Source organism: Hydractinia symbiolongicarpus, chromosome 5 (assembly GCF_029227915.1).
Source record: "Hydractinia symbiolongicarpus strain clone_291-10 chromosome 5, HSymV2.1, whole genome shotgun sequence".
NCBI classification, from domain to species: domain Eukaryota; kingdom Metazoa; phylum Cnidaria; class Hydrozoa; order Anthoathecata; family Hydractiniidae; genus Hydractinia; species Hydractinia symbiolongicarpus.
This window is the reverse complement of record NC_079879.1, coordinates 31,062,479-31,134,567: the sequence shown is the minus strand read 5'-3', so window position 1 is coordinate 31,134,567 and position 72,089 is coordinate 31,062,479.

Sequence of the window (72,089 nt, the reverse complement as noted above, 5' to 3'; positions counted from 1 at the left end):
GTTTTCAAAAATGTTTTCATTTTTGATGAGACGCTGAATAAAAGAAGTTTAATCGCCGGCAAACGAAAACCGGCCATTTCCCGTAAACCCCGGACTAGGCCCGTATAATCAAAAGTATACAAAGAAAGTACCCAGGGAGTAAACTCATTTCCCGAACGATTTTTTATATTATTTTTTCACCACTAAAACGCATGAGACTTGTAGTTTTCAAAAATGTTTTCATTTTTGATGAGACGCTGAATAAAAGAAGTTTAATCGCCGGCAAACGAAAACCTGCGATTCCCTGTAAATCCCGAACTCGGCCCGTATAGTCAAAAGTATACAAAGAAAGTACCCAGGGTGTAAACTCATTTCCAGAACGATTTTTTAAATTATTATTTCACCACTAAAGCCCATGAGACTTGTAGTTTTTAAAAATGTTTTCATTTTTGATGAGACGCTGAATAAAAGAAGTTTAGTCGCCGGCAAACGAAAACCCGCCATTTCCCGTAAACCCCGGACTTGGCCCGTATAATCAAAAGTATACAAAGAAAGTACCCAGGGAGTAAACTCATTTCCCGAACGATTTTTTATATTACTTTTTCACCACTAAAACGCATGAGACTTGTAGTTTTCAAAAATGTTTTCATTTTTGATGAGACGCTGAATAAAAGAAGTTTAATCGCCGGCAAACGAAAACCCGCCACTTCCCGTAAACCCCGGACTTGGCCCGTATAATCAAAAGAATTCAAAGAAAGTACCCAGGGAGTAAACTCATTTCCCGAACGATTTTTTAAATTACTTTTTCACCACTAAAACGCATGAGACTTGTAGTTTTCAAAAATGTTTTCATTTTTAATGAGACGCTGAATAAGAGAAGTTTAATCGCCGGCAAACGAAAACCCGCCATTTCCCGTAAATCGCGGGCTTGGCCCGTATAGTCAAAAGTATACAAAGAAAGTACCCAGGCAGTAAACTCATTTCCCGAACGATTTTTTATATTATTTTTTCACCACTAAAACGCATGAGACATGTAGTTTTCAAAAATGTTTTCATTTTTGATGAGACGCTGAACAAAAGAAGTTTAATCGCCGGCAAACGAAAACCCGCCATTTCCCGTAAAGCCCGGACTTGGCCCGTATAATCCAAAGTATACAAAGAAAGTACCCAGGGTGTTAACTCATTTCCAGAACGATTTTTTAAATTATTATTTCACCACTAAAGCCCATGAGACTTGTAGTTTTTAAAAACGTTTTCATTTTTGATGAGACGATGAATAAAAGAAGTTTAATCGCCGGCAAACGAAAACCCGCCATTTCCCGTAAACCCCGGACTCGGCCCGTATACTCAAAAGTATACAAAGAAAGTACCCAGGGAGTAAACTCATTTCCCGAACGATTTTTTAAATTATTTTTTCACCACTAAAACGCATGAGACTTGTAGTTTTTAAAAATGTTTTTATTTTTGATGAGACGCTGAATGAAAGAAGTTTAATCGCCGGCAAACGAAAACCTGCGATTTCCCGTTAATCCCGGACTCGGCCCGTATAGTCAAAAGTATACAAAGAAAGTACCCAGGGTGTAAACTCATTTCCCGAACGATTTTTTTTATTAGATTTTCACCACTAAAACGCATGAGACTTGTAGTTTTCAAAAATGTTTTCATTTTTGATGAGACGCTGAATAAAAGAAGTTTAATCGCCGGCAAACGAAAACCCGCCATTTCCCGTAAACCCCGGACTCGGCCCGTATAATCAAAAGTATACAAAGAAAGTACCCAGGGAGTAAACTCATTTCCCGAACGATTTTATAAATTATTTTTTCACCACTAAAACGCATGAGACTTGTAGTTTTCAAAAATGTTTTCATTTTTGATGAGACGCTGAATAAAAGAAGTTTAATCGCCGGCAAACGAAAACCTGCGATTTCCCGTAAATCCCGGACTCGGCCCGTATAGTCAAAAGTATACAAAGAAAGTACCCAGGGTGTAAACTCATTTCCAGAACGATATTTTAAATTATTATTTCACCACTAAAGCCCATGAGACTTGTAGTTTTTAAAAATGTTTTCATTTTTGATGAGACGCTGAATAAAAGAAGTTTAGTCGCCGGCAAACGAAAACCCGCCATTTCCCGTAAACCCCGGACTTGGCCCGTATAATCAAAAGTATACAAAGAAAGTACCCAGGGAGTAAACTCATTTCCCGAACGATTTTTTAAATTAATTTTCACCACTAAAACGCATGAGACTTGTAGTTTTCAGAAATGTTTTCATTTTTGATGAGACGCTTAATGAAAGTGGTTTAATCGCCGGCAAACGAAAACCCGCCATTTCCCGTAAACCCCGGACTCGGCCCGTATAATCAAAAGTATACAAGGAAAGTACCCAGGGAGTAAAGCCATTTCCCGAACGATTTTTTAAATTATTTTTTCACCACTAAAACGCATGAGACTTGTAGTTTTCAAAAATGTTTTAATTTTTGATGAGACGCTGAATAAAAGAAGTTTAATCGCCGGCAAACGAAAACCTGCGACTTCCCGTAAATCCCGGACTCGGCTTGTATAGTCCAAAGTATACAAAGAAAGTACCCAGGAAGTAAACTCATTTCCCGAACGATTTTTTTTATTATTTTTTCACCACTAAAACGCATGAGACTTGTAGTTTTTAAAAATGTTTTCATTTTTGATGAGACGCTTAATGAAAGAGGTTTAATCGCCGGCAAACGAAATCCCGCGTTTTCCCGAAAATCCGGGGCTTGGCCCGTATAGTCGAATGTATACAAAGAAAGTACCCGGTGAGTAAACTCATTTCCAGAAAGATTTTTTAAATTATTTTTTCACCACTAAAACGCATAAGACTTGTAGTTTTTAAAAATGTTTTCATTTTTGATGAGACGCTGAATAAAAGAAGTTTAATCGCCGGCAAACGAAAGCCCGCGATTTCCCGTAAATCCCGGGCTTGGCCCTTATAGTCAAAAGTATACAAAGAAAGTACCCAGGGAGTAAACTCATTTCCCGAACGATTTTCTAAATTATTTTTTCACCACTAAAACGCATAAGACTTGTAGTTTTTAAAAATGTTTTCATTTTTGATGAGACGCTGAATAAAAGAAGTTTAATCGCCGGCAAACGAAAGCCCGCGATTTCCCGTAAATCCCGGGCTTGGCCCTTATAGTCAAAAGTATACAAAGGAAGTACCCAGGGAGTAAACTCATTTCCCGAACGATTTTTTAAATTATTTTTTCACCACTAAAACGCATGAGACTTGTGGTTTTCAAAAATGTTTTCATTTTTGATGAGACGCTGAATGAAAGAAGTTTAGTGGCCGGCAAACGAAAACCCGCCATTTCCCGTAAACCCCGGACTTGGCCCGTATAATCAAAAGTATACAAAGAAAGTACCCAGGGAGTAAACTCATTTCCCGAACGATTTTTTAAATTATTTTTTCACCACTAAAACGCATGAGACTTGTAGTTTTCAAAAATGTTTTCATTTTTAATGAGACGCTGAATAAGAGAAGTTTAATCGCCGGCAAACGAAAACCCGCCATTTCCCGTAAATCCCGGGCTTGGCCCGTATAGTCAAAAGTATACAAAGAAAGTACCCAGGGAGTAAACTCATTTCCCGAACGATTTTTTATATTATTTTTTCACCACTAAAACGCATGAGACATGTAGTTTTCAAAAATGTTTTTATTTTTGATGAGACGCTGAACAAAAGAAGTTTAATCGCCGGCAAACGAAAACCCGCCATTTCCCGTAAACCCCGGACTTGGCCCGTATAATCAAAAGTATACAAAGAAAGTACCCAGGGTGTTAACTCATTTGCAGAACGATTTTTTAAATTATTATTTCACCACTAAAGCCCATGAGACTTGTAGTTTTTAAAAATGTTTTCATTTTTGATGAGACGATGAATAAAAGAAGTTTAATCGCCGGCAAACGAAAACCCGCCATTTCCCGTAAACCCCGGACTCCGGCCGTATACTCAAAAGTATACAAAGAATGTACCCAGGGAGTAAACTCATTTCCCGAACGATTTTTGAAATTATTTTTTCACCACTAAAACGCATGAGACTTGTAGTTTTCAAAAATGTTTTTATTTTTGATGAGACGCTGAATGAAAGAAGTTTAATCGCCGGCAAACGAAAACCTGCGATTTCCCGCAAATCCCGGACTCGGCCCGTATAATCAAAAGTATACAAAGAAAGTACCCAGGGTGTAAACTCATTTCCCGAACGATTTTTTTTATTAGATTTTCACCATTAAAACGCATGAGACTTGTAGTTTTCAAAAATGTTTTCATTTTTGATGAGACGCTGAATAAAAGAAGTTTAATCGCCGGCAAACGAAAACCCGCCATTTCCCGTAAACCCCGGACTCGGCCCGTATAATCAAAAGTATACAAAGAAAGTACCCAGGGAGTAAACTCATTTCCCGAACGATTTTTTAAATTATTTTTTCACCACTAAAACGCATGAGACTTGTAGTTTTCAAAAATGTTTTCATTTTTGATGAGACGCTGAATAAAAGAAGTTTAATTGCCGGCAAACGAAAACCTGCGATTTCCTGTAAATCCCGGACTCGGCCCGTATCGTCAAAAGTATAAAAAGAAAGTACCCAGGTTGTAAACTCATTTCCAGAACGATTTTTTAAATTATTATTTCACCACTAAAGCCCATGAGACTTGTAGTTTTTAAAAATGTTTTCATTTTTGATGAGACGCTGAATAAAAGAAGTTTAGTCGCCGGCAAACGAAAACCCGCCATTTCCCGTAAACCCCGGACTTGGCCCGTATAATCAAAAGTATACAAAGAAAGTACCCAGGGAGTAAACTCATTTCCCGAACGATTTTTTAAATTACTTTTTCACCACTAAAACGCATGAGACTTTTAGTTTTCAAAAATGTTTTTATTTTTGATGAGACGCTGAATGAAAGAAGTTTAATCGCCGGCAAACGAAAACCTGCGATTTCCCGTAAATCCCGGACTCGGCCCGTATAGTCAAAAGTATCCAAAGAAAGTACCCAGGGTGTAAACTCATTTCCCGAACGATTTTTTTTATTAGATTTTCACCACTAAAACGCATGAGACTTGTAGTTTTCAAAAATGTTTTCATTTTTGATGAGACGCTGAATAAAAGAAGTTTAATCGCCGGCAAACGAAAACCCGCCATTTCCCGTAAACCCCGGACTCGGCCCGTATAATCAAAAGTATACAAAGAAAGTACCCAGGGAGTAAACTCATTTCCCGAACGATTTTTTAAATTATTTTTTCACCACTAAAACGCATGAGACTTGTAGTTTTCAAAAATGTTTTCATTTTTGATGAGACGCTGAATAAAAGAAGTTTAATCGCCGGCAAACGAAAACCTGCGATTTCCCGTAAATCCCGGACTCGGCCCGTATAGTCAAAAGTATACAAAGAAAGTACCCAGGGTGTAAACTCATTTCCAGAACAATATTTTAAATTATTATTTCACCACTAAAGCCCATGAGACTTGTAGTTTTTAAAAATGTTTTCATTTTTGATGAGACGCTGAATAAAAGAAGTTTAGTCGCCGGCAAACGAAAACCCGCCATTTCTCGTAAACCCCAGCCTTGGCCCGTATAATCAACAGTATACAAAGAAAGTACCCAGGGAGTAAACTCATTTCCCGAACGATTCTTTAAATTACTTTTTCACCACTAAAACGCATGAGACTTGTAGTTTTCAGAAATGTTTTCATTTTTGATGAGACGCTTAATGAAAGTGGTTTAATCGCCGGCAAACGAAAACCCGCCATTTCCCGTAAACCCCGGACTCGACCCGTATAATCAAAAGTATACAAAGAAAGTACCCAGGGAGTAAACTCATTTCCCGAACGATTTTTTAAATTATTATTTCACCACTAAAGCCCATGAGACTTGTAGTTTTTAAAAATGTTTTCATTTTTGATGAGACGCTGAATAAAAGAAGTTTAATCGCCGGCAAACGAAAACCCGCGATTTCCCGTAAATCCTGGACTCGGCCCGTATAGTCAAAAGTATACAAAGAAAGTACCCAGGGAGTAAACTCATTTCCCGAATGATTCTTTAAATTAATTTTCACCACTAAAACGCATGAGACTTGTAGTTTTCAAAAATGTTTTCATTTTTGATGAGACGCTGAATGAAAGAAGTTTAATCGCCGGCAAACGAAAACCTGCGATTTCCCGTAAATCCCGGACTCGGCCCGTATAGTCAAAAGAATACAAAGAAAGTACCCAGGGTGTAAACTCATTTCCCGAACGATTTTTTAAATTATTATTTCACCACTAAAACCCATGAGACTTGTAGTTTTCAAAAATGTTTTCATTTTTGATGAGACACTGAATAAAAGAAGTTCAATCGCCGGCAAACGAAAACCCGCCATTTCCCGTAAGTCCCGGGCTTGTCCCGTATAGTCCAAAGTATACAAAGAAAGTACCCAGGAAGTAAACTCATTTCCCGAACGATTTTTTTTATTATTTTTTCACCACTAAAACGCATGAGACTTGTAGTTTTCAAAAATGTTTTCATTTTTGATGAGACGCTGAATAAAAGAAGTTTAATCGCCGGCAAACGAAAACCCGCCATTTCCCGTAAACCCCGGACTCGGCCCGTATAATCAAAAGTATACAAGGAAAGTACCCAGGGAGTAAAGCCATTTCCCGAACGATTTTTTAAATTATTTTTTCACCACTAAAACGCATGAGACTTGTAGTTTTCAAAAATGTTTTCATTTTTGATGAGACGCTGAATAAAAGAAGTTTAATCGCCGGCAAACGAAAACCTGCGACTTCCCGTAAATCCCGGACTCGGCCCGTATAGTCAAAAGTATACAAAGAAAGTACCCAGGGTGTAAACTCATTTCCAGAACGATTTTTTAAATTATTATTTCACCACTAAAGCCCATGAGACTTGTAGTTTTTAAAAATGTTTTCATTTTTGATGAGACGCTGAATAAAAGAAGTTTAATCGCCGGCAAACGAAAACCCGCCATTTCGCGTAAACCCTGGACTCGGCCCGTATAATCAAAAGTATACAAAGAAAGTACCCAGGGAGTAAACTCATTTCCCGAACGATTTTTTAAATTATTTTTTCCCCACTAAAACGCATGAGACTTGTGGTTCTCAAAAATGTTTTCATTTTTGATGAGACGCTGAATGAAAGAAGTTTAATCGCCGGCAAACGAAAACCTGCGATTTCCCGTAAATCCCGGATTCGGCCCGTATAGTCCAAAGTATACAAAGAAAGTACCCAGGGTGTAAACTCACTTCCCGAACGATTTTTTAAATTATTATTTCACCACTAAAGCCCATGAGACTTGTAGTTTTTAAAAATGTTTTCATTTTTGATGAGACGCTGAATAAAAGAAGTTTAATCGCCGGCAAACGAAAACCCGCCATTTCCCGTAAACCCCGGGCTTGGCCCTTTCCCGAACGATTTTTTAAATTACTTTTTCACCACTAAAACGCATGAGACTTTTAGTTTTCAAAAATGTTTTTATTTTTGATGAGACGCTGAATGAAAGAAGTTTAATCGCCGGCAAACGAAAACCTGCGATTTCCCGTAAATCCCGGACTCGGCCCGTATAGTCAAAAGTATCCAAAGAAAGTACCCAGGGTGTAAACTCATTTCCCGAACGATTTTTTTTATTAGATTTTCACCACTAAAACGCATGAGACTTGTAGTTTTCAAAAATGTTTTCATTTTTGATGAGACGCTGAATAAAAGAAGTTTAATCGCCGGCAAACGAAAACCCGCCATTTCCCGTAAACCCCGGACTCGGCCCGTATAATCAAAAGTATACAAAGAAAGTACCCAGGGAGTAAACTCATTTCCCGAACGATTTTTTAAATTATTTTTTCACCACTAAAACGCATGAGACTTGTAGTTTTCAAAAATGTTTTCATTTTTGATGAGACGCTGAATAAAAGAAGTTTAATCGCCGGCAAACGAAAACCTGCGATTTCCCGTAAATCCCGGACTCGGCCCGTATAGTCAAAAGTATACAAAGAAAGTACCCAGGGTGTAAACTCATTTCCAGAACAATATTTTAAATTATTATTTCACCACTAAAGCCCATGAGACTTGTAGTTTTTAAAAATGTTTTCATTTTTGATGAGACGCTGAATAAAAGAAGTTTAGTCGCCGGCAAACGAAAACCCGCCATTTCTCGTAAACCCCAGCCTTGGCCCGTATAATCAACAGTATACAAAGAAAGTACCCAGGGAGTAAACTCATTTCCCGAACGATTCTTTAAATTACTTTTTCACCACTAAAACGCATGAGACTTGTAGTTTTCAGAAATGTTTTCATTTTTGATGAGACGCTTAATGAAAGTGGTTTAATCGCCGGCAAACGAAAACCCGCCATTTCCCGTAAACCCCGGACTCGACCCGTATAATCAAAAGTATACAAAGAAAGTACCCAGGGAGTAAACTCATTTCCCGAACGATTTTTTAAATTATTATTTCACCACTAAAGCCCATGAGACTTGTAGTTTTTAAAAATGTTTTCATTTTTGATGAGACGCTGAATAAAAGAAGTTTAATCGCCGGCAAACGAAAACCCGCGATTTCCCGTAAATCCTGGACTCGGCCCGTATAGTCAAAAGTATACAAAGAAAGTACCCAGGGAGTAAACTCATTTCCCGAATGATTCTTTAAATTAATTTTCACCACTAAAACGCATGAGACTTGTAGTTTTCAAAAATGTTTTCATTTTTGATGAGACGCTGAATGAAAGAAGTTTAATCGCCGGCAAACGAAAACCTGCGATTTCCCGTAAATCCCGGACTCGGCCCGTATAGTCAAAAGAATACAAAGAAAGTACCCAGGGTGTAAACTCATTTCCCGAACGATTTTTTAAATTATTATTTCACCACTAAAACCCATGAGACTTGTAGTTTTCAAAAATGTTTTCATTTTTGATGAGACACTGAATAAAAGAAGTTCAATCGCCGGCAAACGAAAACCCGCCATTTCCCGTAAGTCCCGGGCTTGTCCCGTATAGTCCAAAGTATACAAAGAAAGTACCCAGGAAGTAAACTCATTTCCCGAACGATTTTTTTTATTATTTTTTCACCACTAAAACGCATGAGACTTGTAGTTTTCAAAAATGTTTTCATTTTTGATGAGACGCTGAATAAAAGAAGTTTAATCGCCGGCAAACGAAAACCCGCCATTTCCCGTAAACCCCGGACTCGGCCCGTATAATCAAAAGTATACAAGGAAAGTACCCAGGGAGTAAAGCCATTTCCCGAACGATTTTTTAAATTATTTTTTCACCACTAAAACGCATGAGACTTGTAGTTTTCAAAAATGTTTTCATTTTTGATGAGACGCTGAATAAAAGAAGTTTAATCGCCGGCAAACGAAAACCTGCGACTTCCCGTAAATCCCGGACTCGGCCCGTATAGTCAAAAGTATACAAAGAAAGTACCCAGGGTGTAAACTCATTTCCAGAACGATTTTTTAAATTATTATTTCACCACTAAAGCCCATGAGACTTGTAGTTTTTAAAAATGTTTTCATTTTTGATGAGACGCTGAATAAAAGAAGTTTAATCGCCGGCAAACGAAAACCCGCCATTTCGCGTAAACCCTGGACTCGGCCCGTATAATCAAAAGTATACAAAGAAAGTACCCAGGGAGTAAACTCATTTCCCGAACGATTTTTTAAATTATTTTTTCCCCACTAAAACGCATGAGACTTGTGGTTCTCAAAAATGTTTTCATTTTTGATGAGACGCTGAATGAAAGAAGTTTAATCGCCGGCAAACGAAAACCTGCGATTTCCCGTAAATCCCGGATTCGGCCCGTATAGTCCAAAGTATACAAAGAAAGTACCCAGGGTGTAAACTCACTTCCCGAACGATTTTTTAAATTATTATTTCACCACTAAAGCCCATGAGACTTGTAGTTTTTAAAAATGTTTTCATTTTTGATGAGACGCTGAATAAAAGAAGTTTAATCGCCGGCAAACGAAAACCCGCCATTTCCCGTAAACCCCGGGCTTGGCCCGTATAGTCAAAAGTATACAAAGAAAGTACCCAGGGTGTAAACTCATTTCCCGAACGATTTTTTAAATTATTATTTCACCACTAAAGCCCATGAGACTTGTAGTTTTTAAAAATGTTTTCATTTTTGATGAGACGCTGAATAAAAGAAGTTTAATCGCCGGCAAACGAAAGCCCGCGATTTCCCGTAAATCCCAGGCTTGGCCCTTATAGTCAAAAGTATACAAAGAAAGTACCCACGGAGTAAACTCATTTCCCGAACGATTTTTTAAATTTTTTTTTCACCACTAAAACGCATGAGACTTGTAGTTTTCAAAAATGTTTTCATTTTTGATGAGACACTGAATAAAAGAAGTTTAATCGCCGGCAAACGAAAACCCGCCATTTCCCGTAAATCCCGGGCTTGGCCCGTATAGTCAAAAGTATACAAAGAAAGTACCCAGGGAGTAAACTCATTTCCCGAACGATTTTTTATATTATTTTGTCATCACTAAAACGCATGAGACATGTAGTTTTCAAAAATGTTTTTATTTTTGATGAGACGCTGAATAAAAGAAGTTTAATCGCCGGCAAACGAAAACCCGCCATTTCCCGTAAACCCCGGACTCGGCCCGTATAATCAAAAGTATACAAAGAAAGTACCCAGGGAGTAAACTCATTTCCCGAACGATTTTTTAAATTATTTTTTCACCACTAAAACGCATGAGACTTGTAGTTTTCAAAAATGTTTTCCTTTTTGATGAGACGCTGAATAAAAGAAGTTTAATCGCCGGCAAACGAAAACCTGCGATTTCCAGTAAATCCCAGAGTCGGCCCGTATAGTAAAAAGTATACAAAGAAAGTACCCAGGGTGTAAACTCATTTCCAGAACGATTTTTCAAATTATTATTTCACCACTAAAGCCCATGAGACTTGTATTTTAAAAATGTTTTCATTTTTGATGAGACGCTGAATAAAAGAAGTTTAATTGCCGGCAAACGAAAACCCGCCATTTCCCGTAAACCCCGGACTCGGCCCGTATACTCAAAAGTGTACAAAGAAAGTACCCAGGGAGTAAACTCATTTCCGGAACGATTTTTTAAATTATTTTTTCACCACTAAAACGCATGAGACTTGTAGTTTTCAAAAATGTTTTCATTTTTGATGAGACGCTGAATGAAAGAAGTTTAATCGCCGGCAAACGAAAACCTGCGATTTCCCGTAAATCCCGGACTCGGCCCGTATAGTCAAAAGTATACAAAGAAAGTAACCAGGGTGTAAACTCATTTCCTGAACGATTTTTTAAATTATTATTTCACCACTAAAGCCCATGAGACTTGTAGTTTTCAAAAATGTTTTCATTTTTGATGAGACACTGAATAAAAGAAGTTTAATCGCCGGCAAACGAAAACACGCCATTTCCCGTAAATCCCGGGCTTGGCCCGTATAGTCAAAAGTATACAAAAAAAGTACCCAGGGAGTAAACTCATTTCCCGAACGATTTTTTTTATTATTTTTTCACCACTAAAACGCATGAGACTTTCAAAAATGTTTTCATTTTTGATGAGACGCTGAATAAAGGAAGTTTAATCGCCGGCAAACGAAAACCCGCCATTTCCCGTAAACCCCGGACTCGGCCCGTATAATCAAAAGTATACAAAGAAAGTACCCAGGGAGTAAACTCATTTCCCGAACGATTTTTTAAATTATTTTTTCACCACTAAAACGCATGAGACTTGTAGTTTTCAAAAATATTTTCATTTTTGATTAGACGCTGAATAAAAGAAGTTTAATCGCCGGCAAACGAAAACCTGCGATTTCCCGTAAATCCCGGACTCGGCCCGTATAGTCAAAAGTTTACAAAGAAAGTACCCAGGGTGTAAACTCATTTCCCAAACGATTTTTTTTAAATTATTATTTCACCACTAAAGCCCATGAGACTTGTAGTTTTTAAAAATGTTTTCATTTTTGATGAGACGCTGAATAAAAGAAGTTTAATCGCCGGCAAACGAAAACCCGCGACTTCCAGTAAATCCTGGACTCGGCCCGTTTAGTCAAAAGTATACAAAGAAAGTACCCATGGAGTAAACTCATTTCCCGAACGATTTTTTAAATTAATTTTCACCACTAAAACGCATGAGACTTGTAGTTTTCAGAATTGTTTTCATTTTTGATGAGACGCTTAATGAAAGTGGTTTAATCGCCGGCAAACGAAAACCTGCGATTTCCAGTAAATCCCGAACTCGGCCCGTATAGTCAAAAGTATACAAAGAAAGTACCCAGGGTGTAAACACTTTTCCAGAACGATTTTTTAAATTATTATTGCACCACTAAAGCCCATGAGACTTGTATTTTAAAAATGTTTTCATTTTTGATGAGACGCTGAATAAAAGAAGTTTAATCACCGGCAAACGAAAACCCGCCATTTCCCGTAAACCCCGGACTCGGCCCGTAAACTCAAAAGTATACAAAGAAAGTACCCAGGGAGTAAACTCATTTCCGGAACGATTTTTTAAATTATTTTTTCACCACTAAAATGCATAAGACTTGTAGTTTTCAAAAATGTTTTCATTTTTGATGAGACACTGAATAAAAGAAGTTTAATCGCCGGCAAACGAAAACCCGCCATTTGCCGTAAATCCCGGGCTTGGCCCGTATAGTCAAAAGTATAAAAAGAAAGTACCCAGGGAGTAAACTCATTTCCCGAACGATTTTTTAAATTATGTTTTCACCACTAAAACGCATAAGACTTGTAGTTTTTAAAAATGTTTTCATTTTTGATAAGACGCTGAATAAAAGAAGTTTAATCGCCGGCAAACGAAAGCCCGCGATTTCCCGTAAATCCCGGCTTGGCCCTTATAGTCAAAAGTATACAAAGAAAGTACCCAGGGAGTAAACTCATTTCCCGAACGATTTTTTAAATTTTCTTTTCACCACTAAAACGCATGAGACTTGTAGTTTTCAAAAATGTTTTCATTTTTGATGAGACACTGAATAAAAGAAGTTTAATCGCCGGCAAACGAAAACCCGCCATTTCCCGTAAATCCCGGGCTTGGCCCGTATAGTCAAAAGTATACAAAGAAAGTACCCAGGGAGTAAACTCATTTCCCGAACGATTTTTTATATTATTTTGTCATCACTAAAACGCATGAGACATGTAGTTTTCAAAAATGTTTTTATTTTTGATGAGACGCTGAATAAAAGAAGTTTAATCGCCGGCAAACGAAAACTCGCCATTTCCCGTAAACCCCGGACTCGGCCCGTATAATCAAAAGTATACAAAGAAAGTACCCAGGGAGTAAACTCATTTCCCGAACGATTTTTTAAATTATTTTTTCACCACTAAAACGCATGAGACTTGTAGTTTTCAAAAATGTTTTCCTTTTTGATGAGACGCTGAATAAAAGAAGTTTAATCGCCGGCAAACGAAAACCTGCGATTTCCAGTAAATCCCAGACTCGGCCCGTATAGTCAAAAGTATACAAAGAAAGTACCCAGGGTGTAAACTCATTTCCAGAACGATTTTTCAAATTATTATTTCACCACTAAAGCCCATGAGACTTGTATTTTAAAATGTTTTCATTTTTGATGAGACGCTGAATAAAAGAAGTTTAATTGCCGGCAAACGAAAACCCGCCATTTCCCGTAAACCCCGGACTCGGCCCGTATACTCAAAAGTGTACAAAGAAAGTACCCAGGGAGTAAACTCATTTCCGGAACGATTTTTTAAATTATTTTTTCACCACTAAAACGCATGAGACTTGTAGTTTTCAAAAATGTTTTCATTTTTGATGAGACGCTGAATGAAAGAAGTTTAATCGCCGGCAAACGAAAACCTGCGATTTCCAGTATATCCCGGACTCGGCTCGTATAGTCAAAAGTATACAAAGAAAGTAACCAGGGTGTAAACTCATTTCCCGAACGATTTTTTAAATTATTATTTCACCACTAAAGCCCATGAGACTTGTAGTTTTCAAAAATGTTTTCATTTTTGATGAGACACTGAATAAAAGAAGTTTAATCGCCGTCAAACGAAAACACGCCATTTCCCGTAAATCCCAGGCTTGGCCCGTATAGTCAAAAGTATACAAAGAAAGTACCCAGGGAGTAAACTCATTTCCCGAACGATTTTTTTTATTATTTTTTCACCACTAAAACGCATGAGACTTTCAAAAATGTTTTCATTTTTGATGAGACGCTGAATAAAAGAAGTTTAATCGCCGGCAAACGAAAACCCGCCATTTCCCGTAAACCCCGGACTCGGCCCGTATAATCAAAAGTATACAAAGAAAGTACCCAGGGAGTAAACTCATTTTCCGAACGATTTTTTAAATTATTTTTTCACCACTAAAACGCATGAGACTTGTAGTTTTCAAAAATATTTTCATTTTTGATTAGACGCTGAATAAAAGAAGTTTAATCGCCGGCAAACGAAAACCTGCGATTTCCCGTAAATCCCGGACTCGGCCCGTTAAGCAAAAGTTTACAAAGAAAGTACCCAGGGTGTAAACTCATTTCCCGAACGATTTTTTTTAAATTATTATTTCACCACTAAAGCCCATGAGACTTGTAGTTTTTAAAAATGTTTTCATTTTTGATGAGACGCTGAATAAAAGAAGTTTAATCGCCGGCAAACGAAAACCCGCGACTTCCAGTAAATCCTGGACTCGGCCCGTTTAGTCAAAAGTATACAAAGAAAGTACCCAGGGAGTAAACTCATTTCCCGAACGATTTTTTAAATTAATTTTCACCACTAAAACGCATGAGACTTGTAGTTTTCAGAATTGTTTTCATTTTTGATGAGACGCTTAATGAAAGTGGTTTAATCGCCGGCAAACGAAAACCTGCGATTTCCAGTAAATCCCGAACTCGGCCCGTATAGTCAAAAGTATACAAAGAAAGTACCCAGGGTGTAAACACTTTTCCAGAACGATTTTTTAAATTATTATTGCACCACTAAAGCCCATGAGACTTGTATTTTAAAAATGTTTTCATTTTTGATGAGACGCTGAATAAAAGAAGTTTAATCACCGGCAAACGAAAACCCGCCATTTCCCGTAAACCCCGGACTCGGCCCGTAAACTCGAAAGTATACAAAGAAAGTACCCAGGGAGTAAACTCATTTCCGGAACGATTTTTTAAATTATTTTTTCACCACTAAAATGCATAAGACTTGTAGTTTTCAAAAATGTTTTCATTTTTGATGAGACACTGAATAAAAGAAGTTTAATCGCCGGCAAACGAAAACCCGCCATTTGCCGTAAATCCCGGGCTTGGCCCGTATAGCCAAAAGTATACAAAGAAAGTAACCAGGGAGTAAACTCATTTCCCGAACGATTTTTTATATTATTTTTTCATCACTAAAACGCATGAGACATGTAGTTTTCAAAAATGTTTTTATTTTTGATGAGACGCTGAATAAAAGAAGTTTAATCGCCGGCAAACGAAAACCCGCCATTTCCCGTAAACCCCGGACTCGGCCCGTATAATCAAAAGTATACAAAGAAAGTACCCAGGGAGTAAACTCATTTCCCGAACGATTTTTTAAATTATTTTTTCACCACTAAAACGCATGAGACTTGTAGTTTTCAAAAATGTTTTCATTTTTGATGAGACGCTGAATAAAAGAAGTTTAATCGCCGGAAACGAAAACCTGCGATTTCGCGTAAATCCCGGCCTCGGCCCGTATAGTCAAAAGTGTACAAAGAAAGTACCCAGGAAGTAAACTCATTTCCCGAACGATTTTTTAAATTAATTTTCACCACTAAAACGCATGAGACTTGTAGTTTTCAGAAATGTTTTCATTTTTGATGAGACGCTTAATGAAAGTGGTTTAATCCCCGGCAAACAAAATCCCGCAATTTCCCGTAAATCCCGGGCTTGGCCTGTATAGTCGAATGTATACAAAAATAGTACCCAGGGAGTAAACTCATTTCCCGAACGATTTTTTAAATTTTTTTTTCACCACTAAAACGCATGAGACTTGTAGTTTTCAAAAATGTTTTCATTTTTGATGAGACGCTTAATGAAAGAGGTTTAATCGCCGGCACCGAAAACCCGCCATTTCCCGTAAATCTCAGGATTGGCCCGTATAGTCAAATGTATACAAAGAAAGTACCCTGTGTGTAAACTCATTTCCAGAACAATTTTTTAAATTATTTTTTCATCACTAAAACGCATGAGACATGTAGTTTTCAAAAATGTTTTTATTTTTGATGAGACGCTGAATAAAAGAACTTTAATCGCCGGCAAACGAAAACCCGCCATTTCCCGTAAACCCCGGACTCGGCCCGTATAATCAAAAGTTTACAAAGAAAGTACCCAGGGTGTAAACTCATTTCCCAAACGATTTTTTTTAAATTATTATTTCACCACTAAAGCCCATGAGACTTGTAGTTTTTAAAAATGTTTTCATTTTTGATGAGACGCTGAATAAAAGAAGTTTAATCGCCGGCAAACGAAAACCCGCGACTTCCAGTAAATCCTGGACTCGGCCCGTTTAGTCAAAAGTATACAAAGAAAGTACCCATGGAGTAAACTCATTTCCCGAACGATTTTTTAAATTAATTTTCACCACTAAAACGCATGAGACTTGTAGTTTTCAGAATTGTTTTCATTTTTGATGAGACGCTTAATGAAAGTGGTTTAATCGCCGGCAAACGAAAACCTGCGATTTCCAGTAAATCCCGAACTCGGCCCGTATAGTCAAAAGTATACAAAGAAAGTACCCAGGGTGTAAACACTTTTCCAGAACGATTTTTTAAATTATTATTGCACCACTAAAGCCCATGAGACTTGTATTTTAAAAATGTTTTCATTTTTGATGAGACGCTGAATAAAAGAAGTTTAATCACCGGCAAACGAAAACCCGCCATTTCCCGTAAACCCCGGACTCGGCCCGTAAACTCAAAAGTATACAAAGAAAGTACCCAGGGAGTAAACTCATTTCCGGAACGATTTTTTAAATTATTTTTTCACCACTAAAATGCATAAGACTTGTAGTTTTCAAAAATGTTTTCATTTTTGATGAGACACTGAATAAAAGAAGTTTAATCGCCGGCAAACGAAAACCCGCCATTTGCCGTAAATCCCGGGCTTGGCCCGTATAGTCAAAAGTATAAAAAGAAAGTACCCAGGGAGTAAACTCATTTCCCGAACGATTTTTTAAATTTTCTTTTCACCACTAAAACGCATGAGACTTGTAGTTTTCAAAAATGTTTTCATTTTTGATGAGACACTGAATAAAAGAAGTTTAATCGCCGGCAAACGAAAACCCGCCATTTCCCGTAAATCCCGGGCTTGGCCCGTATAGTCAAAAGTATACAAAGAAAGTACCCAGGGAGTAAACTCATTTCCCGAACGATTTTTTATATTATTTTGTCATCACTAAAACGCATGAGACATGTAGTTTTCAAAAATGTTTTTATTTTTGATGAGACGCTGAATAAAAGAAGTTTAATCGCCGGCAAACGAAAACTCGCCATTTCCCGTAAACCCCGGACTCGGCCCGTATAATCAAAAGTATACAAAGAAAGTACCCAGGGAGTAAACTCATTTCCCGAACGATTTTTTAAATTATTTTTTCACCACTAAAACGCATGAGACTTGTAGTTTTCAAAAATGTTTTCCTTTTTGATGAGACGCTGAATAAAAGAAGTTTAATCGCCGGCAAACGAAAACCTGCGATTTCCAGTAAATCCCAGACTCGGCCCGTATAGTCAAAAGTATACAAAGAAAGTACCCAGGGTGTAAACTTATTTCCAGAACGATTTTTCAAATTATTATTTCACCACTAAAGCCCATGAGACTTGTATTTTAAAATGTTTTCATTTTTGATGAGACGCTGAATAAAAGAAGTTTAATTGCCGGCAAACGAAAACCCGCCATTTCCCGTAAACCCCGGACTCGGCCCGTATACTCAAAAGTGTACAAAGAAAGTACCCAGGGAGTAAACTCATTTCCGGAACGATTTTTTAAATTATTTTTTCACCACTAAAACGCATGAGACTTGTAGTTTTCAAAAATGTTTTCATTTTTGATGAGACGCTGAATGAAAGAAGTTTAATCGCCGGCAAACGAAAACCTGCGATTTCCAGTATATCCCGGACTCGGCTCGTATAGTCAAAAGTATACAAAGAAAGTAACCAGGGTGTAAACTCATTTCCCGAACGATTTTTTAAATTATTATTTCACCACTAAAGCCCATGAGACTTGTAGTTTTCAAAAATGTTTTCATTTTTGATGAGACACTGAATAAAAGAAGTTTAATCGCCGTCACACGAAAACACGCCATTTCCCGTAAATCCCGGGCTTGGCCCGTATAGTCAAAAGTATACAAAGAAAGTACCCAGGGAGTAAACTCATTTCCCGAACGATTTTTTTTATTATTTTTTCACCACTAAAACGCATGAGACTTTCAAAAATGTTTTCATTTTTGATGAGACGCTGAATAAAAGAAGTTTAATCGCCGGCAAACGAAAACCCGCCATTTCCCGTAAACCCCGGACTCGGCCCGTATAATCAAAAGTATACAAAGAAAGTACCCAGGGAGTAAACTCATTTTCCGAACGATTTTTTAAATTATTTTTTCACCACTAAAACGCATGAGACTTGTAGTTTTCAAAAATATTTTCATTTTTGATTAGACGCTGAATAAAAGAAGTTTAATCGCCGGCAAACGAAAACCTGCGATTTCCCGTAAATCCCGGACTCGGCCCGTTAAGCAAAAGTTTACAAAGAAAGTACCCAGGGTGTAAACTCATTTCCCGAACGATTTTTTTTAAATTATTATTTCACCACTAAAGCCCATGAGACTTGTAGTTTTTAAAAATGTTTTCATTTTTGATGAGACGCTGAATAAAAGAAGTTTAATCGCCGGCAAACGAAAACCCGCGACTTCCAGTAAATCCTGGACTCGGCCCGTTTAGTCAAAAGTATACAAAGAAAGTACCCAGGGAGTAAACTCATTTCCCGAACGATTTTTTAAATTAATTTTCACCACTAAAACGCACGAGACTTGTAGTTTTCAGAATTGTTTTCATTTTTGATGAGACGCTTAATGAAAGTGGTTTAATCGCCGGCAAACGAAAACCTGCGATTTCCAGTAAATCCCGAACTCGGCCCGTATAGTCAAAAGTATACAAAGAAAGTACCCAGGGTGTAAACACTTTTCCAGAACGATTTTTTAAATTATTATTGCACCACTAAAGCCCATGAGACTTGTATTTTAAAAATGTTTTCATTTTTGATGAGACGCTGAATAAAAGAAGTTTAATCACCGGCAAACGAAAACCCGCCATTTCCCGTAAACCCCGGACTCGGCCCGTAAACTCGAAAGTATACAAAGAAAGTACCCAGGGAGTAAACTCATTTCCGGAACGATTTTTTAAATTATTTTTTCACCACTAAAATGCATAAGACTTGTAGTTTTCAAAAATGTTTTCATTTTTGATGAGACACTGAATAAAAGAAGTTTAATCGCCGGCAAACGAAAACCCGCCATTTGCCGTAAATCCCGGGCTTGGCCCGTATAGCCAAAAGTATACAAAGAAAGTAACCAGGGAGTAAACTCATTTCCCGAACGATTTTTTAAATTATTTTTTCACCACTAAAACGCATGAGACTTGTAGTTTTCAAAAATGTTTTCATTTTTGATGAGACGCTGAATAAAAGAAGTTTAATCGCCGGAAACGAAAACCTGCGATTTCGCGTAAATCCCGGCCTCGGCCCGTATAGTCAAAAGTGTACAAAGAAAGTACCCAGGAAGTAAACTCATTTCCCGAACGATTTTTTAAATTAATTTTCACCACTAAAACGCATGAGACTTGTAGTTTTCAGAAATGTTTTCATTTTTGATGAGACGCTTAATGAAAGTGGTTTAATCCCCGGCAAACAAAATCCCGCAATTTCCCGTAAATCCCGGGCTTGGCCTGTATAGTCGAATGTATACAAAAATAGTACCCAGGGAGTAAACTCATTTCCCGAACGATTTTTTAAATTTTTTTTTCACCACTAAAACGCATGAGACTTGTAGTTTTCAAAAATGTTTTCATTTTTGATGAGACGCTTAATGAAAGAGGTTTAATCGCCGGCAACGAAAACCCGCCATTTCCCGTAAATCTCAGGATTGGCCCGTATAGTCAAATGTATACAAAGAAAGTACCCTGTGTGTAAACTCATTTCCAGAACAATTTTTTAAATTATTTTTTCATCACTAAAACGCATGAGACATGTAGTTTTCAAAAATGTTTTTATTTTTGATGAGACGCTGAATAAAAGAACTTTAATCGCCGGCAAACGAAAACCCGCCATTTCCCGTAAACCCCGGACTCGGCCCGTATAATCAAAAGTATACAAAGAAAGTACCCAGGGAGTAAACTCATTTCCCGAACGATTTTTTAAATTATTTTTTCACCACTAAAACGCATGAGACTTGTAGTTTTCAAAAATGTATTCATTTTTGATGAGACGCTTAATGAAATAGGTTTAATCGCCGGCTAACGAAAACCCGCCATTTCCCGTAAATCCCGGGATTGGCCCGTATAGTCGAATGTATACAAAGAAAGTACCCTGTGTGTAAACTCATTTCCAGAACAATTTTTTAAATTATTTTTTCACCACTAAAATGCATAAGACTTGTAGTTCTCAAAAATGTTTTCATTTTTGATGAGACACTGAATAAAAGAAGTTTAATCGCCGGCAAACGAAAACCCGCCATTTCCCGTAAATCCCGAGCTTGGCCCGTATAATCAAAAGTATACAAAGAGAGTACCCAGGGAGTAAACTCATTTCCCGAACGATTTTTTAAATTATTTTTTAACCACTAAAACGCATGAGACATGTAGTTTTCAAAAATGTTTTTATTTTTGATGAGACGCTTAATGAAAGAGGTTTAATCGCCGGCAAACGAAAACCCGCCATTTCTCGTAAATCCCGGGATTGGCCCGTATAGTCGAATGTATACAAAGAAAGTACCCTGTGTGTAAACTCATTTCCAGAACAATTTTTTAAATTACTTTTTCACCACTAAAATGCATAAGACTTGTAGTTTTCAAAAATGTTTTCATTTTTGATGAGACACTGAATAAAAGAAGTTTAATCGCCGGCAAACGAAAACCTGCCATTTCCCGTAAATCCCTGGCTTGGCCCGGATAGTCAAAGGTATACAAAGAAAGTACCCAGGGAGTAAACTCATTTCCAGAACGATTTTTTATATTATTTTTTCATCACTAAAACGCATGAGACATGTAGTTTTCAAAAATGTTTTTATTTTTGATGAGACGCTGAATAAAAGAAGTTTAATCGCCGGCAAACGAAAACCCGCCATTTCCCGTAAACCCCGGACTCGGCCCGTATAATCAAAAGTATACAAAGAAAGTACCCAGGGAGTAAACTCATTTCCCGAACGATTTTTTAAATTATTTTTTCACCACTAAAACGCATGAGACTTGTAGTTTTTAAAAATGTTTTCATTTTTGATGAGACGCTGAATATTAGAAGTTTAATCGCCAGCAAACGAAAACCCGCGACTTCCCGTAAATCCCAGACTCGACCCGCATAGTCAAAAGTATACAAAGAAAGTACCCAGGGAGTAAACTCGTTTCCCGAACGATTTTTTAAATTATTTTTTCACCACTAAAACGATTGAGACTTGTAGTTTTCAAAAATGTTTTCATTTTTGATGAGACGCTGAATAAAAGAAGTTTAATTGCCGGCAAACAAAAACCCGCCATTTCCCGTAAACCCCGGACTCGGCCCGCATAGTAAAAAGTATACAAAGAAAGTACCCAGGGATTAAACTTGTTTCTCGAACGATTTTTTAAATTATTTTTTCACCACTAAAACGCATGAGACTTGTAGTTTTCAAAAATGTTTTCAATTTTGATGGGACGCTGAATAAAAGAAGTTTAATCGCCGGCAAACGAAAACCTGCGATTTCCCGTAAATCCCGGCCTCGGCCCGTATAGTCAAAAGTATACAAAGAAAGTACCCAGGGTGTAAACTCATTTCCCGAACGATTTTTTAAATTATTATTTCACCACTAAAACCCATGAGACTTGTAGTTTTTAAAAATGTTTTCATTTTTGCTAAGACGCTGAATAAAAGAAGTTTAATCGCCGGCAAACGAAAACCCGCGACTTCCCGTAAATCCTGGACTCGGCCCGTATAGTCAAAAGTATACAAAGAAAGTACCCAGGGTGTAAACTCATTTCCCGAACGATTTTTTAAATTAATTTTCACCACTAAAACGCATGAGACTTGTAGTTTTTAAAAATGTTTTCATTTTTGATGAGACACTGAATAAAAGAAGTTTAATCGCCGGCGAACGAAAACCCGCCATTTCCCGTAAATCCCGGGCTTGGCCCGTATAGTCAAAAGTATACAAAGAAAGTACCCAGGGAGTACCCGAACGATTTTTTATATTATTTTTTCATCACTAAAACGCATGAGACATGTAGTTTTCAAAAATGTTTTTATTTTTGATGAGACGCTGAATAAAAGAACTTTAATCGCCGGCAAACGAAAACCCGCCATTTCCCGTAAACCCCGGACTCGGCCCGTATAATCAAAAGTATACAAAGAAAGTACCCAGGGAGTAAACTCATTTCCCGAACGATTTTTTAAATTATTTTTTCACCACTAAAACGCATGAGACTTGTAGTTTTCAAAAATGTTTTCATTTTTGATGAGACGCTTAATGAAAGAGGTTTAATCGCCGGCAAACGAAAACCCGCCATTTTCCGTAAATCCCGGGATTGGCCCGTATAGTCGAATGTATACAAAGAAAGTACCCTGTGTGTAAACTCATTTCCAGAACAATTTTTTAAATTATTTTTTCACCACTAAAATGCATAAGACTTGTAGTTTTCAAAAATGTTTTCATTTTTGATGAGACACTGAATAAAAGAAGTTTAATCGCCGGCAAACGAAAACCCGCCATTTCCCGTAAATCCCGGGCTTGGCCCGTATAGTCAAAAGTATACAAAGAAAGTACCCAGGGAGTAAACTCATTTCCCGAACGATTTTTTATATTATTTTTTCATCACTAAAACGCATGAGACATGTAGTTGTCAAAAATGTTTTTATTTTTGATGAGACGCTGAATAAAAGAAGTTCAATCGCCGGCAAACCAAAACCCGCCATTTCCCGTAAACCCCGGACTCGGCCCGTATAATCAAAAGTATACAAAGAGAGTACCCAGGGAGTAAACTCATTTCCCGAACGATTTTTTAAATTATTTTTTCACCACTAAAACGCATGAGACTTGTAGTTTTCAAAAATGTTTTCATTTTTGATGAGACGCTTAATGAAAGAGGTTTAATCGCCGGCAAACGAAAACCCGCCATTTCCCGTAAATCCCGGGATTGGCCCGTATAGTCGAATGTATACAAAGAAAGTACCCTGTGTGTAAACTCATTTCCAGAACAATTTTTTAAATTATTTTTTCACCACTAAAATGCATAAGACTTGTAGTTTTCAAAAATGTTTTCATTTTTGATGAGACACTGAATAAAAGAAGTTTAATCGCCGGCAAACGAAAACCCGCCATTTCCCGTAAATCCCGGGCTTGGCCCGGATAGTCAAAGGTATACAAAGAAAGTACCCAGGGAGTAAACTCATTTCCCGAACGATTTTTTATATTATTTTTTCATCACTAAAACGCATGAGACATGTAGTTTTCAAATATGTTTTTATTTTTGATGAGACGCTGAATAAAAGAAGTTTAATCGCCGGCAAACGAAAACCCGCCATTTCCCGTAAACCCCGGACTCGGCCCGTATAATCAAAAGTATACAAAGAAAGTACCCAGGGAGTAAACTCATTTCCCGAACGATTTTTTAAATTATTTTTTCACCACTAAAACGCATGAGACTTGTAGTTTTTAAAAATGTTTTCATTTTTGATGAGACGCTGAATATTAGAAGTTTAATCGCCGGCAAACGAAAACCCGCGACTTCCCGTAAATCCCAGACTCGACCCGCATAGTCAAAAGTATACAAAGAAAGTACCCAGGGAGTAAACTCGTTTCCCGGACGATTTTTTAAATTATTTTTTCACCACTAAAACGATTGAGACTTTTAGTTTTTAGAAATGTTTTCATTTTTGATAAGACGCTGAATAAAAGAAGTTTAATCGCCGGCAAACAAAAACCCGCGACTTCCCGTAAATCCCAGACTCGGCCCGCATAGTCAAAAGTATACAAAGAAAGTACCCAGGGATTAAACTTGTTTCTCGAACGATTTTTTAAATTATTTTTTCACCACTAAAACGCATGAGACTTGTAGTTTTCAAAAATGTTTTCAATTTTGATGGGACGCTGAATAAAAGAAGTTTAATCGCCGGCAAACGAAAACCTGCGATTTCCCGTAAATCCCGGCCTCGGCCCGTATAGTCAAAAGTATACAAAGAAAGTACCCAGGGTGTAAACTCATTTCCCGAACGATTTTTTAAATTATTATTTCACCACTAAAACCCATGAGACTTGTAGTTTTTAAAAATGTTTTCATTTTTGCTAAGACGCTGAATAAAAGAAGTTTAATCGCCGGCAAACGAAAACCCGCGACTTCCCGTAAATCCCAGACTCGACCCGCATAGTCCAAAGTATACAAAGAAAGTACCCAGGGAGTAAACTCGTTTCCCGATCGATTTTTTAAATTATTTTTTCACCACTAAAACGATTGAGACTTTTAGTTTTTAGAAATGTTTTTATTTTTGATAAGACGCTGAATAAAAGAAGTTTAATCGCCGGCAAACAAAAACCTGCGACTTCCCGTAAATCCCAGACTCGGCCCGCATAGTCAAAAGTATACAAAGAAAGTACCCAGGGATTAAACTTGTTTCTCGAACGATTTTTTAAATTATTTTTTCACCACTAAAACGCATGAGACTTGTAGTTTTCAAAAATGTTTTCAATTTTGATGGGACGCTGAATAAAAGAAGTTTAATCGCCGGCAAACGAAAACCTGCGATTTCCCGTAAATCCCGGCCTCGGCCCGTATAGTCAAAAGTATACAAAGAAAGTACCCAGGGTGTAAACTCATTTCCCGAACGATTTTTTAAAATATTATTTCACCACTAAAACCCATGAGACTTGTAGTTTTTAAAAATGTTTTCATTTTTGCTAAGACGCTGAATAAAAGAAGTTTAATCGCCGGCAAACGAAAACCCGCGACTTCCCGTAAATCCTGGACTCGGCCCGTATAGTCAAAAGTATACAAAGAAAGTACCCAGGGTGTAAACTCGTTTCCCGAACGATTTTTTAAATTAATTTTCACCACTAAAACGCATGAGACTTGTAGTTTTTAAAAATGTTTTCATTTTTGATGAGACGCTGAATATTAGAAGTTTAATCGCCGGCAAACGAAAACCCGCGACTTCCCGTAAATCCCGGACTCGGCCCGTATAGTCAAAAGTATACAAAGAAAGTACCCAGGGAGTAAACTCCTTTCCCGAACGATTTTTTAAATTATTTTTTCACAACTAAAACGCTTGAGACTTGTAGTTTTCAAAAATGTTTTCATTTTTGATGAGACGCTGAATAAAAGAAGTTTAATCGCCGGCAAACAAAAACCCGCCATTTCCCGTAAACCCCGGACTCGGCCCGCATAGTCAAAAGTATACAAAGAAAGTACCCAGGGATTAAACTCGCTTCTCGAACGATTTTTTAAATTATTTTTTCACCACTAAAACACATGAGACTTGTAGTTTTAAAAAATGTTTTCATTTTTGATGAGACGCTGAATAAAAGAAGTTTAATCGCCGGCAAACGAAAACCCGCGACTTCCCGTAAATCCTGGACTCGGCCCGTATAATCAAAAGTATACAAAGAAAGTACCCAGGGAGTAAACTCATTTCCCGAACGATTTTTTAAATTATTTTTTCCCCACTAAAACGCATGAGACTTGTGGTTCTCAAAAATGTTTTCATTTTTGATGAGACGCTGAATGAAAGAAGTTTAATCGCCGGCAAACGAAAACCTGCGATTTCCCGTAAATCCCGGACTCGGCCCGTATAGTCAAAAGTATACAAAGAAAGTACCCAGGGTGTAAACTCATTTCCCGAACGATTTTTTAAATTATTATTTCACCACTAAAGCCCATGAGACTTATAGTTTTTAAAAATGTTTTCATTTTTGATGAGACGCTGAATAAAAGAAGTTTAATCGCCGGCAAACGAAAACCCGCCATTTCCAGTAAATCCCGGGCTTGGCCCGTATAGTCCAAAGTATACAAAGAAAGTACCCAGGAAGTAAACTCATTTCCCGAACGATTTTTTTTATTATTTTTTCACCACTAAAACGCATGAGACTTGTAGTTTTCAAAAATGTTTTCATTTTTGATGAGACGCTGAATAAAAGAAGTTTAATCGCCGGCAAACGAAAACCCGCCATTTCCCGTAAACCCCGGACTCGGCCCGTGTAATCAAAAGTATACAAAGAAAGTACCCAGGAAGTAAAGTCATTTCCCGAACGATTTTTTAAATTATTTTTTCACCACTAAAACGCATGAGACTTGTAGTTTTCAAAAATGTTTTCATTTTTGATGAGACGCTGAATAAAAGAAGTTTAATCGCCGGCAAACGAAAACCTGCGATTTCCCGTAAATCCCGGACGCGGCCCGTATAGTCAAAAGTATACAAAGAAAGTACCCATGGAGTAAACTCATTTCCCGAACGATTTTTTAAATTATTTCTTCACCACTAAAACGCATGAGACTTGTGGTTCTCAAAAATGTTTTCATTTTTGATGAGACGCTGAATGAAAGAAGTTTAATCGCCGGCAAACGAAAACCTGCGATTTCCCGTAAATCCCGGACTCGGCCCGTATAGTCAAAAGTATACAAAGAAAGTACCCAGGGTGTAAACTCATTTCCTGAACGATTTTTTAAATTATTATTTCACCACTAAAGCCCATGAGACTTGTAGTTTTTAAAAATGTTTTCATTTTTGATGAGACGCTGAATAAAAGAAGTTTAATCGCCGGCAAACGAAAACCCGCGACTTCCCGTAAATCCTGGATTCAGCCCGTATAGTCAAAAGTATACAAAGAAAGTACCCAGGGAGTAAACTCATTTCCCGAACGATTTTTTAAATTATGTTTTCACCACTAAAACGCATAAGACTTGTAGTTTTTAAAAATGTTTTCATTTTTGATAAGACGCTGAATAAAAGAAGTTTAATCGCCGGCAAACGAAAGCCCGCGATTTCCCGTAAATCCCGGGCTTGGCCCTTATAGTCAAAAGTATACAAAGAAAGTACCCAGGGAGTAAACTCATTTCCCGAACGATTTTTTAAATTTTTTTTTCACCACTAAAACGCATGAGACTTGTAGTTTTCAAAAATGTTTTCATTTTTGATGAGACACTGAATAAAAGAAGTTTAATCGCCGGCAAACGAAAACCCGCCATTTCCCGTAAATCCCGGGCTTGGCCCGTATAGTCAAAAGTATACAAATAAAGTACCCAGGGAGTAAACTCATTTCCCGAACGATTTTTTATATTATTTTTTCATCACTAAAACGCATGAGACATGTAGTTTTCAAAAATGTTTTTATTTTTGATGAGACGCTGAATAAAAGAAGTTTAATCGCCGGCAAACGAAAACCCGCCATTTCCCGTAAACCCCGGACTCGGCCCGTATAATCAAAAGTAAACAAAGAAAGTACCCAGGGAGAAAACTCATTTCCCGAACGATTTTTTAAATTATTTTTTCACCACTAAAACGCATGAGACTTGTAGTTTTCAAAAATGTTTTCCTTTTTGATGAGACGCTGAATAAAAGAAGTTTAATCGCCGGCAAACGAAAACCTGCGATTTCCAGTAAATCCCAGACTCGGCCCGTATAGTCAAAAGTATACAAAGAAAGTACCCAGGGTGTAAACTCATTTCCAGAACGATTTTTCAAATTATTATTTCACCACTAAAGCCCATGAGACTTGTATTTTAAAAATGTTTTCATTTTTGATGAGACGCTGAATAAAAGAAGTTTAATTGCCGGCAAACGAAAACCCGCCATTTCCCGTAAACCCCGGACTCGGCCCGTATACTCAAAAGTATGCAAAGAAAGTACCCAGGGGAGTAAACTCATTTCCTGAACGATTTTTTAAATTATTTTTTCACCACTAAAACGCATGAGACTTGTAGTTTTCAAAAATGTTTTCATTTTTGATGAGACGCTGAATGAAAGAAGTTTAATCGCCGGCAAACGAAAACCTGCGATTTCCCGTAAATCCCGGACTCGGCCCGTATAGTCAAAAGTATACAAAGAAAGTAACCAGGGTGTAAACTCATTTCCCGAACGATTTTTTAAATTATTATTTCACCACTAAAGCCCATGAGACTTGTAGTTTTCAAAAATGTTTTCATTTTTGATGAGACACTGAATAAAAGAAGTTTAATCGCCGGCAAACGAAAACACGCCATTTCCCGTAAATCCCAGGCTTGGCCCGTATAGTCAAAAGTATACAAAGAAAGTACCCAGGGAGTAAACTCATTTCCCGAACGATTTTTTTTATTATTTTTTCACCACTAAAACGCATGAGACTTTCAAAAATGTTTTCATTTTTGATGAGACGCTGAATAAAAGAAGTTTAATCGCCGGGAAACGAAAACCCGCCATTTCCCGTAAACCCCGGACTCGGCCCGTATAATCAAAAGTATACAAAGAAAGTACCCAGGGAGTAAACTCATTTCCCGAACGATTTTTTAAATTATTTTTTCACCACTAAAACGCATGAGACTTGTAGTTTTCAAAAATATTTTCATTTTTGATTAGACGCTGAATAAAAGAAGTTTAATCGCCGGCAAACGAAAACCTGCGATTTCCCGTAAATCCCGGACTCGGCCCGTATAGTCAAAAGTTTACAAAGAAAGTACCCAGGGTGTAAACTCATTTCCCGAACGATTTTTTTTAAATTATTATTTCACCACTAAAGCCCATGAGACTTGTAGTTTTTAAAAATGTTTTCATTTTTGATGAGACGCTGAATAAAAGAAGTTTAATCGCCGGCAAACGAAAACCCGCGACTTCCAGTAAATCCTGGACTCGGCCCGTTTAGTCAAAAGTATACAAAGAAAGTACCCAGGGAGTAAACTCATTTCCCGAACGATTTTTTAAATTAATTTTCACCACTAAAACGCATGAGACTTGTAGTTTTCAGAATTGTTTTCATTTTTGATGAGACGCTTAATGAAAGTGGTTTAATCGCCGGCAAACGAAAACCTGCGATTTCCAGTAAATCCCGAACTCGGCCCGTATAGTCAAAAGTATACAAAGAAAGTACCCAGGGTGTAAACACTTTTCCAGAACGATTTTTTAAATTATTATTGCACCACTAAAGCCCATGAGACTTGTATTTTAAAAATGTTTTCATTTTTGATGAGACGCTGAATAAAAGAAGTTTAATCACCGGCAAACGAAAACCCGCCATTTCCCGTAAACCCCGGACTCGGCCCGTAAACTCAAAAGTATACAAAGAAAGTACCCAGGGAGTAAACTCATTTCCGGAACGATTTTTTAAATTATTTTTTCACCACTAAAATGCATAAGACTTGTAGTTTTCAAAAATGTTTTCATTTTTGATGAGACACTGAATAAAAGAAGTTTAATCGCCGGCAAACGAAAACCCGCCATTTGCCGTAAATCCCGGGCTTGGCCCGTATAGCCAAAAGTATACAAAGAAAGTACCCAGGGAGTAAACTCATTTCCCGAACGATTTTTTATATTATTTTTTCATCACTAAAACGCATGAGACATGTAGTTTTCAAAAATGTTTTTATTTTTGATGAGACGCTGAATAAAAGAAGTTTAATCGCCGGCAAACGAAAACCCGCCATTTCCCGTAAACCCCGGACTCGGCCCGTATAATCAAAAGTATACAAAGAAAGTACCCAGGGAGTAAACTCATTTCCCGAACGATTTTTTAAATTATTTTTTCACCACTAAAACGCATGAGACTTGTAGTTTTCAAAAATGTTTTCATTTTTGATGAGACGCTGAATAAAAGAAGTTTAATCGCCGGAAACGAAAACCTGCGATTTCGCGTAAATCCCGGCCTCGGCCCGTATAGTCAAAAGTGTACAAAGAAAGTACCCAGGAAGTAAACTCATTTCCCGAACGATTTTTTAAATTAATTTTCACCACTAAAACGCATGAGACTTGTAGTTTTCAGAAATGTTTTCATTTTTGATGAGACGCTTAATGAAAGTGGTTTAATCCCCGGCAAACGAAATCCCGCAATTTCCCGTAAATCCCGGGCTTGGCCTGTATAGTCGAATGTATACAAAAATAGTACCCAGGGAGTAAACTCATTTCCCGAACGATTTTTTAAATTTTTTTTTCACCACTAAAACGCATGAGACTTGTAGTTTTCAAAAATGTTTTCATTTTTGATGAGACGCTTAATGAAAGAGGTTTAATCGCCGGCAAACGAAAACCCGCCATTTCCCGTAAATCTCGGGATTGGCCCGTATAGTCAAATGTATACAAAAAAAGTACCCTGTGTGTAAACTCATTTCCAGAACAATTTTTTAAATTATTTTTTCACCACTAAAATGCATAAGACTTGTAGTTTTCAAAAATGTTTTCATTTTTGATGAGACACTGAATAAAAGAAGTTTAATCGCCGGCGAACGAAAACCCGCCATTTCCCGTAAATCCTGGGCTTGGCCCGTATAGTCAAAAGTATACAAAGAAAGTACCCAGGGAGTAAACTCATTTCCCGAACGATTTTTTATATTATTTTTTCATCACTAAAACGCATGAGACATGTAGTTTTAAAAAATGTTTTTATTTTTGATGAGACGCTGAATAAAAGAACTTTAATCGCCGGCAAACGAAAACCCGCCATTTCCCGTAAACCCCGGACTCGGCCCGTATAATCAAAAGTATACAAAGAGAGTACCCAGGGAGTAAACTCATTTCCCGAACGATTTTTTAAATTATTTTTTCACCACTAAAACGCATGAGACTTGTAGTTTTCAAAAATGTTTTCATTTTTGATGAGACGCTTAATGAAAGAGGATTAATCGCCGGCAAACGAAAACCCGCCATTTCCCGTAAATCCCGGGATTGGCCCGTATAGTCGAATGTATACAAAGAAAGTACCCTGTGTGTAAACTCATTTTCAGAACAGTTTTTTAAATTATTTTTTCACCACTAAAATGCATAAGACTTGTAGTTTTCAAAAATGTTTTCATTTTTGATGAGACACTGAATAAAAGAAGTTTAATCGCCGGCAAACGAAAACCCGCCATTTCCCGTAAATCCCGGGCTTGGCCCGGATAGTCAAAGGTATACAAAGAAAGTACCCAGGGAGTAAACTCATTTCCCGAACGATTTTTTATATTATTTTTTCATCACTAAAACGCATGAGACATGTAGTTTTCAAAAATGTTTTTATTTTTGATGAGACGCTGAATAAAAGAAGTTTAATCGCCGGCAAACGAAAACCCGCCATTTCTCGTAAACCCCGAACTCGGCCCGTATAATCAAAAGTATACAAAGAAAGTACCCAGGGAGTAAACTCATTTCCCGAACGATTTTTTAAATTATTTTTTCACCACTAAAACGCATGAGACTTGTAGTTTTTAAAAATGTTTTCATTTTTAATGAGACGCTGAATATTAGAAGTTTAATCGCCGGCAAACGAAAACCCGCGACTTCCCGTAAATCCCAGACTCGACCCGCATAGTCAAAAGTATACAAAGAAAGTACCCAGGGAGTAAACTCGTTTCCCAAACGATTTTTTAAATTATTTTTTCACCACTAAAACGATTGAGACTTGTAGTTTTCAAAAATGTTTTCATTTTTGATGAGACGCTGAATAAAAGAAGTTTAATCGCTGGCAAACAAAAACCCGCCATTTCCCGTAAACCCCGGACTCGGCCCGCATAGTCAAAAGTATACAAAGAAAGTACCCAGGGATTAAACTTGTTTCTCGAACGATTTTTTAAATTATTTTTTCACCACTAAAACGCATGAGACTTGTAGTTTTCAAAAATGTTTTCAATTTTGATGGGACGCTGAATAAAAGAAGTTTAATCGCCGACAAACGAAAACCTGCGATTTCCCGTAAATCTCGGCCTCGGCCCGTATAGTCAAAAGTATACAAAGAAAGTACCCAGGGTGTAAACTCATTTCCCGAACGATTTTTTAAATTATTATTTCACCACTAAAACCCATGAGACTTGTAGTTTTTAAAAATGTTTTCATTTTTGCTAAGACGCTGAATAAAAGAAGTTTAGTCGCCGGCAAACGAAAACCCGCGACTTCCCGTAAATCCTGGACTCGGCCCGTATAGTCAAAAGTATACAAAGAAAGTACCCAGGGTGTAAACTCATTTCCCGAACGATTTTTTAAATTAATTTTCACCACTAAAACGCATGAGACTTGTAGTTTTTAAAAATGTTTTCATTTTTGATGAGACGCTGAATATTAGAAGTTTAATCGCCGGCAAACGAAAACCCGCGACTTCCCGTAAATCCCGGACTCGGCCCGCATAGTCAAAAGTATACAAAGAAAGTACCCAGGGAGTAAACTCGTTTCCCGAACGATTTTTTAAATTATTTTTTCACAACTAAAACGCTTGAGACTTGTAGTTTTTAAAAATGTTTTCATTTTTGATGAGACGCTGAATAAAAGAAGTTTAATCGCCGGCAAACGAAAACCCGCCATTTCCCGTAAACCCTGGACTCGGCCCGCATAGTCAAAAGTATACAAAGAAAGTACCCAGGGATTAAACTCGCTTCTCGAACGATTTTTTAAATTATTTTTTCACCACTAAAACACATGAGACTTGTAGTTTCTAAAAATGTTTTCATTTTTGATGAGACGCTGAATAAAAGAAGTTTAATCGCCGGCAAACGAAAACCCGCCATTTCCCGTAAACCCCGGACTCGGCCCGTATAATCAAAAGTATACAAAGAAAGTACCCAGGGAGTAAACTCATTTCCCGAACGATTTTTTAAATTAATTTTCACCACTAAAACGCATGAGACTTGTAGTTTTCAGAAATGTTTTCATTTTTGATGAGACGCTTAATGAAAGTGGTTTAATCCCCGGCAAACGAAATCCCGCGATTTCCCGTAAATCCCGGGCTTGGCCTGTATAGTCGAATGTATACTAAAAAAGTACCCAGGGAGTAAACTCATTTCCCGAACGATTTTTTAAATTTTTTTTTCACCACTAAAACGCATGAGACTTGTAGTTTTCAAAAATGTTTTCATTTTTGATGAGACACTGAATAAAAGAAGTTTAATCGCCGGCAAACGAAAACGCGCCATTTCCCGTAAATCCCGGGCTTGGCCCGTATAGTCAAAAGTATACAAAGAAAGTACCCAGGGTGTAAACTCATTTCCTGAACGATTTTTTAAATTATTATTTCACCACTAAAACCCATGAGACTTGTAGTTTTTAAAAATGTTTTCATTTTTGATAAGACGCTGAATAAAAGAAGTTTAATCGCCGGCAAACGAAAACCCGCGACTTCCCGTAAATCCTGGACTCGGCCCGTATAGTCAAAAGTATACAAAGAAAGTACCCAGGGTGTAAACTCATTTCCCGAACGATTTTTTAAATTAATTTTCACCACTAAAACGCATGAGACTTGTAGTTTTCAAAAATGTTTTCATTTTTGATGAGACGCTTAATGAAAGTGGTTTAATCCCCGGCAAACGAAATCCCGCGATTTCCCGTAAATCCCGGGCTTGGCCTGTATAGTCGAATGTATACAAAAAAAGTACCCAGAAAGGTAGCTCATTTCCCGAACGATTTCTTAAATTATTTTTTCAACACTAAAACGCATGAGACTTCTAGTTTTTAAAAATGTTTTCATTTTTGATGAGACGCTGAATAAAAGAAGTTTAATCGCCGGCAAACAAAAACCCGCCATTTCCCGTAAACCCCGGACTCGGCCCGCATAGTCAAAAGTATACAAAGAAAGTACCCAGGGATTAAACTTGTTTCTCGAACGATTTTTTAAATTATTTTTTCAACACTAAAATGCATAAGACTTGTAGTTTTCAAAAATGTTTTCATTTTTGATGAGACACTGAATAAAAGAAGTTTAATCGCCGGCGAACGAAAACCCGCCATTTCCCGTAAATCCTGGGCTTGGCCCGTATAGTCAAAAGTATACAAAGAAAGTACCCAGGGAGTAAACTCATTTCCCGAACGATTTTTTATATTATTTTTTCATCACTAAAACGCATGAGACATGTAGTTTTAAAAAATGTTTTTATTTTTGATGAGACGCTGAATAAAAGAACTTTAATCGCCGGCAAACGAAAACCCGCCATTTCCCGTAAACCCCGGACTCGGCCCGTATAATCAAAAGTATACAAAGAGAGTACCCAGGGAGTAAACTCATTTCCCGAACGATTTTTTAAATTATTTTTTCACCACTAAAACGCATGAGACTTGTAGTTTTCAAAAATGTTTTCATTTTTGATGAGACGCTTAATGAAAGAGGATTAATCGCCGGCAAACGAAAACCCGCCATTTCCCGTAAATCCCGGGATTGGCCCGTATAGTCGAATGTATACAAAGAAAGTACCCTGTGTGTAAACTCATTTTCAGAACAGTTTTTTAAATTATTTTTTCACCACTAAAATGCATAAGACTTGTAGTTTTCAAAAATGTTTTCATTTTTGATGAGACACTGAATAAAAGAAGTTTAATCGCCGGCAAACGAAAACCCGCCATTTCCCGTAAATCCCGGGCTTGGCCCGGATAGTCAAAGGTATACAAAGAAAGTACCCAGGGAGTAAACTCATTTCCCGAACGATTTTTTATATTATTTTTTCATCACTAAAACGCATGAGACATGTAGTTTTCAAAAATGTTTTTATTTTTGATGAGACGCTGAATAAAAGAAGTTTAATCGCCGGCAAACGAAAACCCGCCATTTCCCGTAAACCCCGAACTCGGCCCGTATAATCAAAAGTATACAAAGAAAGTACCCAGGGAGTAAACTCATTTCCCGAACGATTTTTTAAATTATTTTTTCACCACTAAAACGCATGAGACTTGTAGTTTTTAAAAATGTTTTCATTTTTAATGAGACGCTGAATATTAGAAGTTTAATCGCCGGCAAACGAAAACCCGCGACTTCCCGTAAATCCCAGACTCGACCCGCATAGTCAAAAGTATACAAAGAAAGTACCCAGGGAGTAAACTCGTTTCCCAAACGATTTTTTAAATTATTTTTTCACCACTAAAACGATTGAGACTTGTAGTTTTCAAAAATGTTTTCATTTTTGATGAGACGCTGAATAAAAGAAGTTTAATCGCTGGCAAACAAAAACCCGCCATTTCCCGTAAACCCCGGACTCGGCCCGCATAGTCAAAAGTATACAAAGAAAGTACCCAGGGATTAAACTTGTTTCTCGAACGATTTTTTAAATTATTTTTTCACCACTAAAACGCATGAGACTTGTAGTTTTCAAAAATGTTTTCAATTTTGATGGGACGCTGAATAAAAGAAGTTTAATCGCCGACAAACGAAAACCTGCGATTTCCCGTAAATCTCGGCCTCGGCCCGTATAGTCAAAAGTATACAAAGAAAGTACCCAGGGTGTAAACTCATTTCCCGAACGATTTTTTAAATTATTATTTCACCACTAAAACCCATGAGACTTGTAGTTTTTAAAAATGTTTTCATTTTTGCTAAGACGCTGAATAAAAGAAGTTTAGTCGCCGGCAAACGAAAACCCGCGACTTCCCGTAAATCCTGGACTCGGCCCGTATAGTCAAAAGTATACAAAGAAAGTACCCAGGGTGTAAACTCATTTCCCGAACGATTTTTTAAATTAATTTTCACCACTAAAACGCATGAGACTTGTAGTTTTTAAAAATGTTTTCATTTTTGATGAGACGCTGAATATTAGAAGTTTAATCGCCGGCAAACGAAAACCCGCGACTTCCCGTAAATCCCGGACTCGGCCCGCATAGTCAAAAGTATACAAAGAAAGTACCCAGGGAGTAAACTCGTTTCCCGAACGATTTTTTAAATTATTTTTTCACAACTAAAACGCTTGAGACTTGTAGTTTTCAAAAATGTTTTCATTTTTGATGAGACGCTGAATAAAAGAAGTTTAATCGCCGGCAAACGAAAACCCGCCATTTCCCGTAAACCCTGGACTCGGCCCGCATAGTCAAAAGTATACAAAGAAAGTACCCAGGGATTAAACTCGCTTCTCGAACGATTTTTTAAATTATTTTTTCACCACTAAAACACATGAGACTTGTAGTTTCTAAAAATGTTTTCATTTTTGATGAGACGCTGAATAAAAGAAGTTTAATCGCCGGCAAACGAAAACCCGCCATTTCCCGTAAACCCCGGACTCGGCCCGTATAATCAAAAGTATACAAAGAAAGTACCCAGGGAGTAAACTCATTTCCCGAACGATTTTTTAAATTAATTTTCACCACTAAAACGCATGAGACTTGTAGTTTTCAGAAATGTTTTCATTTTTGATGAGACGCTTAATGAAAGTGGTTTAATCCCCGGCAAACGAAATCCCGCGATTTCCCGTAAATCCCGGGCTTGGCCTGTATAGTCGAATGTATACTAAAAAAGTACCCAGGGAGTAAACTCATTTCCCGAACGATTTTTTAAATTTTTTTTTCACCACTAAAACGCATGAGACTTGTAGTTTTCAAAAATGTTTTCATTTTTGATGAGACACTGAATAAAAGAAGTTTAATCGCCGGCAAACGAAAACGCGCCATTTCCCGTAAATCCCGGGCTTGGCCCGTATAGTCAAAAGTATACAAAGAAAGTACCCAGGGTGTAAACTCATTTCCTGAACGATTTTTTAAATTATTATTTCACCACTAAAACCCATGAGACTTGTAGTTTTTAAAAATGTTTTCATTTTTGATAAGACGCTGAATAAAAGAAGTTTAATCGCCGGCAAACGAAAACCCGCGACTTCCCGTAAATCCTGGACTCGGCCCGTATAGTCAAAAGTATACAAAGAAAGTACCCAGGGTGTAAACTCATTTCCCGAACGATTTTTTAAATTAATTTTCACCACTAAAACGCATGAGACTTGTAGTTTTCAAAAATGTTTTCATTTTTGATGAGACGCTTAATGAAAGTGGTTTAATCCCCGGCAAACGAAATCCCGCGATTTCCCGTAAATCCCGGGCTTGGCCTGTATAGTCGAATGTATACAAAAAAAGTACCCAGAAAGGTAGCTCATTTCCCGAACGATTTCTTAAATTATTTTTTCAACACTAAAACGCATGAGACTTCTAGTTTTTAAAAATGTTTTCATTTTTGATGAGACGCTGAATAAAAGAAGTTTAATCGCCGGCAAACAAAAACCCGCCATTTCCCGTAAACCCCGGACTCGGCCCGCATAGTCAAAAGTATACAAAGAAAGTACCCAGGGATTAAACTTGTTTCTCGAACGATTTTTTAAATTATTTTTTCAACACTAAAACGCATGAGACTTGTAGTTTTCAAAAATGTTTTCAATTTTGATGGGACGCTGAATAAAAGAAGTTTAATCGCCGGCAAACGAAAACCTGCGATTTCCCGTAAATCCCGGCCTCGGCCCGTATAGTCAAAAGTATACAAAGAAAGTACCCAGGGTGTAAACTCATTTCCCGAACGATTTTTTAAATTATTATTTCACCACTAAAACCCATGAGACTTGTAGTTTTTAAAAATGTTTTCATTTTTGCTAAGACGCTGAATAAAAGAAGTTTAATCGCCGGCATACGAAAACCCGCGACTTCCCGTAAATCCTGGACTCGGCCCGTATAGTCAAAAGTATACAAAGAAAGTACCCAGGGTGTAAACTCATTTCCCGAACGATTTTTTAAATTAATTTTCACCACTAAAACGCATGAGACTTGTAGTTTTTAAAAATGTTTTCATTTTTGATGAGACGCTGAATATTAGAAGTTTAATCGCCGGCAAACGAAAACCCGCGACTTCCCGTAAATCCCGGACTCGGCCCGCATAGTCAAAAGTATACAAAGAAAGTACCCAGGGAGTAAACTCGTTTCCCGAACGATTTTTTAAATTATTTTTTCACAACTAAAACGCTTGAGACTTGTAGTTTTCAAAAATGTTTTGATTTTTGATGAGACGCTGAATAAAAGAAGTTTAATCGCCGGCAAACGAAAACCAGCCATTTCCCGTAAACCCCGGACTCGGCCCGCATAGTCAAAAGTATACAAAGAAAGTACCCAGGGATTAAACTCGCTTCTCGAACGATTTTTTAAATTATTTTTTCACCACTAAAACACATGAGACTTGTAGTTTTTAAAAATGTTTTCATTTTTGATGAGACGCTGAATAAAAGAAGTTTAATCGCCGGCAAACGAAAACCCGCAATTTCCCGTAAACCCCGGACTCGGCCCGTATAATCAAAAGTATACAAAGAAAGTACCCAGGGAGTAAACTCATTTCCCGAACGATTTTTTAAATTAATTTTCACCACTAAAACGCATGAGACTTGTAGTTTTCAGAAATGTTTTCATTTTTGATGAGACGCTTAATGAAAGTGGTTTAATCCCCGGCAAACGAAATCCCGCGATTTCCCGTAAATCCCGGGCTTGGCCTGTATAGTCAAATGTATACAAAAAAAGTACCCAGGGAGTAAACTCATTTCCCGAACGATTTTTTAAATTTTTTTTTCACCACTAAAACGCATGAGACTTGTAGTTTTTAAAAATGTTTTCATTTTTGATGAGACGCTGAATAAAAAAAGTTTAATCGCCGGCAAACGAAAACCCGCCATTTCCCGTAAACCCCGGACTCGACCCGTATATTCAAAAGTATACAAAGAAAGTACCCAGGGTGTAAACTCATTTCCCGAACGATTTTTTAAATTATTATTTCACCACTAAAACCCATGAGACTTGTAGTTTTTAAAAATGTTTTCATTTTTGATAAGACGCTGAATAAAAGAAGTTTAATCGCCGGCAAACGAAAACCCGCGACTTCCCGTAAATCATGGACTCGGCCCGTATAGTCAAAAGTATACAAAGAAAGTACCCAGGGTGTAAACTCATTTCCCGAACGATTTTTTAAATTAATTTTCACCACTAAAACGCATGACACTTGTAGTTTTCAGAAATGTTTTCATTTTTGATGAGACGCTTAATGAAAGTGGTTTAATCCCCGGCAAACGAAATCCCGCGATTTCTCGTAAATCCCGGGCTTGGCCTGTATAGTCGAATGTATCCAAAAAAAGTACCCAGAAAGTAAACTCATTTCCCGAACGATTTTTTAAATTATTTTTTCACCACTAAAACGCATGAGACTTGTAGTTTTTAAAAATGTTTTCATTTTTGATGAGACGCTGAATAAAAAAAGTTTAATCGCCGGCAAACGAAAACCCGCCATTTCCCGTAAACCCCGGACTCGGCCCGTATAATCAAAAGTATACAAAGAAAGTACCCAGGGAGTAAACTCATTTCCTGAACGATTTTTTAAATTAATTTTCACCACTAAAACGCATGAGACTTGTAGTTTTCAGAAATGTTTTCATTTTTGATGAGACGCTTAATGAAAGTGGTTTAATCCCCGGCAAACGAAATCCCGCGATTTCCCGTAAATCCCGGGCTTGGCCTGTATAGTCAAATGTATACAAAAAAAGTACCCAGGGAGTAAACTCATTTCCCGAACGATTTTTTAAATTTTTTTTTCACCACTAAAACGCATGAGACTTGTAGTTTTCAAAAATGTTTTCATTTTTGATGAGACACTGAATAAAAGAAGTTTAATCGCCGGCAAACGAAAACCCGCCATTTCCCGTAAATCCCGGGCTTGGCCCGTATAGTCAAAAGTATACAAAGAAAGTACCCAGGGTGTAAACTCATTTCCCGAACGATTTTTTAAATTATTATTTCACCACTAAAACCCATGAGACTTGTAGTTTTTAAAAATGTTTTCATTTTTGATAAGACGCTGAATAAAAGAAGTTTGATCGCCGGCAAACGAAAACCCGCGACTTCCCGTAAATCCTGGACTCGGCCCGTATAGTCAAAAGTATACAAAGAAAGTACCCAGGGTGTAAACTCATTTCCCGAACGATTTTTTAAATTAATTTTCACCACTAAAACGCATGAGACTTGTAGTTTTCAGAAATGTTTTCATTTTTGATGAGACGCTTAATGAAAGTGGTTTAATCCCCGGCAAACGAAATCCCGCGATTTCTCGTAAATCCCGGGCTTGGCCTGTATAATCGAATGTATACAAAAAAAGTACCCAGAAAGTAAACTCATTTCCCGAACGATTTTTTAAATTATTTTTTCACCACTAAAACGCATGAGACTTCTAGTTTTTAAAAATGTTTTCATTTTTGATGAGACGCTGAATATTAGAAGTTTAATCGCCGGCAAACGAAAACCCGCCATTTCCCGTAAACCCCGGACTCGGCCCGCATAGTCAAAAGTATACAAAGAAAGTACCCAGGGAGTAAACTCGTTTCCCGAACGATTTTTTAAATTATTTTTTCACCACTAAAACGCTTGAGACTTGTAGTTTTCAAAAATGTTTTCATTTTTGATGAGACGCTGAATAAAAGAAGTTTAATCGCCGGCAAACGAAAACCCGCCATTTCCCGTAAACCCCGGACTCGGCCCGCATAGTCAAAAGTATACAAAGAAAGTACCCAGGGATTAAACTCGCTTCTCGAACGATTTTTTAAATTATTTTTTCACCACTAAAACACATGAGACTTGTAGTTTTTAAAAATATTTTCATTTTTGATGAGACGCTGAATAAAAGAAGTTTAATCGCCGGCAAACGAAAACCCGCCATTTCCCGTAAACCCCGGACTCGGCCCGTATAATCAAAAGTATACAAAGAAAGTACCCAGGGAGTAAACTCATTTCCCGAACGATTTTTTAAATTAATTTTCACCACTAAAACGCATGAGACTTGTAGTTTTCAGAAATGTTTTCATTTTTGATGAGACGCTTAATGAAAGTGGTTTAATCCCCGGCAAACGAAATCCCGCGATTTCCCGTAAATCCCGGGCTTGGCCTGTATAGTCGAATGTATACAAAAAAAGTACCCAGGGAGTAAACTCATTTCCCGAACGATTTTTTAAATTTTTTTTTCACCACTAAAACGCATGAGACTTGTAGTTTTCAAAAATGTTTTCATTTTTGATGAGACACTGAATAAAAGAAGTTTAATCGCCGGCAAACGAAAACCCGCCATTTCCCGTAAATCCCGGGCTTGGCCCGTATAGTCAAAAGTATACAAAGAAAGTACCCAGGGAGTAAACTCATTTCCCAAACGATTTTTTATATTATTTTTTCATCACTAAAACGCATGAGACATGTAGTTTTCAAAAATGTTTTTATTTTTGATGAGACGCTGAATAAAAGAAGTTTAATCGCCGGCAAACGAAAACCCGCCATTTCCCGTAAACCCCGGACTCGGCCCGTATAGTCAAAAGTATACAAAGAAAGTACCTAGGGAGTAAACTCTTTTCCCGAACGATTTTTTAAATTATTTTTTCAGCACTAAAACGCATGAGACTTGTAGTTTTCAAAAATGTTTTCCTTTTTGATGTGACGCTGAATAAAAGAAGTTTTATCGCCGGCAAACGAAAACCTGCCATTTCCAGTAAATCCCAGACTCGGCCCGTATAGTCAAAAGTATACAAAGAAAGTACCCAGGGTGTAAACTCATTTCCAGAACGATTTTTCAAATTATTATTTCACCACTAAAGCCCATGAGACTTGTAGTTTTTAAAAATGTTTTCATTTTTGATGAGACGCTGAATATTAGAAGTTTAATCCCCGGCAAACGAAAACCTGCCATTTCCAGTAAATCCCAGACTCGGCCCGTATAGTCAAAAGTATACAAAGAAAGTACCCAGGGATTAAACTCGCTTCTCGAACGATTTTTTAAATTATTTTTTCACCACTAAAACACATGAGACTTGTAGTTTTTAAAAATATTTTCATTTTTGATGAGACGCTGAATAAAAGAAGTTTAATCGCCGGCAAACGAAAACCCGCCATTTCCCGTAAACCCCGGACTCGGCCCGTATAATCAAAAGTATACAAAGAAAGTACCCAGGGAGTAAACTCATTTCCCGAACGATTTTTTAAATTAATTTTCACCACTAAAACGCATGAGACTTGTAGTTTTCAGAAATGTTTTCATTTTTGTTGAGACGCTTAATGAAAGTGGTTTAATCCCCGGCAAACGAAATCCCGCGATTTCCCGTAAATCCCGGGCTTGGCCTGTATAGTCGAATGTATACAAAAAAAGTACCCAGGGAGTAAACTCATTTCCCGAACGATTTTTTAAATTTTTTTTTCAACACTAAAACGCATGAGACTTGTAGTTTTCAAAAATGTTTTCATTTTTGATGAGACACTGAATAAAAGAAGTTTAATCGCCGGCAAACGAAAACCCGCCATTTCCCGTAAATCCCGGGCTTGGCCCGTATAGTCAAAAGTATACAAAGAAAGTACCCAGGGAGTAAACTCATTTCCCAAACGATTTTTTATATTATTTTTTCATCACTAAAACGCATGAGACATGTAGTTTTCAAAAATGTTTTTATTTTTGATGAGACGCTGAATAAAAGAAGTTTAATCGCCGGCAAACGAAAACCCGCCATTTCCCGTAAACCCCGGACTCGGCCCGTATAATCAAAAGTATACAAAGAAAGTACCCAGGGAGTAAACTCTTTTCCCGAACGATTTTTTAAATTATTTTTTCACCACTAAAACGCATGAGACTTGTAGTTTTCAAAAATGTTTTCCTTTTTGATGAGACGCTGAATAAAAGAAGTTTAATCGCCGGCAAACGAAAACCTGCCATTTCCAGTAAATCCCAGACTCGGCCCGTATAGTCAAAAGTATACAAAGAAAGTACCCAGGGTGTAAACTCATTTCCAGAACGATTTTTCAAATTATTATTTCACCACTAAAGCCCATGAGACTTGTAGTTTTTAAAAATGTTTTCATTTTTGATGAGACGCTGAATAAAAGAAGTTTAATCGCCGGCAAACGAAAACCCGCCATTTCCCGTAAACCCCGGACTCGGCCCGTATTGTCAAAAGTATACAAAGAAAGTACCCAGGGTGTAAACTCATTTCCAGAACGATTTTTCAAATTATTATTTCACCACTAAAGCCCATGAGACTTGTATTTTAGAAATGTTTTCATTTTTGAGGAGACGCTGAATAAAAGAAGTTTAATTGCCGGCAAACGAAAACCCGCCATTTCCCGTAAATCCCGGGCTTGGCCCGTATAGTCAAAAGTATACAAAGAAAGTACACAGGGAGTAAACTCATTTCCCGAACGATTTTTTTTATTATTTTTTCACCACTAAAACGCATGAGACTTGTAGTTTTCAAAAATGTTTTCATTTTTGATGAGACGCTGAATAAAAGAAGTTTAATCGCCGGCAAACGAAAACCCGCCATTTCCCGTAAACCCCGGACTCGGCCCGCATAGTCAAAAGTATACAAAGAAAGTACCCAGGGATTAAACTCGTTTCTCGAACGATTTTTTAAATTATTTTTTCACCACTAAAACACATGAGACTTGTAGTTTTCAAAAATGTTTTCATTTTTGATGAGACGCTGAATAAAAGAAGTTTAATCGCCGGCAAACGAAAACCTGCGATTTCCCGTAAATCCCGGCCTCGGCCCGTATAGTCACAAGTATACAAAGAAAGTACCCAGGGTGTAAACTCATTTCCCCAACGATTTTTTAAATTATTATTTCACCACTAAAGCCCATGAGACTTGTAGTTTTTAAAAATGTCTTCATTTTTGATGAGACGCTGAATAAAAGAAGTTTAATTGCCGGCAAACGAAAACCCGCAATTTCCCTTAAACCCCGGACTCGGCCCGTATAATCAAAAGTATACAAAGAAAGTACCCAGGGAGTAAACTCATTTCCCGAACGATTTTTTAAATTAATTTTCACCACTAAAACGCATGAGACTTGTAGTTTTCAGAAATGTTTTCATTTTTGATGAGACGCTTAATGAAAGTGGTTTAATCCCCGGCAAACGAAATCCCGCGATTTTCCGTAAATCCCGGGCTTGGCCTGTATAGTCGAATGTATACAAAAAAAGTACCCAGGGAGTAAACTCATTTCCCGAACGATTTTTTAAATTTTTTTTTCACCACTAAAACGCATGAGACTTGTAGTTTTCAAAAATGTTTTCATTTTTGATGAGACACTGAATAAAAGAAGTTTAATCGCCGGCAAATGAAAACCCGCCATTTCCCGTAAATCCCGGGCTTGGCCCGTATAGTCAAAAGTATACAAAGAAAGTACCCAGGGAGTAAACTCATTTCCCGAACGATTTTTTATATTATTTTTTCATCACTAAAACGCATGAGACATGTAGTTTCCAAAAATGTTTTTATTTTTGATGAGACGCTGAATAAAAGAAGTTTAATCGCCGGCAAACGAAAACCCGCCATTTCCCGTAAACCCCGGACTCGGCCTGTATAATCAAAAGTATACAAAGAAAGTACCCAGGGAGTAAACTCATTTCCCGAACGATTTTTTAAATTATTTTTTCACCCTTAAAACGCATGAGACTTGTAGTTTTCAAAAATGTTTTCCTTTTTGATGAGACGCTGAATAAAAGAAGTTTAATCGCCGGCAAACGAAAACCTGCGATTTCCAGTAAATCCCAGACTCGGCCCGTATAGTCAAAAGTATACAAAGAAAGTACCCAGGGTGTAAACTCATTTCCAGAACGATTTTTCAAATTATTATTTCACCACTAAAGCCCATGAGACTTGTAGTTTTCAAAAATGTTTTCATTTTTGATGAGACGCTGAATGAAAGAAGTTTAATCGCTGGCAAACGAAAACCTGCGATTTCCCGTAAATCCCGGACTCGGCCCGTATAGTCAAAAGTATACAAAGAAAGTGCCCAGGGAGTAAACTCATTTCCGGAACGATTTTTTAAATTATTAATTCACCACTAAAGGCCACGAGACTTGTAGTTTTCAAAAATGTTTTCATTTTTGATGAGACACTGAATGAAAGAAGTTTAATCGCCGGCAAACGAAAACCCGCCATTTCCCGTAAATCCCGGGCTTGGCCCGTATAGTCAAAAGTATACAAAGAAAGTACCCAGGGTGTAAACTCATTTCCCGAACGATTTTTTAAATTATTATTTCACCACTAAAGCCCATGAGACTTGTAGTTTTTAAAAATGTTTTCATTTTTGATGAGACGCTGAATAAAAGAAGTTTAATCGCCGGCAAACGAAAACCCGCCATTTCCCGTAAACCCCGGACTCGGCCCGTATAATCAAAAGTATACAAAGAAAGTACCCAGGGAGTAAACTCATTTCCCGAACGATTTTTTAAATTAATTTTCACCACTAAAACGCATGAGACTTGTAGTTTTCAGAAATGTTTTCATTTTTGATGAGACGCTTAATGAAAGTGGTTTAATCCCCGGCAAACGAAATCCCGCGATTTCCCGTAAATCCCGGGCTTGGCCTGTATAGTCGAATGTATACAAAAAAAGTACCCAGGGAGTAAACTCATTTCCCGAACGATTTTTTAATTTTTTTTTTCACCACTAAAACGCATGAGACTTGTAGTTTTCAAAAATGTTTCCATTTTTGATGAGACACTGAATAAAAGAAGTTTAATCGCCGGCAAACGAAAGCCCGCCATTTCCCTTAAATCCCGGGCTTGGCCCGTATAGTCAAAAGTATACAAAGAAAGTACCCAGGGAGTAAACTCATTTCCCGAACGATTTTTTATATTATTTTTTCATCACTAAAACGCATGAGACATGTAGTTTTCAAAAATGTTTTCATTTTTGATGAGACGCTGAATAAAAGAAGTTTAATCGCCGGCAAACGAAAACCCGCCATTTCCCGTAAACCCCGGACTCGGCCCGTATAATCAAAAGTATTCAAAGAAAGTACCCAGGGAGTAAACTCATTTCCCGAACGATTTTTTAAATTATTTTCTCACCACTAAAACGCATGAGACTTGTAGTTTTCAAAAATGTTTTCCTTTTTGATGAGACGCTGAATAAAAGAAGTTTAATCGCCGGCAAACGAAAACCTGCGATTTCCAGTAAATCCCAGACTCGGCCCGTATAGTCAAAAGTATACAAAGAAAGTACCCAGGGTGTAAACTCATTTCCAGAACGATTTTTCAAATTATTATTTCACCACTAAAGCCCATGAGACTTGTAGTTTTCAAAAATGTTTTCATTTTTGATGAAACGCTGAATGAAAGAAGTTTAATCGCCGGCAAACGAAAACCTGCGATTTCCCGTAAATCCCAGACTCGGCCCGTATACTCAAAAGTATACAAAGAAAGTGCCCAGGGAGTAAACTCATTTCCGGAACGATTTTTTAAATTATTATTTCACCACTAAAGCCCATGAGACTTGTAGTTTTTAAAAATGTTTTCATTTTTGATGAGACGCTGAATAAAAGAAGTTTAATCGCCGGCAAACGAAAACCCGCCATTTCCCGTAAACCCCGGCCTCGGCCCGTATAGTCAAAAGTATACAAAGAAAGTACCCAGGGTGTAAACTCATTTCCCGAACGATTTTTTAAATTATTATTTCACCACTAAAGCCCATGAGACTTGTAGTTTTTAAAAATGTTTTCATTTTTGATGAGACGCTGAATAAAAGAAGTTTAATCGCCGGCAAACGAAAACCCGCCATTTCCCGTAAACCCCGGACTCGGCCCGTATAATCAAAAGTTTACAAAGAAAGTACCCAGGGAGTAAACTCATTTCCCGAACGATTTTTTAAATTAATTTTCACCACTAAAACGCATGAGACTTGTAGTTTTCAAAAATGTTTTCATTTTTGATGAGACGCTGATTTAAAGTGGTTTAATCCCCGGCAAACGAATTCCCGCGATTTCCCGTAAATCCCGGGCTTGGCCTGTATAGTCGAATGTATACAAAAAAAGTACCCAGGGAGTAAACTCATTTCCCGAACGATTTTTTAAATTTTTTTTTTTCACCACTAAAACGCATGAGACTTGTAGTTTTTAAAAATGTTTTCATTTTTGATGAGACACTGAATAAAAGAAGTTTAATCGCCGGCAAACGAAAACCCGCCATTTCCCGTAAATCCCGGGCTTGGCCCGTATAGTCAAAAGTATACAAAGAAAGTACCCAGGGAGTAAACTCATTTCCCGAACGATTTTTTATATTATTTTTTCATCACTAAAACGCATGAGACATGTAGTTTTCAAAAATGTTTTTATTTTTGATGAGACGCTGAATAAAAGAAGTTTAATCGCCGGCAAACGAAAACCCGCCATTTCCCGTAAACCCCGGACTCGGCCCGTATAATCAAAAGTATACAAAGAAAGTACCCAGGGAGTAAACTCATTTCCCGAACGATTTTTTAATTTTTTTTTTCACCACTAAAACGCATGAGACTTGTAGTTTTCAAAAATGTTTCCATTTTTGATGAGACACTGAATAAAAGAAGTTTAATCGCCGGCAAACGAAAGCCCGCCATTTTCCGTAAATCCCGGGCTTGGCCCGTATAGTCAAAAGTATACAAAGAAAGTACCCAGGGAGTAAACTTATTTCCCGAACGATTTTTTATATTATTTTTTCATCACTAAAACGCATGAGACATGTAGTTTTCAAAAATGTTTTTATTTTTGATGAGACGCTGAATAAAAGAAGTTTAATCGCCGGCAAACGAAAACCCGCCATTTCCCGTAAACCCCGGACTCGGCCCATATAATCAAAAGTATACAAAGAAAGTACCCAGGGTGTAAACTCATTTCCCGAACGATTTTTTAAATTATTTTTTCACCACTAAAACGCATGAGACTTGTAGTTTTCAAAAATGTTTTCCTTTTTGATGAGACGCTGAATAAAAGAAGTTTAATCGCCGGCAAACGAAAACCTGCGATTTCCAGTAAATCCCAGACTCGGCCCGTATAGTCAAAAGTATACAAAGAAAGTACCCAGGGTGTAAACTCATTTCCAGAACGATTTTTTAAATTATTATTTCACCACTAAAGGCCATGAGACTTGTAGTTTTCAAAAATGTTTTCATTTTTGATGAGACACTGAATAAAAGAAGTTTAATCGCCGGCAAACGAAAACCCGCCATTTCCCGTAAATCCCGGGCTTGGCCCGTATAGTCAAAAGTATACAAAGAAAGTACCCAGGGAGTAAACTCATTTCCCGAACGATTTTTTTTATTATTTTTTCACCACTAAAACGCATGAGACTTGTAGTTTTCAAAAATGTTTTCATTTTTGATGAGACGCTGAATAAAAGAAGTTTAATCGCCGGCAAACGAAAACCCGCCATTTCCCGTAAACCCCGGACTCGGCCCGCATAGTCAAAAGTATACAAAGAAAGTACCCAGGGATTAAACTCGTTTCTCGAACGATTTTTTAAATTATTTTTTCACCACTAAAACACATGAGACTTATAGTTTTCAAAAATGTTTTCATTTTTGATGAGACGCTGAATAAAAGAAGTTTAATCGCCGGCAAACGAAAACCCGCCATTTCCCGTAAATCCCGGGCTTGGCCCGTATAGTCAAAAGTATACAAAGAAAGTACCCAGGGAGTAAACTCATTTCCCGAACGATTTTTTATATTATTTTTTCATCACTAAAACGCATGAGACATGTAGTTTTCAAAAATGTTTTTATTTTTGATGAGACGCTGAATAAAAGAAGTTTAATCGCCGGCAAACGAAAACCCGCCATTTCCCGTAAACCCCGGACTCGGCCCGTATAATCAAAAGTATACAAAGAAAGTACCCAGGGAGTAAACTCATTTCCCGAACGATTTTTTAATTTTTTTTTTCACCACTAAAACGCATGAGACTTGTAGTTTTCAAAAATGTTTCCATTTTTGATGAGACACTGAATAAAAGAAGTTTAATCGCCCGCAAACGAAATCCCGCCATTTCCCGTAAATCCCGGGCTTGGCCCGTATAGTCAAAAGTATACAAAGAAAGTACCCAGGGAGTAAACTTATTTCCCGAACGATTTTTTATATTATTTTTTCATCACTAAAACGCATGAGACATGTAGTTTTCAAAAATGTTTTTATTTTTGATGAGACGCTGAATAAAAGAAGTTTAATCGCCGGCAAACGAAAACCCGCCATTTCCCGTAAACCCCGGACTCGGCCCATATAATCAAAAGTATACAAAGAAAGTACCCAGGGTGTAAACTCATTTCCCGAACGATTTTTTAAATTATTTTTTCACCACTAAAACGCATGAGACTTGTAGTTTTCAAAAATGTTTTCCTTTTTGATGAGACGCTGAATAAAAGAAGTTTAATCGCCGGCAAACGAAAACCTGCGATTTCCAGTAAATCCCAGACTCGGCCCGTATAGTCAAAAGTATACAAAGAAAGTACCCAGGGTGTAAACTCATTTCCAGAACGATTTTTTAAATTATTATTTCACCACTAAAGGCCATGAGACTTGTAGTTTTTAAAAATGTTTTCATTTTTGATGAGACACTGAATAAAAGAAGTTTAATCGCCGGCAAACGAAAGCCCGCCATTTCCCGTAAATCCCGGGCTTGGCCCGTATAGTCAAAAGTATACAAAGAAAGTACCCAGGGAGTAAACTTATTTCCCGAACGATTTTTTATATTATTTTTTCATCACTAAAACGCATGAGACATGTAGTTTTCAAAAATGTTTTTATTTTTGATGAGACGCTGAATAAAAGAAGTTTAATCGCCGGCAAACGAAAACCCGCCATTTCCCGTAAACCCCGGACTCGGCCCATATAATCAAAAGTATACAAAGAAAGTACCCAGGGTGTAAACTCATTTCCCGAACGATTTTTTAAATTATTTTTTCACCACTAAAACGCATGAGACTTGTAGTTTTCAAAAATGTTTTCCTTTTTGATGAGACGCTGAATAAAAGAAGTTTAATCGCCGGCAAACGAAAACCTGCGATTTCCAGTAAATCCCAGACTCGGCCCGTATAGTCAAAAGTATACAAAGAAAGTACCCAGGGTGTAAACTCATTTCCAGAACGATTTTTTAAATTATTATTTCACCACTAAAGGCCATGAGACTTGTAGTTTTCAAAAATGTTTTCATTTTTGATGAGACACTGAATAAAAGAAGTTTAATCGCCGGCAAACGAAAACCCGCCATTTCCCGTAAATCCCGGGCTTGGCCCGTATAGTCAAAAGTATACAAAGAAAGTACCCAGGGAGTAAACTCATTTCCCGAACGATTTTTTTTATTATTTTTTCACCACTAAAACGCATGAGACTTGTAGTTTTCAAAAATGTTTTCATTTTTGATGAGACGCTGAATAAAAGAAGTTTAATCGCCGGCAAACGAAAACCCGCCATTTCCCGTAAACCCCGGACTCGGCCCGCATAGTCAAAAGTATACAAAGAAAGTACCCAGGGATTAAACTCGTTTCTCGAACGATTTTTTAAATTATTTTTTCACCACTAAAACACATGAGACTTATAGTTTTCAAAAATGTTTTCATTTTTGATGAGACGCTGAATAAAAGAAGTTTAATCGCCGGCAAACGAAAACCCGCCATTTCCCGTAAATCCCGGGCTTGGCCCGTATAGTCAAAAGTATACAAAGAAAGTACCCAGGGAGTAAACTCATTTCCCGAACGATTTTTTATATTATTTTTTCATCACTAAAACGCATGAGACATGTAGTTTTCAAAAATGTTTTTATTTTTGATGAGACGCTGAATAAAAGAAGTTTAATCGCCGGCAAACGAAAACCCGCCATTTCCCGTAAACCCCGGACTCGGCCCGTATAATCAAAAGTATACAAAGAAAGTACCCAGGGAGTAAACTCATTTCCCGAACGATTTTTTAATTTTTTTTTTCACCACTAAAACGCATGAGACTTGTAGTTTTCAAAAATGTTTCCATTTTTGATGAGACACTGAATAAAAGAAGTTTAATCGCCGGCAAACGAAAGCCCGCCATTTCCCGTAAATCCCGGGCTTGGCCCGTATAGTCAAAAGTATACAAAGAAAGTACCCAGGGAGTAAACTTATTTCCCGAACGATTTTTTATATTATTTTTTCATCACTAAAACGCATGAGACATGTAGTTTTCAAAAATGTTTTTATTTTTGATGAGACGCTGAATAAAAGAAGTTTAATCGCCGGCAAACGAAAACCCGCCATTTCCCGTAAACCCCGGACTCGGCCCATATAATCAAAAGTATACAAAGAAAGTACCCAGGGTGTAAACTCATTTCCCGAACGATTTTTTAAATTATTTTTTCACCACTAAAACGCATGAGACTTGTAGTTTTCAAAAATGTTTTCCTTTTTGATGAGACGCTGAATAAAAGAAGTTTAATCGCCGGCAAACGAAAACCTGCGATTTCCAGTAAATCCCAGACTCGGCCCGTATAGTCAAAAGTATACAAAGAAAGTACCCAGGGTGTAAACTCATTTCCAGAACGATTTTTTAAATTATTATTTCACCACTAAAGGCCATGAGACTTGTAGTTTTCAAAAATGTTTTCATTTTTGATGAGACACTGAATAAAAGAAGTTTAATCGCCGGCAAACGAAAACCCGCCATTTCCCGTAAATCCCGGGCTTGGCCCGTATAGTCAAAAGTATACAAAGAAAGTACCCAGGGAGTAAACTCATTTCCCGAACGATTTTTTTTATTATTTTTTCACCACTAAAACGCATGAGACTTGTAGTTTTCAAAAATGTTTTCATTTTTGATGAGACGCTGAATAAAAGAAGTTTAATCGCCGGCAAACGAAAACCCGCCATTTCCCGTAAACCCCGGACTCGGCCCGCATAGTCAAAAGTATACAAAGAAAGTACCCAGGGATTAAACTCGTTTCTCGAACGATTTTTTAAATTATTTTTTCACCACTAAAACACATGAGACTTATAGTTTTCAAAAATGTTTTCATTTTTGATGAGACGCTGAATAAAAGAAGTTTAATTGCCGGCAAACGAAAACCTGCGATTTCCCGTAAATCCCGGCCTCGGCCCGTATAGTCAAAAGTATACAAAGAAAGTACCCAGGGTGTAAACTCATTTCCCGAACGATTTTTTAAATTATTATTTCACCACTAAAGCCCATGAGACTTGTAGTTTTTAAAAATGTTTTCATTTTTGATGAGACGCTGAATAAAAGAAGTTTAATCGCCGGCCAACGAAAACCCGCCATTTCCCGTAAACCCCGGACTCGGCCCGTATAATCAAAAGTTTACAAAGAAAGTACCCAGGGAGTAAACTCATTTCCCGAACGATTTTTTAAATTAATTTTCACCACTAAAACGCATGAGACTTGTAGTTTTCAAAAATGTTTTCATTTTTGATGAGACGCTGAATAAAAGAAGTTTAATCGCCGGCAAACGAAAACCCGCCATTTCCCGTAAACCCCGGACTCGGCCCGCATAGTCAAAAGTATACAAAGAAAGTACCCAGGGATTAAACTCGTTTCTCGAACGATTTTTTAAATTATTTTTTCACCACTAAAACACATGAGACTTATAGTTTTCAAAAATGTTTTCATTTTTGATGAGACGCTGAATAAAAGACGTTTAATTGCCGGCAAACGAAAACCCGCCATTTCCCGTAAACCCCGGACTCGGCCCGTATAATCAAAAGTTTACAAAGAAAGTACCCAGGGAGTAAACTCATTTCCCGAACGATTTTTTAAATTAATTTTCACCACTAAAACGCATGAGACTTGTAGTTTTCAGAAATGTTTTCATTTTTGATGAGACGCTTAATGAAAGTGGTTTAATCCCCGGCAAACGAAATCCCGCGATTTCCCGTAAATCCCGGGCTTGGCCTGTATAGTCGAATGTATATAAAAAAAGTACCCAGGGAGTAAACTCATTTCCCGAACGATTTTTTAAATTTTTTTTTCACCACTAAAACGCATGAGACTTGTAGTTTTTAAAAATGTTTTCATTTTTGATGAGACACTGAATAAAAGAAGTTTAATCGCCGGCAAACGAAAACCCGCCATTTCCCGTAAATCCCGGGCTTGGCCCGTATAGTCAAAAGTATACAAAGAAAGTACCCAGGGAGTAAACTCATTTCCCGAACGATTTTTTTTATTATTTTTTCACCACTAAAACGCATGAGACTTGTAGTTTTCAGAAATGTTTTCATTTTTGATGAGACGCTTAATGAAAGTGGTTTAATCCCCGGCAAACGAAATCCCGCGATTTCCCGTAAATCCCGGGCTTGGCCTGTATAGTCGAATGTATACAAAAAAAGTACCCAGGGAGTAAACTCATTTCCCGAACGATTTTTTAAATTTTTTTTTCACCACTAAAACGCATGAGACTTGTAGTTTTTAAAAATGTTTTCATTTTTGATGAGACACTGAATAAAAGAAGTTTAATCGCCGGCAAACGAAAACCCGCCATTTCCCGTAAATCCCGGGCTTGGCCCGTATAGTCAAAAGTATACAAAGAAAGTACCCAGGGAGTAAACTCATTTCCCGAACGATTTTTTTTATTATTTTTTTCACCACTAAAACGCATGAGACTTGTAGTTTTCAAAAATGTTTCCATTTTTGATGAGACACTGAATAAAAGAAGTTTAATCGCCGGCAAACGAAAGCCCGCCATTTCCCGTAAATCCCGGGCTTGGCCCGCATAGTCAAAAGTATACAAAGAAAGTACCCAGGGAGTAAACTTATTTCCCGAACGATTTTTTATATTATTTTTTCATCACTAAAACGCATGAGACATGTAGTTTTCAAAAATGTTTTTATTTTTGATGAGACGCTGAATAAAAGAAGTTTAATCGCCGGCAAACGAAAACCCGCCATTTCCCGTAAACCCCGGACTCGGCCCATATAATCAAAAGTATACAAAGAAAGTACCCAGGGTGTAAACTCATTTCCCGAACGATTTTTTAAATTATTTTTTCACCACTAAAACGCATGAGACTTGTAGTTTTTAAAAATGTTTTCATTTTTGATGAGACGCTGAATAAAAGAAGTTTAATCGCCGGCAAACGAAAACCCGCCATTTCCCGTAAACCCCGGACTCGGCCCGTATAATCAAAAGTTTACAAAGAAAGTACCCAGGGAGTAAACTCATTTCCCGAACGATTTTTTAAATTAATTTTCACCACTAAAACGCATGAGACTTGTAGTTTTCAGAAATGTTTTCATTTTTGATGAGACGCTTAATGAAAGTGGTTTAATCCCCGGCAAACGAAATCCCGCGATTTCCCGTAAATCCCGGGCTTGGCCTGTATAGTCGAATGTATACAAAAAAAGTACCCAGGGAGTAAACTCATTTCCCGAACGATTTTTTAAATTAATTTTCACCACTAAAACGCATGAGACTTGTAGTTTTTAAAAATGTTTTCATTTTTGATGAGACGCTGAATAAAAGAAGTTTAATCGCCGGCAAACGAAAACCCGCCATTTCCCGTAAACCCCGGACTCGGCCCGCATAGTCAAAAGTATACAAAGAAATTACCCAGGGATTAAACTCGTTTCTCGAACGATTTTTTAAATTATTTTTTCACCTCTAAAACACATGAGACTTATAGTTTTCAAAAATGTTTTCATTTTTGATGAGACGCTGAATAAAAGAAGTTTAATTGCCGGCAAACGAAAACCTGCGATTTCCCGTAAATCCCGGCCTCGGCCCGTATAGTCAAAAGTATACAAAGAAAGTACCCAGGGTGTAAACTCATTTCCCGAACGATTTTTTAAATTATTATTTCACCACTAAAGCCCATGAGACTTGTAGTTTTTAAAAATGTTTTCATTTTTGATGAGACGCTGAATAAAAGAAGTTTAATCGCCGGCAAACGAAAACCTGCGATTTCCCGTAAATCCCGGCCTCGGCCCGTATAGTCAAAAGTATACAAAGAAAGTACCCAGGGTGTAAACTCATTTCCCGAACGATTTTTTAAATTATTATTTCACCACTAAAGCCCATGAGACTTGTAGTTTTTAAAAATGTTTTCATTTTTGATGAGACGCTGAATAAAAGAAGTTTAATCGCCGGCCAACGAAAACCCGCCATTTCCCGTAAACCCCGGACTCGGCCCGTATAATCAAAAGTTTACAAAGAAAGTACCCAGGGAGTAAACTCATTTCCCGAACGATTTTTTAAATTAATTTTCACCACTAAAACGCATGAGACTTGTAGTTTTCAAAAATGTTTTCATTTTTGATGAGACGCTGAATAAAAGAAGTTTAATCGCCGGCAAACGAAAACCCGCCATTTCCCGTAAACCCCGGACTCGGCCCGCATAGTCAAAAGTATACAAAGAAAGTACCCAGGGATTAAACTCGTTTCTCGAACGATTTTTTAAATTATTTTTTCACCACTAAAACACATGAGACTTATAGTTTTCAAAAATGTTTTCATTTTTGATGAGACGCTGAATAAAAGAAGTTTAATTGCCGGCAAACGAAAACCTGCGATTTCCCGTAAATCCCGGCCTCGGCCCGTATAGTCAAAAGTATACAAAAAAGTACCCAGGGTGTAAACTCATTTCCCGAACGATTTTTTAAATTATTATTTCACCACTAAAGCCCATGAGACTTGTAGTTTTTAAAAATGTTTTCATTTTTGATGAGACGCTGAATAAAAGAAGTTTAATCGCCGGCAAACGAAAACCCGCCATTTCCCGTAAACCCCGGACTCGGCCCGTATAATCAAAAGTTTACAAAGAAAGTACCCAGGGAGTAAACTCATTTCCCGAACGATTTTTTAAATTAATTTTCACCACTAAAACGCATGAGACTTGTAGTTTTCAGAAATGTTTTCATTTTTGATGAGACGCTTAATGAAAGTGGTTTAATCCCCGGCAAACGAAATCCCGCGATTTCCCGTAAATCCCGGGCTTGGCCTGTATAGTCGAATGTATACAAAAAAAGTACCCAGGGAGTAAACTCATTTCCCGAACGATTTTTTAAATTAATTTTCACCACTAAAACGCATGAGACTTGTAGTTTTCAAAAATGTTTTCATTTTTGATGAGACGCTGAATAAAAGAAGTTTAATCGCCGGCAAACGAAAACCCGCCATTTCCCGTAAACCCCGGACTCGGCCCGCATAGTCAAAAGTATACAAAGAAAGTACCCAGGGATTAAACTCGTTTCTCGAACGATTTTTTAAATTATTTTTTCATCACTAAAACGCATGAGAAATGTAGTTTTCAAAAATGTTTTTATTTTTGATGAGACGCTGAATAAAAGAAGTTTAATCGCCGGCAAACGAAAACCCGCCATTTCCCGTAAACCCCGGACTCGGCCCGTATAATCAAAAGTATACAAAGAAAGTACCCAGGGAGTAAACTCATTTCCCGAACGATTTTTTAAATTATTTTTTTACCACTAAAACGCATGAGACTTGTAGTTTTCAAAAATGTTTTCCTTATTGATGAGACGCTGAATAAAAGAAGTTTAATCGCCGGCAAACGAAAACCGGCGATTTCCAGTAAATCCCAGACTCTGCCCGTATAGTCAAAAGTATACAAAGAAAGTACCCAGGGTGTAAACTCATTTCCAGAACGATTTTTCAAATTATTATTTCACCACTAAAGCCCATGAGACTTGTATTTTAAAAATGTTTTCATTTTTGATGAGACGCTGAATAAAAGAAGTTTAATTGCCGGCAAACGAAAACCCGCCATTTCCCGTAAACCCCGGACTCGGCCCGTATACTCAAAAGTATACAAAGAAAGTGCCCAGGGAGTAAACTCATTTCCGGAACGATTTTTTAAATTATTTTTTCACCACTAAAACGCATGAGACTTGTAGTTTTCAAAAATGTTTTCATTTTTGATGAGACGCTGAATGAAAGAAGTTTAATCGCCGGCAAACGAAAACCTGCGATTTCCCGTAAATCCCGGACTCGGCCCGTATAGTCAAAAGTATACAAAGAAAGTACCCAGGGTGTAAACTCATTTCCCGAACGATTTTTTAAATTATTATTTCACCACTAATGGCCATGAGACTTGTAGTTTTCAAAAATGTTTTCATTTTTGATGAGACACTTAATAAAAGAAGTTTAATCGCCGGCAAACGAAAACCCGCCATTTCCCGTAAATCCCGGGCTTGGCCCGTATAGTCAAAAGTATACAAAGAAAGTACCCAGGGAGTAAACTCATTTCCCGAACGATTTTTTTTATTATTTTTTCACCACTAAAACGCATGAGACTTGTAGTTTTCAAAAATGTTTTCATTTTTGATGAGACGCTGAATAAAAGAAGTTTAATCGCCGGCAAACGAAAACCCGCCATTTCCTGTAAACCCCGGACTCGGCCCGTAGAATCAAAAGTATACAAAGAAAGTACCCAGGGAGTAAACTCATTTCCCGAACGATTTTTTAAATTATTTTTTCACCACTAAAACGCATGAGACTTGTAGTTTTCAAAAATGTTTTCCTTTTTGATGAGACGCTGAATAAAAGAAGTTTAATCGCCGGCAAACGAAAACCTGCGATTTCCAGTAAATCCCAGACTCGGCCCGTATAGTCAAAAGTATACAAAGAAAGTACCCAGGGTGTAAACTCATTTCCAGAACGATTTTTCAAATTATTATTTCACCACTAAAGCCCATGAGACTTGTATTTTAAAAATGTTTTCATTTTTGATGAGACGCTGAATAAAAGAAGTTTAATTGCCGGCAAACGAAAACCCGCCATTTCCCGTAAACCCCGGACTCGGCCCGTATACTCAAAAGTATACAAAGAAAGTGCCCAGGGAGTAAACTCATTTCCGGAACGATTTTTTAAATTATTTTTTCACCACTAAAACGCATGAGACTTGTAGTTTTCAAAAATGTTTTCATTTTTGATGAGACACTGAATAAAAGAAGTTTAATCGCCGGCAAACGAAAACCCGCCATTTCCCGTAAATCCCGGACTTGGCCCGTATAGTCAAAAGTATACAAAGAAAGTACCCAGGGAGTAAACTCATTTCCCGAACGATTATTTTTATTATTTTTTCACCACTAAAACGCATGAGACTTGTAGTTTTCAAAAATGTTTTCCTTTTTGATGAGACGCTGAATAAAAGAAGTTTAATCGCCGGCAAACGAAAACCTGCGATTTCCAGTAAATCCCAGACTCGGCCCGTATAGTCAAAAGTATACAAAGAAAGTACCCAGGGTGTAAACTCATTTCCAGAACGATTTTTCAAATTATTATTTCACCACTAAAGCCCATGAGACTTGTATTTTAAAAATGTTTTCATTTTTGATGAGACGCTGAATGAAAGAAGTTTAATCGCCGGCAAACGAAAACCTGCGATTTCCCGTAAATCCCGGACTCGGCCCGTATAGTCAAAAGTATACAAAGAAAGTACCCAGGGTGTAAACTCATTTCCCGAACGATTTTTTAAATTATTATTTCACCACTAATGGCCATGAGACTTGTAGTTTTCAAAAATGTTTTCATTTTTGATGAGACACTTAATAAAAGAAGTTTAATCGCCGGCAAACGAAAACCCGCCATTTCCCGTAAATCCCGGGCTTGGCCCGTATAGTCAAAAGTATACAAAGAAAGTACCCAGGGAGTAAACTCATTTCCCGAACGATTTTTTTTATTATTTTTTCACCACTAAAACGCATGAGACTTGTAGTTTTCAAAAATGTTTTCATTTTTGATGAGACGCTGAATAAAAGAAGTTTAATCGCCGGCAAACGAAAACCCGCCATTTCCTGTAAACCCCGGACTCGGCCCGTAGAATCAAAAGTATACAAAGAAAGTACCCAGGGAGTAAACTCATTTCCCGAACGATTTTTTAAATTATTTTTTCACCACTAAAACGCATGAGACTTGTAGTTTTCAAAAATGTTTTCCTTTTTGATGAGACGCTGAATAAAAGAAGTTTAATCGCCGGCAAACGAAAACCTGCGATTTCCAGTAAATCCCAGACTCGGCCCGTATAGTCAAAAGTATACAAAGAAAGTACCCAGGGTGTAAACTCATTTCCAGAACGATTTTTCAAATTATTATTTCACCACTAAAGCCCATGAGACTTGTATTTTAAAAATGTTTTCATTTTTGATGAGACGCTGAATAAAAGAAGTTTAATTGCCGGCAAACGAAAACCCGCCATTTCCCGTAAACCCCGGACTCGGCCCGTATACTCAAAAGTATACAAAGAAAGTGCCCAGGGAGTAAACTCATTTCCGGAACGATTTTTTAAATTATTTTTTCACCACTAAAACGCATGAGACTTGTAGTTTTCAAAAATGTTTTCATTTTTGATGAGACACTGAATAAAAGAAGTTTAATCGCCGGCAAACGAAAACCCGCCATTTCCCGTAAATCCCGGACTTGGCCCGTATAGTCAAAAGTATACAAAGAAAGTACCCAGGGAGTAAACTCATTTCCCGAACGATTATTTTTATTATTTTTTCACCACTAAAACGCATGAGACTTGTAGTTTTCAAAAATGTTTTCCTTTTTGATGAGACGCTGAATAAAAGAAGTTTAATCGCCGGCAAACGAAAACCTGCGATTTCCAGTAAATCCCAGACTCGGCCCGTATAGTCAAAAGTATACAAAGAAAGTACCCAGGGTGTAAACTCATTTCCAGAACGATTTTTCAAATTATTATTTCACCACTAAAGCCCATGAGACTTGTATTTTAAAAATGTTTTCATTTTTGATGAGACGCTGAATGAAAGAAGTTTAATCGCCGGCAAACGAAAACCTGCGATTTCCCGTAAATCCCGGACTCGGCCCGTATAGTCAAAAGTATACAAAGAAAGTACCCAGGGTGTAAACTCATTTCCCGAACGATTTTTTAAATTATTATTTCACCACTAAAGGCCATGAGACTTGTAGTTTTCAAAAATGTTTTCATTTTTGATGAGACACTGAATAAAAGAAGTTTAATCGCCGGCAAACGAAAACCCGCCATTTCCCGTAAATCCCGGACTTGGCCCGTATAGTCAAAAGTATACAAAGAAAGTACCCAGGGAGTAAACTCATTTCCCGAACGATTATTTTTATTATTTTTTCACCACTAAAACGCATGAGACTTGTAGTTTTCAAAAATGTTTTCATTTTTGATGAGACGCTGAATAAAAGAAGTTTAATCGCCGGCAAACGAAAACCCGCCATTTCCCGTAAACCCCGGACTCGGCCCGTAGAATCAAAAGTATACAAAGAAAGTACCCAGGGAGTAAACTTATTTCCCGAACGATTTTTTAAATTATTTTTTCACCACTAAAACGCATGAGACTTGTAGTTTTCAAAAATGTTTTCATTTTTGATGAGATGCTGAATAAAAAAAGGTTAATCGCCGGCAAACGAAAACCTGCGATTTCCCGTAAATCCCGGACTCGGCCCGTATAGTCAAAAGTATACAAAGAAAGTACCCAGGGTGTAAACTCATTTCCAGAACGATTTTTTAAATTATTATTTCACCACTAAAGCGCATGAGACTTGTAGTTTTCAAAAATATTTTCATTTTTGATTAGACGCTGAATAAAAGAAGTTTAATCGCCGGCAAACGAAAACCTGCGATTTCCCGTAAATCCCGGACTCGGCCCGTATAGTCAAAAGTATACAAAGAATGTACCCAGGGTGTAAACTCATTTCCCGAACGATTTTTTTTAAATTATTATTTCACCACTAAAGCCCATGAGACTTGTAGTTTTTAAAAATGTTTTCATTTTTGATGAGACGCTGAATAAAAGAAGTTTAATCGCCGGCAAACGAAAACCTGCGATTTCCAGTAAATCCCGGACTCGGCCCGTATAGTCAAAAGTATACAAAGAAAGTACCCAGGGTGTAAACACTTTTCCAGAACGATTTTTTATATTATTATTTCACCACTAAAGCCCATGAGACTTGTATTTTAAAAATGTTTTCATTTTTGATGAGACGCTGAATAAAAGAAGTTTAATCGCCGGCAAACGAAAACCCGCCATTTCCCGTAAACCCCGGACTCGGCCCGTAAACTCAAAAGTATACAAAGAAAGTACCCAGGGAGTAAACTCATTTCCAGAACGATTTTTTAAATTATTTTTTCACCACTAAAACGCATGAGACTTGTAGTTTTCAAAATTGTTTTCATTTTTGATGAGACGCTTAATGAAAGAGGTTTAATCGCCGGCAAACGAAAACCCGCCATTTCCCGTAAATCCTGGGATTGGCCCGTATAGTCGAATGTATACAAAGAAAGTACCCTGTGTGTAAACTCATTTCCAGAACAATTTTTTAAATTATTTTTTCACCACTAAAATGCATAAGACTTGTAGTTTTCAAAAATGTTTTCATTTTTGATGAGACACTGAATAAAAGAAGTTTAATCGCCGGCAAACGAAAACCCGCCATTTGCCGTAAATCCCGGGCTTGGCCCGTACAGCCAAAAGTATACAAAGAAAGTACCCAGGGAGTAAACTCATTTCCCGAACGATTTTTTAAATTATTTTTTCACCACTAAAACGCATGAGACTTGTAGTTTTCAAAAATGTTTTCCTTTTTGATGAGACGCTGAATAAATGAAGTTTAATCGCCGGCAAACGAAAACCTGCGATTTCCAGTAAATCCCGGACTCGGCCCGTATAGTCAAAAGTATAAAAAGAAAGTACCCAGGGTGTAAACTCATTTCCCGAACGATTTTTTAAATTATTATTTTACCACTAAAGCCCATGAGACTTGTAGTTTTCAAAAATGTTTTCATTTTTGATGAGACACTGAATAAAAGAAGTTTAATCGCCGGCAAACGAAAACCCGCCATTTCCCGTAATTCTCGGGCTTGGCCCGTATAGTCAAAAGTATACAAAGAAAGTACCCAGGGAGTAAACTCAGTTCCCGAACGATTTTTTTTATTATTTTTTCACCACTAAAACGCATGAGACTTGTAGTTTTCAAAAATGTTTTCATTTTTGATGAGACGCTGAATAAAAGAAGTTTAATCACCGGCAAACAAAAACCCGCCATTTCCCGTAAACCCCAGACTCGGCCCGTATAATCAAAAGTATACAAAGAAAGTACCCAGGGTGTAAACTCATTTCCCGAACGATTTTTTTTAAATTATTACTTCACCACTAAAGCCCATGAGACTTGTAGTTTTTAAAAATGTTTTCATTTTTGATGAGAGGCTGAATAAAAGAAGTTTAGTCGCCGGCAAACGAAAACCCGCGACTTCCCGTAAATCCTGGACTCGGCCCGTATAGTAAAAAGTATACAAAGAAAGTACCCAGGGTGTAAACTCATTTCCAGAACGATTTTTTAAATTATTATTTCACCACTAAAGCCCATGAGACTTGTATTTTAAAAATGTTTTCATTTTTAATGAGACGCTGAATAAAAGAAGTTTAATTGCCGGCAAACGAAAACCCAGCATTTCCCGTAAACCCCGGACTCGGCCCGTATACTCAAAAGTATACAAAGAAAGTACTCAGGGAGTAAACTCATTTCCGGAACGATTTTTTAAATTATTTTTTCACCACTAAAACGCATGAGACTTGCAGTTTTCAAAAATGTTTTCATTTTTGATGAGACGCTGAATGAAAGAAGTTTAATCGCCGGCAAACGAAAACCTGCGATTTCCGGTAAATCCCGGACTCGGCCCGTATAGTCAAAAGTATACAAAGAAAGTACCCAGGGTGTAAACTCATTTCCCGAACGATTTTTTAAATTATTATTTTACCACTAAAGCCCATGAGACTTGTATTTTAAAAATGTTTTCATTTTTGATGAGACGCTGAATAAAAGAAGTTTAATTGCCGGCAAACGAAAACCCAGCATTTCCCGTAAACCCCGGACTCGGCCCGTATACTCAAAAGTATACAAAGAAAGTACTCAGGGAGTAAACTCATTTCCGGAACGATTTTTTAAATTATTTTTTCACCACTAAAACGCATGAGACTTGCAGTTTTCAAAAATGTTTTCATTTTTGATGAGACGCTGAATGAAAGAAGTTTAATCGCCGGCAAACGAAAACCTGCGATTTCCCGTAAATCCCGGACTCGGCCCGTATAGTCAAAAGTATACAAAGAAAGTACCCAGGGTGTAAACTCATTTCCCGAACGATTTTTTAAATTATTATTTTACCACTAAAGCCCATGAGACTTGTAGTTTTCAAAAATGTTTTCATTTTTAATGAGACACTGAATAAAAGAAGTTTAATCGCCGGCAAACGAAAACCCGCCATTTCCCGTAAATCCCGGGCTTGGCCCGTATAGTCAAAAGTATACAAAGAAAGTACCCAGGGAGTAAACTCATTTCCCGAACGATTTTTTTTATTATTTTTTCACCACTAAAACGCATGAGACTTGTAGTTTTCGAAAATGTTTTCATTTTTGATGAGACGCTGAATAAAAGAAGTTTAATCACCGGCAAACAAAAACCCGCCATTTCCCGTAAACCCCGGACTCGGCCCGTATAATCAAAAGTATACAAAGAAAGTACCCAGGGTGTAAACTCATTTCCCGAACGATTTTTTTTAAATTATTATTTCACCACTAAAGCCCATGAGACTTGTAGTTTTTAAAAATGTTTTCATTTTTGATGAGAGGCTGACTAAAAGAAGTTTAGTCGCCGGCAAACGAAAACCCGCGACTTCCCGTAAATCCTGGACTCGGCCCGTATAGTAAAATGTATACAAAGAAAGTACCCAGGGAGTAAACTCATTTCCCGAACGAGTTTTTAAATTAATTTTCACCACTAAAACGCATGAGACTTGTAGTTTTCAAAAATGTTTTCATTTTTGATGAGACGCTGAATAAAAGAAGTTTAATCGCCGGCAAACGAAAACCTGCGATTTCCCGTAAATCCTGGACTCGGCCCGTATAGTCAAAAGTATACAAAGAAAGTACCCAGGGTGTAAACTCATTTCCAGAACAATTTTTTAAATTATTATTTCACCACTAAAGCCCATGAGACTTGTAGTTTTTAAAAATGTTTTCATTTTTGATGAGACGCTGAATAAAAGAAGTTTAATCGCCGGCAAACGAAAACCCGCCATTTCCCGTAAACCCCGGACTCGGCCCGTATAATCAAAAGTATACAAAGAAAGTACCCAGGGTGTAAACTCATTTCCCGAACGATTTTTTTTAAATTATTATTTCACCACTAAAGCCCATGAGACTTGTAGTTTTTAAAAATGTTTTCATTTTTGATGAGAGGCTGAATAAAAGAAGTTTAGTCGCCGGCAAACGAAAACCCGCGGCTTCCCGTAAATCCTGGACTCGGCCCGTATAGTCAAAAGTATACAAAGAAAGTGCCCAGGGTGTAAACTCATTTCCAGAACGATTTTTTAAATTATTATTTCACCACTAAAGCCCATGAGACTTGTAGCTTTTAAAAATGTTTTCATTTTTGATGAGACGCTGAATAAAAGAAGTTTAATCGCCGGCAAACGAAAACCCGCCATTTCCCGTAAACCCCGGACTCGGCCCGTATAATCAAAAGTATACAAAGAAAGTACCCAGGGTGTAAACTCATTTCCCGAACGATTTTTTAAATTATTTTTTCACCACTAAAACGCATGAGACTTGTAGTTTTCAAAAATGTTTTCCTTTTTGATGAGACGCTGAATAAAAGAAGTTTAATCGCCGGCAAACGAAAACCTGCGATTTCCAGTAAATCCCAGACTCGGCCCGTATAGTCAAAAGTATACAAAGAATGTACCCAGGGTGTAAACTCATTTCCAGAACGATTTTTCAAATTATTATTTCACCACTAAAGCCCATGAGTATTGTAGTTTTCAAAAATGTTTTCATTTTTGATGAGACGCTGAATGAAAGAAGTTTAATCGCCGGCAAACGAAAACCTGCGATTTCCCGTAAATCCCGGACTCGGCCCGTATACTCAAAAGTATACAAAGAAAGTGCCCAGGGAGTAAACTCATTTCCGGAACGATTTTTTAAATTATTATTTCACCACTAAAGGCAATGAGACTTGTAGTTTTCAAAAATGTTTTCATTTTTGATGAGACACTGAATAAAAGAAGTTTAATCGCCGGCAAACGAAAACCCGCCATTTCCCGTAAATCCCGGGCTTGGCCCGTATAGTCAAAAGTATACAAAGAAAGTACCCAGGGAGTAAACTCATTTCCCGAACGATTTTTTTTATTATTTTTTCACCACTAAAACGCATGAAACTTGTAGTTTTCAAAAATGTTTTCATTTTTGATGAGACGCTGAATAAAAGAAGTTTAATCGCCGGCAAACGAAAACCCGCCATTTCCCGTAAACCCCGGACTCGGCCCGCATAGTCAAAAGTATACAAAGAAAGTACCCAGGGATTAAACTCGTTTCTCGAACGATTTTTTAAATTATTTTTTCACCACTAAAACACATGAGACTTATAGTTTTTAAAAATGTTTTCATTTTTGATGAGACGCTGAATAAAAGAAGTTTAATCGCCGGCAAACGAAAACCTGCGATTTCCCGTAAATCCTGGCCTCGGCCCGTATAGTCAAAAGTATACAAAGAAAGTACCCAGGGAGTAAACTCATTTCCCGAACGATTTTTTAAATTAATTTTCACCACTAAAACGCATGAGACTTGTAGTTTTCAGAAATGTTTTCATTTTTGATTAGACGCTTAATGAAAGTGGTTTAATCCCCGGCAAACGAAATCCCGCGATTTCCCGTAAATCCCGGGCTTGGCCTGTATAGTCGAATGTATACAAAAAAAGTACCCGGGAGTAAACTCATTTCCCGAACGATTTTTTAAATTTTTTTTTCACCACTAAAACGCATGAGACTTGTAGTTTTTAAAAATTTTTTCATTTTTGATGAGACACTGAATAAAAGAAGTTTAATCGCCGGCAAACGAAAACCCGCCATTTCCCGTAAATCCCGGGCTTGGCCCGTATAGTCAAAAGTATACAAAGAAAGTACCCAGGAAGTAAACTCATTTCCCGAACGATTTTTTATATTATTTTTTCATCACTAAAACGCATGAGACATGTAGTTTTCAAAAATGTTTTTATTTTTGATGAGACGCTGAATAAAAGAAGTTTAATCGCCGGCAAACGAAAACCTGCGATTTCCAGTAAATCCCAGACTCGGCCCGTATAGTCAAAAGTATACAAAGAAAGTACCCAGGGTGTAAACTCATTTCCAGAACGATTTTTCAAATTATTATTTCACCACTAAAGCCCATGAGACTTGTATTTTAAAAATGTTTTCATTTTTGATGAGACGCTGAATAAAAGAAGTTTAATTGCCGGCAAACGAAAACCCGCCATTTCCCGTAAACCCCGGACTCGGCCCGTATACTCAAAAGTATACAAAGAAATTGCCCAGGAAGTAAACTCATTTCCGGAACGATTTTTTAAATTATTTTTTCACCACTAAAGGCCATGAGACTTGTAGTTTTCAAAAATGTTTTCATTTTTGATGAGACACTGAATAAAAGAAGTTTAATCGCCGGCAAACGAAAACCCGCCATTTCCCGTAAATCCCGGGCTTGGCCCGTATAGTCGAAAGTATACAAAGAAAGTACCCAGGGAGTAAACTCATTTCTTGAACGATTTTTTTTATTATTTTTTCACCACTAAAACGCGTGAGACTTGTAGTTTTCAAAAATGTTTTCATTTTTGATGAGACGCTGAATAAAAGAAGTTTAATCGCCCGCAAACGAAAACCCGCCATTTCCCGTAAACCCCGGACTCGGCCCGTAGAATCAAAAGTATACAAAGAAAGTACCCAGGGAGTAAACTCATTTCCCGAACGATTTTTTAAATTATTTTTTCACCACTAAAACGCATGAGACTTGTAGTTTTCAAAAATGTTTTCCTTTTTGATGAGACGCTGAATAAAAGAAGTTTAATCGCCGGCAAACGAAAACCTGCGATTTCCAGTAAATCCCAGACTCGGCCCGTATAGTCAAAAGTATTAAAAGAAAGTACCCAGGGTGTAAACTCATTTCCAGAACGATTTTTCAAATTATTATTTCACCACTAAAGCCCATGAGACTTGTATTTTAAAAATGTTTTCATTTTTGATGAGACGCTGAATAAAAGAAGTTTAATTGCCGGCAAACGAAAACCCGCCATTTCCCGTAAACCCCGGACTCGGCCCGTATACTCAAAAGTATACAAAGAAAGTGCCCAGGGAGTAAACTCATTTCCGGAACGATTTTTTAAATTATTTTTTCACCACTAAAACGCATGAGACTTGCAGTTTTCAAAAATGTTTTCATTTTTGATGAGACGCTGAATGAAAGAAGTTTAATCGCCGGCAAACGAAAACCCGCGATTTCCCGTAAATCCCGGACTCGGCCCGTATAGTCAAAAGTATACAAAGAAAGTACCCAGGGTGTAAACTCATTTCCCGAACGATTTTTTAAATTATTATTTCACCACTAAAGGCCATGAGACTTGTAGTTTTCAAAAATGTTTTCATTTTTGATGAGACACTGAATAAAAGAAGTTTAATCGCCGGCAAACGAAAACCCGCCATTTCCCGTAAATTCCGGGCTTGGCCCGTATAGTCAAAAGTATACAAAGAAAGTACCCAGGGAGTAAACTCATTTCCCGAACGATTTTTTTTATTATTTTTTCACCACTAAAACGCATGAGACTTGTAGTTTTCAAAAATGTTTTCATTTTTGATGAGACGCTGAATAAAAGAAGTTTAATCGCCAGCAAACGAAAACCCGCCATTTTCCGTAAACCCCGGACTCGGCCCGTAGAATCAAAAGTATACAAAGAAAGTACCCAGGGAGTAAACTCATTTCCCGAACGTTTTTTTAAATTATTTTTTCACCACTAAAACGCATGAGACTTGTAGTTTTCAAAAATGTTTTCATTTTTGATGAGATGCTGAATAAAAAAAGGTTAATCGCCGGCAAACGAAAACCTGCGATTTCCCGTAAATCCCGGACTCGGCCCGTATAGTCAAAAGTATACAAAGAAAGTACCCTGGGTGTAAACTCATTTCCAGAACGATTTTTTAAATTATTATTTCACCACTAAAGCCCATGAGACTTGTAGTTTTTAAAAATGTTTTCATTTTTGATGTAACGCTGAATAAAATAAGTTTAATCGCCGGCAAACGAAAACCCGCCATTTCCCGTAAACCCCGGACTCGGCCCGTATAATCAAAAGTATACAAAGAAAGTACCCAGGGAGTAAACTCATTTCCCGAACGATTTTTTAAATTATTTTTTCACCACTAAAACGCATGAGACTTGTAGTTTTCAAAAATATTTTCATTTTTGATTAGACGCTGAATAAAAGAAGTTTAATCGCCGGCAAACGAAAACCTGCGATTTCCCGTAAATCCTGGACTCGGCCTGTATAGTCAAAAGTATACAAAGAAAGTACCCAGGGTGTAAACTCATTTCCCGAACGATTTTTTTTAAATTATTATTTCACCACTAAAGCCCATGAGACTTGTAGTTTTTAAAAATGTTTTCATTTTTGATGAGACGCTGAATAAAAGAAGTTTAATCGCCGGCAAACGAAAACCCGCGACTTCCAGTAAATCCTGGACTCGGCCCGTATAGTCAAAAGTATACAAAGAAAGTACCCAGGGAGTAAACTCATTTCCCGAACGATTTTTTAAATTAATTTTCACCACTAAAACGCATGAGACTTGTAGTTTTCAGAAATGTTTTCATTTTTGATGAGACGCTTAATGAAAGTAGTTTAATCGCCGGCAAACGAAAACCTGCGATTTCCAGTAAATCCCGGACTCGGCCTGTATAGTCAAAAGTATACAAAGAAAGTACCCAGGGTGTAAACACTTTTCCAGAACGATTTTTTAAATTATTATTTCACCACTAAAGCCCATGAGACTTGTATTTTAAAAATGTTTTCATTTTTGATGAGACGCTGAATAAAAGAAGTTTAATCGCCGGCAAACGAAAACCCGCCATTTCCCGTAAACCCCGGACTCGGCCCGTAAACTCAAAAGTATACAAAGAAAGTACCCTGTGTGTAGACTCATTTCCAGAACAATTTTTTAAATTATTTTTTCACCACTAAAATGCATAAGACTTGTAGTTTTCAAAAATGTTTTCATTTTTGATGAGACACTGAATAAAAGAAGTTTAATCGCCGGCAAACGAAAACCCGCCATTTCCCGTAAACCCCGGACTCGGCCCGTATAATCAAAAGTATACAAAGAAAGTACCCAGGGAGTAAACTCATTTCCCGAACGATTTTTTAAATTATTTTTTCACCACTAAAACGCATGAGACTTGTAGTTTTCAAAAATGTTTTCCTTTTTGATGAGACGCTGAATAAATGAAGTTTAATCGCCGGCAATCGAAAACCTGCGATTTCCAGTAAATCCCGGACTCGGCCCGTATAGTCAAAAGTATACAAAGAAAGTACCCAGGGTGTAAACTCATTTCCAGAACGATTTTTTAAATTATTATTTCACCACTAAAGCCCATGAGACTTGTATTTTAAAAATGTTTTTATTTTTGATGAGACGCTGAATAAAAGAAGTTTAATTGCCGGCAAACGAAAACCCGCCATTTCCCGTAAACCCCGGACTCGGCCCGTATAATCAAAAGTATACAAAGAAAGTACCCAGGGAGTAAACTCATTTCCCGAACGATTTTTTAAATTATTTTTTCACCACTAAAACGCATGAGACTTGTAGTTTTCAAAAATATTTTCATTTTTGATTAGACGCTGAATAAAAGAAGTTTAATCGCCGGCAAACGAAAACCTGCGATTTCCCGTAAATCCTGGACTCGGCCTGTATAGTCAAAAGTATACAAAGAAAGTACCCAGGGTGTAAACTCATTTCCCGAACGATTTTTTTTAAATTATTATTTCACCACTAAAGCCCATGAGACTTGTAGTTTTTAAAAATGTTTTCATTTTTGATGAGACGCTGAATAAAAGAAGTTTAATCGCCGGCAAACGAAAACCCGCGACTTCCAGTAAATCCTGGACTCGGCCCGTATAGTCAAAAGTATACAAAGAAAGTACCCAGGGAGTAAACTCATTTCCCGAACGATTTTTTAAATTAATTTTCACCACTAAAACGCATGAGACTTGTAGTTTTCAGAAATGTTTTCATTTTTGATGAGACGCTTAATGAAAGTAGTTTAATCGCCGGCAAACGAAAACCTGCGATTTCCAGTAAATCCCGGACTCGGCCTGTATAGTCAAAAGTATACAAAGAAAGTACCCAGGGTGTAAACACTTTTCCAGAACGATTTTTTAAATTATTATTTCACCACTAAAGCCCATGAGACTTGTATTTTAAAAATGTTTTCATTTTTGATGAGACGCTGAATAAAAGAAGTTTAATCGCCGGCAAACGAAAACCCGCCATTTCCCGTAAACCCCGGACTCGGCCCGTAAACTCAAAAGTATACAAAGAAAGTACCCAGGGAGTAAACTCATTTCCGGAAAGATTTTTTAAATTATTATTTCACCACTAAAACGCATGAGACTTGTAGTTTTCAAAATTGTTTTCATTTTTGATGAGACGCTAAATGAAAGAGGTTTAATCGCCGGCAAACGAAAACCCGCCATTTCCCGTAAATCCTGGGATTGGCCCGTATAGTCGAATGTATACAAAGAAAGTACCCTGTGTGTAAACTCATTTCCAGAACAATTTTTTAAATTATTTTTTCACCACTAAAATGCATAAGACTTGTAGTTTTCAAAAATGTTTTCATTTTTGATGAGACACTGAATAAAAGAAGTTTAATCGCCGGCAAACGAAAACCCGCCATTTCCCGTAAACCCCGGACTCGGCCCGTATAATCAAAAGTATACAAAGAAAGTACCCAGGGAGTAAACTCATTTCCCGAACGATTTTTTAAATTATTTTTTCACCACTAAAACGCATGAGACTTGTAGTTTTCAAAAATGTTTTCCTTTTTGATGAGACGCTGAATAAATGAAGTTTAATCGCCGGCAATCGAAAACCTGCGATTTCCAGTAAATCCCGGACTCGGCCCGTATAGTCAAAAGTATACAAAGAAAGTACCCAGGGTGTAAACTCATTTCCAGAACGATTTTTTAAATTATTATTTCACCACTAAAGCCCATGAGACTTGTATTTTAAAAATGTTTTTATTTTTGATGAGACGCTGAATAAAAGAAGTTTAATTGCCGGCAAACGAAAACCCGCCATTTCCCGTAAACCCCGGACTCGGCCCGTATACTCAAAAGTATACAAAGAAAGTACTCAGGGAGTAAACTCATTTCCCGAACGATTTTTTATATTATTTTTTCATCACTAAAACGCATGAGACATGTAGTTTTCAAAAATGTTTTTATTTTTGATGAGACGCTGAATAAAAGAAGTTTAATCGCCGGCAAACGAAAACCCGCCAATTCCCGTAAACCCCGGACCCGGCCCGTATAATCAAAAGTATACAAAGAAAGTACCCAGGGAGTTAACTCATTTCCCGAACGATTTTTTAAATTATTTTTTCACCACTAAAACGCATGAGACTTGTAGTTTTCAAAAATGTTTTCCTTTTTGATGAGACGCTGAATAAATGAAGTTTAATCGCCGGCAAACGAAAACCTGCGATTTCCAGTAAATCCCGGACTCGGCCCGTATAGTCAAAAGTATACAAAGAAAGTACCCAGGGTGTAAACTCATTTCCAGAACGATTTTTTAAATTATTATTTCACCACTAAAGCCCATGAGACTTGTATTTTAAAAATGTTTTTATTTTTGATGAGACGCTGAATAAAAGAAGTTTAATTGCCGGCAAACAAAAACCCGCCATTTCCCGTAAACCCCGGACTCGGCCCGTATACTCAAAAGTATACAAAGAAAGTACTCAGGGAGTAAACTCATTTCCGGAACGATTTTTTAAATTATTTTTTCACCACTAAAACGCATGAGACTTGCAGTTTTCAAAAATGTTTTCATTTTTGATGAGACGCTGAATGAAAGAAGTTTAATCGCCGGCAAACGGAAACCTGCGATTTCCCGTAAATCCCGGACTCGGCCCGTATAGTCAAAAGTATACAAAGAAAGTACCCAGGGTGTAAACTCATTTCCCGAACGATTTTTTAAATTATTATTTTACCACTAAAGCCCATGAGACTTGAAGTTTTCAAAAATGTTTTCATTTTTGATGAGACACTGAATAAAAGAAGTTTAATCGCCGGCAAACGAAAACCCGCCAATTCCCGTAAATCCAGGGCTTGGCCCGTATAGTCAAAAGTATACAAAGAAAGTACCCAGGGAGTAAACTCATTTCCCGAACGATTTTTTTTATTATTTTTTCACCA